Genomic DNA, 72,089 nt, shown 5'->3' with positions numbered 1-72,089 from the left:
CTATTTTGTGTATGTCCATTACATGAAATCCAAATAAAAATCAATTTAAATTACAGGTTGTAATGCAACAAAATAGGAAAAACGCCAAGGGGGATGAATACTTTTGCAAGGAACTGTATATATCGATAACAGTCAAATCATTACCTCATCAGTCTCATTCTGAACGTTGCATAATCCTTGAACCTGCAAGAACCCTAACCTTATTGATGAATCAGCAATACACAAATTGGCTTAATTATTTATTTACTAACTAACTAAATAATAACACAGAATACAAACACACACACGGTATAGGTTACTGATTATTAACGTAATACAATGAAAACAGGTCCCTAGTGGACTGGACTAACAATAGCATGACTTCTTGGTTAGGGGAAGGAGGGGTCAATAGAAAGAGAGTGAATGGGAGAGACAGAGATTCAACTTATCGTTGTTACATTTGGAAACCACCACTCATTCGGATAAGAAATGCAATGCATATTTACGCGTAGCTGTCCTTGATCATTGTCTCTCTGTTGAACCACTTTCTCAAAAAGGGTTTGAGAGTCCTATCCCACTTCGGTGAGACTCGGCTTCGAATAGAGTGTGCGTTATTATAGATACTTCAGATGTACCAACGATTGTCTGAGAGGGATTGTCCTTCCCAACTCGTGTCTTTAGTGAAAGTTCTAGACAACTTTACATGTACAGCTGCAGACTGATATGATAAGGTATAGTGTGTGGTCTTCTTCTCGTGTAGAGATTGAGAGTTTAAGAGTTTCTCCATTTCAAACGTATGGACTAATGTCTCACGTTTTCTGGTCTGTAGAGTGTCAACCATTTGTAACATTCAGCTCCCGATGCACGTCGGCAGGTCTGTAGAGGTTCAACCATTTGTAACGTGAGCTCGCGCTTCACGTCGGCTGGTCTTTCTCATTCAAAGTTCTAACCATTCTAAACATGCAGTCGCCACTCTCACGTTTTCTGATCTAACCATTTTAAGCCGTGTAGCCACAGCTCCACGCTTCCTGGTCTAATGTTAAAGTTCTAACCATTCTAAACGTGCAGTCGCCACTCTCACGTTTTCTGGTCTAAAGGTTGATTTGTTTTTCAAGCCTTTATGCCCTCTTGGTAAAAGGGGCATTCCTACTTGCTGACACAATCTCTGATGGCACTTGGGGCGTGGCTAGTCACTGTGCATAGTTTATATGAAAAACTAATATCTCATTAGAAGACTAAAATCACATTCCTATCTTTACCAAAATACTCTCATACTTAATCATATATTTTATACAACATTTAGACGTAAACTTGATAGATAGAATATGTACACTTTACCATCCTTAATGACATCACAAAATAATAAACAATATGACATGATTATTCTTTAGATCCCCACTGACCATTCCAAACATTTGGAGGTCAGGAATAATGTTCCAATGTCCAATATTTTGATGTTATAGTTTTTAAGAGGCAAGAGTCTCCCTGTAATAAAGAGATTTCTTTCTTCCCATACTAGAGACCAAAAGGAGTCATTTTCTGCAAATTATTTATGACCGGCTGTTAAGTCATAAAACCGGCCCAACTCCCCCTTCTCCTCTCCTGTGGGAGAGAGGGAGGGTCTGGCTATCTGTCAGCTATTTGCCAAGCTGATCTGGCACCTTTGATCCTGACCAAGGAGAGAGTTATTACAATAGCATCCCCAGGTGTAAAATAGTAAATAGCTGCTACTTCTCAGAGAGTTTTGAATTGTCAAGAGGAGTTAAACAAGGGTGTCCGCTGTCACCATATCTATTCGTTATGGCCATCGAAATGCTAGCTATTAGAATCTGATCAAATAACAACATTAGAGGATTAGAAATCCAAGGCTTAAAAACAAAGGTGTCCATGTATGCCAATGACTCAAGTTTTATATTAAGTCCGCAAGCTAGATCCCTGTAATGTCTCTTTGAAGATGTAGATAACTTTTCTGGACTTTCTGGACTAAAACCTAATTATGATAAGTACAATTTTACATATTGGATCTTTAAAAAATTCAACTTTTACATTACCCTGCAGTTTACCTCTACAATGGTCTGACGATGAAGTAGACATACTTGGTTTTCATATCACAAAATATATAAATGAGCTCTCCACAATGAATTTCAATAGAAAACTTGTAAAGAATATACAAGATCCTGCAACCATGGAGAGGTAAATACTTGTCTATATATGGATAAATTGCCCCGATTAACTCCTTAGTCATATCTCATTTTACTAACTTACTTATGGCGATGCGTACTCCTGATGATTCGTTTTTCAAATCATATGAGCAAAAATATTTCGCTTTATCTGGGATGCTAAACCAGACAAGATAAAGCATGCCTATCTATCTATAATGAATATGAACTGGGTGAGTTGAGATTATTAAATACACTGCTCAAAAAAATTAAGGGAACACTAAAATAAATTATTAAATTATAAAAGTATTAAATACTTTCTTCTTTACATAGTTGATTGTGCTGACAACAAAATCACACAAAAATTATCAATGGAAATCAAATTTATCAACCCATGGAGGTCTGGATTTGGAGTCACCCTCAAAATTAAAGTGGAAAACTACACTACAGGCTGATCCAACTTTGATGTAATGTCCTTAAAACAAGTCAAAATGAGGCTCAGTAGTGTGTGTGGCCTCCACGTGCCTGTATGACCTCCCTACAACGCCTGGGCATGCTCCTGATGAGGTGGCGGATGGTCTCCTGAGGGATCTCCTCCCAGACCTGGACTAAAGCATCCACCAACTCCTGGACAGTCTGTGGTGCAACGTGGCATTGGTGGATGGAGCGAGACATGATGTCCCAGATGTGCTCAATTGGATTCAGGTCTGGGGAATGGGCGGGCCAGTCCATAGCATCAATGCCTTCCTCTTGCAGGAACTGCTGACACACTCCAGCCACATGAGGTCTAGCATTGTCTTGCATTAGGAGGAACCCAGGGCCAACCGCACCAACATATGGTCTCACAAGGGGTCTGAGGATCTCATCTCGGTACCTAATGGCAGTCAGGCTACCTCTGGCGAGCACATGGAGGGCTGTGCGGCCCCCCAAAGAAATGCCACCCCACACCATGACTGACCCACCGCCAAACCGGTCATGCTGGAGGATGTTGCAGGCAGCAGAACGTTCTCCATGGCGTCTCCAGACTCTGTCACGTCTGTCACATGTGCTCAGTGTGAACCTGCTTTCATCTGTGAAGAGCACAGGGCGCCAATGGCGAATTTGCCAATCTTGGGGTTCTCTGGCAAATGTCAAACGTCCTGCACGGTGTTGGGCTGTAAGCACAACCCCCACCTGTGGACGTTGGGCCCTCATACCACCCTCATGGAGTCTGTTTCTGACCGTTTGAGCAGACACATGCACATTTGTGGCCTGCTGGAGGTCATTTTGCAGGGCTCTGGCAGTGCTCCTCCTGCTCCTCCTTGCACAAAGGCGGAGGTAGCAGTCCTGCTGCTGGGTTGTTGCCCTCCTACGGCCTCCTCCACGTCTCCTGATGTACTGGCCTGTCTCCTGGTAGCGCCTCCATGCTCTGGACACTACGCTGACAGACACAGCAAACCTTCTTGCCACAGCTCGCATTGATGTGCCATCCTGGATGAGCTGCACTACCTGAGCCACTTGTGTGGGTTGTAGACTCCGTCTCATGCTACCACTAGAGTGAAAGCACCGCCAGCATTCAAAAGTGACCAAAACATCAGCCAGGAAGCATAGGAACTGAGAAGTGGTCTGTGGTCACCACCTGCAAAACCAGTCCTTTATTGGGGGTGTCTTGCTAATTGCCTATAATTTCCACCTGTTGTCTATTCCATTTGCACAACAGCATGTGACATTTATTGTCAATCAGTGTTGCTTCCTAAGTGGACAGTTTGATTTCACAGAAGTGTGATTGACTTGGAGTTACATTGTGTTGTTTAAGTGTTCCCTTTATTTTTTTGAGCAGTGTATAAAAGCACTAAACCTCTCTCTAAAAGCTTAATTTATACAAAGGTTTTACTTGAACCCTAAATGGTTTTCAAGTAGATTACTAAGAAAAGCTAATCCATTGTTTAAAAATAGCCTTTTTGCCTTTGTGCAGATTGCCATGTCTTATTTCTGATTAATTGAAAATGAAACCTTTTTCAAAGTATCTCTCTTTTTCAAACAAGCATTGCAGAGCTGGTTCCAATTACAATTTCACCCCCCTGAAAAGATAGAACAAATATTTCAACAAATATTATGGCTGACCTCAAATGTGCTGGTTGATTAAAAAACCTGTATTTTTGGAAAATATGTTTGAAAAGGGTGTTTTGTTTTTAAATGATATTGTAAATTTCGATTGTATGGGAAGATCTGCTCAATCCAAGATTACAACCAATTGATTACAGCATTGCCCCAAAAATGGAGGAGACAGGTGGCAGCGTGTCACACTCTGGCTCCGGGACTTGTATTTGAGCCAGGGTGTATTCGTTTTGTGGGGGTTTGTTTTGGTTAGGTTGGGAATAGGGTGTGTTCATTTGGGTGTGTGTGGTTTTGGTTAGTTCTTGTGTAGTCATGTGACTCCCAATCGGAGGTAACGAGTGTCAGCTGTCGGCTCGTTATCTCTGATTGGGAGCCATATTTATCTGTATGTTTTCCTTTGGGTGTTGTGGGTTTTTGTTCCGTTTCGGTCGGTGTACCGTGGACTTCATGAGTCGTCTTTTGTTTGTAGTTCGAAACTTTAATTAATAAAGTCATGTTTCTTGCACACGCTGCGCCTTGGTCTCCTTCGCTCTTAGACGACCGTGACACAGCGGGAGAAGGTAGGGAACTGGTCTGTCTGCCCAATATAAAGGATCAAAACTGCCAGAGGAATAAAAATAGCATAAATAGGAAAGTATACCAGTTTCATTTGAGGACCAGGATGTTGGCAGCTGTGCCATACAGATTGCAAAATAGTTGGGAAGAGATTTTTGATGTACTGATTCCATGGTACAGGGTGTATGAATTGATGTATAAAACGACGCAAGATTGGAATGCTGAATATTTGGGGCATACAATCATCACAGCTCTGCAGATTTTGTTGTGAGGATACAGAATCAAAAGACCATTTGTTTTGGTATTGACCTCAGGTAGCCTGCTTCTGGTCTCAGGTTCAGGAATGGCTGAAAAACCATAACATTAATCTAAAATGTACCTTAGAAATAGTATTGTTGGGAGATCTGGAGATACCTGGTCAGTCAATTACTAATAAACTAATACTAAATTATTTATCTTCGGGGCCTCCTGAGAGGCGTCACAACAGATCCGGGTTCGATCCCGTTCTGTGTCTTGCAGCCGGCCGCGAACGGGAGACCCATGAGGCGGTGCACAATTGACCCAGCGTCGTCCGGGTTAGGGGAGGGTTTGGCCGGCTGGGATGTCCTTGTCCCATCGCGCTCTAGAGACTCCTTGTGGCGGCCGGGTACATGCATGCTGACTTCTGTCGCCAGCTGTACAATGTTTCCTCTGACACATTGGTGCGGCTGGCTTCTGGGTTAAGCGAGCAGTGTGTCAAGAAGCAGTGCTGCTTGGCCAGGTCGTGTTTCGGAGGACGAATGGCTCTCAACCTTTGCCTCTCCCGAGTCCGTACGGGAGTTGTAGGGATGGGACAAGACTGTGACTACCAATTGGATATCACAAAATTCGGGAGAAAAAGGGGTATAAACTGCTGTGGGTTGCTCTGCATGGGAGTCTGTTAGATGACTGAATGTTATGTAGATGTTGAGCGGCTTCACTGGAAGTAGATTGTATGTAAAAACAATTTTTTTACCATTATTTAAAAAAACATGCAGAGCCTGAGACACCCAGCCCTGAGAGGGTGGTGAGGAGGATCTGATGGTTCACGATGTCGAAGGCAGCGGATAGATCTAGGAGGATGAGAACAGAGGAGAGAGAGTCAGCTTTGTCAGTGAAGAGAGCCTACGTGACACAGAGAAGAGCAGTCTCGGTGACCCATCTTGAAGCCTGACTGGTTAGGGTCAATATCGTTCTGAGAGAGATAGCGAGAAAGTTGATCAGAGACAGCACGCTCAATTGTTTTGGAAAGAAAAGAAAGAAGGGATACAGGTCTATAGTTTTGGCGTCAGATGAGTCGAGTGTTGGTTTCTTGCGGAGGGGAGCGATTCTGGCCATTTTGAAGTCATGGATGAGTTGATGAGGGAAGTGAGGAATGGGAGATTGTCTGAAGAAGGAAGGAGGGGATGGGGTCAAGCGGGCAGGTTGTCGGGCGGCCAGACCTCACTAGTCGCAGAATGTCATCTGGAGAGAGAGGGGAGAAAGAGGTCAAGGCGTAGGGTAGTTTTGTGTGAGTGAGACCAGTGGACTGAATAGGCTGAGTGAATGAGTAGTGGATGTCGTCAACCTTCTTTTCAAAGTGGTTGACTAAGTCGTTCACAGAGATGGAGGAGTGAGGGGAGGGGGTGGAGGATTAAGGAGAGGGGAGAAGGTAGAAGCTTGAAATTTAGAGTGGTAGAAAGTTGCTTTAGCAGCGGATACAGAGGAAGAGAAGGTAGAGAGGAGGGAGTGAAAGTTTAGTTTTCCTCCATTTTAGCTCAGCTGCCCGCAGCCCTGTTCTGTAAGCTGGCAATGAGTCACTCAGCCATGGAGCTGAGGGGTGGGCCGAGCCGGCCGGGAGGAACGGGGACAGTGCGAGTCATAGGATGCGGAAAGGGAGGAGAGTAGGGTCGAAGAGGCAGAATCAGGAGACAGGTGGGAGAAGGATTTAGCAGAAGGGAAAATGATAGGATAGAAGAGGAGTGGGGACAACACATCTGCCACGCTGATCCTCAACACGGGGGCCCTTCAGGGGTGCGTGCTTAGTCCCCTCCTGTACTCCCTGTTCACCCCCGACTGCGTGGCCAAGCACGACTCCAACACCATCATTAAGTTTGCTGATGACACAACGGTGGTAGGCCTGATCACCGACAACGATGAGACAGCCTATAGGGAGGAGGTCAGAGACCTGGCAGTGTGGTGCCAGGACAATAACCTCTCCCTCAACGTGAGAAAGACAAAGGAGATGATCGAAGACTACTGGAAAAGGAGGGCCGAACACGCCCCCATTCACATCGACGTGGCTGTAGTGGAGCGGGTTGAGAGTTTCATGTTCCTTGGTGTCCACATCACCAACAAACTATCATGGTCCAAACACACCAAGAATGTCGTGAAGTGGGCACAACAATGCCTTTTCCCCCTCAGGAGACTGAAAAGATTTGGCATGGGTCCCCAGATCCTCAAAAAGTTCTACAGCTGCAGCATCCTGACCGGTTGCATCACCGCCTGGTATGGCAACTGCTCGGCATCCGACCATAAGGCGCTACAGAGGGTGATGCGTACGGCCCGGTACATCACTGGGGCCAAGCTTCCTGCCATCCAGGACCTATATACTAGGTGGTGTCAGAGGAAGGCCCCAAAAATTGTCAAAGACTCCAGTCACCCAAGTCATAGACTGTTCTCTCTGCTACCGCACGGCAAGCGGTACCGGAGCGCTAAGTCTAGGTCCAAAAGGCTCCTTAACAGCTTCTACCCCCAAGCCATGAGACTGCTGAACAATTAATCAAATGGCCACCCGGAATATTTGCATTGACACACTGCTGCTACTCGCTGTTTATTATCTATTCATAGTCACTTTACCCCTACCTACATGTACCTCGACTAACCTGTACCCCCGCACATTGACTCGGTACCGGTACCCCCTGTATATAGCCTCATTATTGTTATTTTATTGTGTGACTTTTTTTTATTTAATGTTTTTAACTTTAGTTTACTTAGTAAATATTTTCTTTACTCTATTTTCTTAAAACTGCATTGTTGGTAAGCATTTCAAGGTAACACCTGTTGAATTTGGCGCATTTGTGACAAATACAATTTGATTTGATTTAAGACATTGGCTCGAACGTAGGTTGTGCCTTTAGATTTCGAGAAAACTAAGGAAGAATTTTTCACTTCTCTCATTGACTTCTCAAAACCCCAAACCCCGGCCTGGACTGCTTGGTCTGTTTCACAAGCGTGCTTTTTTGTATATAATAGTAGTATAGTATAAATAGTGTTGTGTATTTCGTTAGTTGGGTAGCTACACTAAACAATAGCTAGCTAAGCTATACTGACATTCATTATTGTGTAAGTTATAACGTGTTGGATGTACGAAGGTAGCTAATGTTCAGTTGCAATATACTGCTGACTATCTACCAAGCTAGCTACTTCAGGGTAAGCGTAACATTTCTGACTTGTTATTGTTCATCAGTGTCAAACAGAGACAAGCTGAGTGGAGAAGTCAGCGTGAGGGCCTGGTGCTAAAGGTCAATGAAAAATAACGAGAAGCAACACAGTCTGAGAGTAGGGAGAAAGCTATGATATGATTGTTATAGTTTTGCAACCAGTTTAAGCAACCAGTTTAAGTTTAAATGTTGTAAATGATGGGCAATTACATGGCAGATTCAAAAGTTAGGGATGATCAGGGAGGGTAAGGGTTAGTCGTATGGTTACAAAATCTGCCTGCTGTATATCCACTGCCTAAAATGTTTGTTATGCTGTAGCTGTGCTCTTAATTCTATACTAACACACAGGCCTAAATTATCACTGTTTTTGATAATATCTGTAATCACATATTTTTTTGCTCTGGGATCTGTTTAGATTGTGCTTCGGGATTCTGACCCTGTCGTCCTCACCCATCACCATTGCACATGTGTAGCAGGCACTGCTCTCTGCAGTCAGTTGTATTGCTCTTCTAGACGGCTCAGTGTGCCAATTGTGCTTCCTGTTCACAGCTTTACAGAGGCAGAACAACGATGGCACAAACCTGGAACAACTGTAAGTGTTTTCAGTAAATTATATTGGCATTTAGAATGTCTAGATTTATCCACTGTGGCTAAATAACCTATCAGTGTTTACAAAAACACTGATCGGTTCTTCTTCTCAGAGGTTGCAAACATAGCTCTGTATTGGTCTCACAGGGTGTGAAACCTGGGCCAATCAACAAGATTGTTATATCCAAGCCTACCCCAAAAAGCATGGCAGAAGGAGGAGTGAGGTAAGTTACTTTATTTTATTGTTTAAGATTGCATAATTTCTGTCTACAAATTCACTGATTCAGTGTTTCTATCTTGTATACTATAGAAGCACACTCTATAAAGGAATGGTTGGACTGTTGCCGGATCTGTCTGTGCTGAAGGTGGAAGAGACCTACAGGGATTTCCACATGTTGGACAAACCACTGGTGACCACCATGGTCATGACTGTTGACAGGCCTCTAGTGGAATCTGCTTTCGGGTTGGTGCAGAAGGGGAGTGTCCTTTCCTACCAGCAGCCGAAGCTTGCTACTAAGCACATCAAAGTCCACAAAGATGCTCCACCAAATCCATCCCTACCTCTAGTCGACTACTAGCTTTAACCAATGCAGTGCGTGTTTGTGTGCACTGAAGAGGAGCACTACCACCTAAAGAGCCTGAACGTGACCATGGACATGGCCCACAAAATTTAAAAAGCAATGAGGGATCAGAGCGCTGTCCAGGACTGGCATCACCTCAGAAATGCAAGAATTACATCCTCACATATTCGAGAAGTCTGCCATTAAGGGGGCAGAGTTCTGCAGAGTCTCTGGCGGAGAGGATCATCAGGGACACAAAGCAGACAGCAGAGATGAAGAGAGGGTCTGAGATGGAGTTTGAAGCAGCAGGATGAAGAATGTCAACTATTCCCGCTGCGGTCTCGTCATACACCCTGATGTCCCCTGGCTTGGTGCCTCACCAGATGGATTGATCTACGATCCCATGGAGTGCCCACCTTTCGGATTGGTTGAGATAAAGTGCCCCAATGTCAAAAACGATGTTGATTGTAAATATCTGCAAATGCAACATGGCACTGCTACTTTACAGAGGAGACATGCGTACTATTGGCAGGTGCAGGGCCAACTGCTCATTACTGGGCTACAGTGGTGTGACTTTGTTGTCTGTGCCCAAGAAGATGTGCTTGTGCAGCGACTGCACCTTGACCCGGAGGTCACAGGGGTGATCAGAGAGAAGGCAGACTACTACTACTACTACGTCAACATCTACATGCAGAATTACTTGTCTCTGAAGCCACAGCACTAAATCTGATTCAACCCAACTGCAGCCCCAAAATGTGTGAAGGCCTTAGATTAAATTGAACTGATTTTGGTTTTACCTGTTGTCACGCCCTGGCTCTGGGAGGCTTGTATGTTGAGCCAGGGTGTGAGTGTTCTTTGTTTTTCTAGTTCATGTATGTCTATGTTGGCCAGAGTGGTTCTCAATCAGAGGCAACGAGTGTCAGCTGTTGCTGGTTGTCTCTGATTGGGAACCATATTTAGACAGGCTGTGTTCCCACAGTGTTTGTGGGATCTTGTTCCAATTAGGTTTGTGTTTGAACCGAGGACATCACGTTATCGTTTGTTGTTTTGTTCGTGTGATTACTCATATAATAAAAATATGTTCACCTTCCACGCTGCGCCTTGGTCCTCTGTTCCCGACGATCGTGACAGAAGATCCCACCAAGACTGGACCAAGCAGCGTGTCCAGGAGCCATCGCCAGGGAGATCTCTAGCGGATCTCCTTCGCCTCCTCGACTGGGTCAAGCCGTGTGAGGAAGAGAGAGGCTGGACCTGGAAGCAGAAGGGCGAAAGTCTGGCGAGAGACATGGAGACCTGGTCCACGGGTAGGAGAGACGCCCAGAAATTTTTTAGGGGGGGGCTCACGCCGTGGACGACGGGGCAGCAGGAGGCCGCCAGGTTACGGGAGTCACTGGTCACCAGGGGGAAAGAGGATGTAGGGGCACGGCGAGAGGTACTGGGGTGTGTTGCCAGTCCGGTCCGGCCTGTTCCTGATCCCCGCGTAGGGCCAGTGGTGTGTTCCCAGTACGGTCCGGCCCGCTCCTGCTCCCCGCACCAAGTCAGTGGTGCGTTTCGTCAGCCCGGTCCGGCCCGCTCCTGCTCCCCGCACCAAGTCAGTGGTGCGTTTCGTCAGCCCAGCTCGGCCCGCTCCTGCTCCCCGCACCAAGTCAGTGGTGCGTTTCATCAGCCCGGTCCGGCCCGCTCCTGCTCCCCGCACCAAGTCAGTGGTGCGTTTCATCAGCCCAGCTCGGCCCGCTCCTGCTCCCCGCACCAAGTCAGTGGTGCGCTTCGTCAGCCCGGCTCGGCCCGTTCCTGCTCCCCACACCAAGTCAGTGGTGCGCTTCGTCAGCCCGGTCCGGCCCGCTCCTGCTCCCCGCACCAAGTCAGTGGTGCGTTTCGTCAGCCCAGCTCGGCCCGCTCCTGCTCCCCGCACCAAGTCAGTGGTGCGCTTCGTCAGCCCGGCTCGGCCCGTTCCTGCTCCCCGCACCAAGTCAGTGGTGCGCTTCGTCAGCCCGGTCCGGCCCGCTCCTGCTCCCCGCACCAAGTCAGGGGTGCGATTCGTCAGCCCAGCTCGGCCCGTTCCTGCTCCCCACACCAAGCCAGTGGTGTGCGTCGTCAGTCCGGCACAGCCCGTGCCTGTTCCACCGGTGCCTGGTTCGGCACGGGTCAGCTGCTTCACGCCGGAGCTAGAGCAATCCGCTCCACCAGTGTGCAGTCCAGCTCCGGTCAGCAGGGCCAGACCGGACCAGGGGTACTTTGGGGGGTTAGAGAGGGAGTGGGGATCATGCCCGGAGCCGGATCCGCCGCCAAGGCGGAGTGCCCACCCGGTCCCTCCCCTGTGGTATTTGGTTGGCGCGGTCGGAGTCCGCGCCTTTGGGGGGGGGGGTACTGTCACGCCCTGGCTCTGGGGAGGCTTGTATGTTGAGCCAGGGTGTGAGTGTTCTTTGTTTTTCTAGTTCATGTATGTCTATGTTGGCCAGAGTGGTTCTCAATCAGAGGCAACGAGTGTCAGCTGTTGCTGGTTGTCTCTGATTGGGAACCATATTTAGACAGGCTGTGTTCCCACAGTGTTTGTGGGATCTTGTTCCAATTAGGTTTGTGTTTGAACCGAGGACGTCACGTTATCGTTTGTTGTTTTGTTCGTGTGATTACTCATATAATAAAAATATGTTCACCTTCCACGCTGTGCCTTGGTCCTCTGTTCCCGACGATCGTGACACCTGTTTAGAAGTTCCTTGCTAATTAGCCTGCTAATTGCAAGGTCCTGTTACACTAAGCTAGCGAATTTATTAGCCAGTTTGATACCTGAGGTAAATTGTACTTGCCACTGTGAATATATGCACATTCTGCCTTTGGTTAAATGAAGGTAATATTAAGTTATGACCTTTATCTGCACTTCTGCCTTCCGCCGTTTATGTTTAATATGTGAGCACTTTGGTAATTTATGTACAGTTGTTCTGTATCCTATTTCTGTATGTAACCTCGTCAGGGTATTGGGTTATTACAGCCTTGTTATTTGGGCCTTTTTTTGTAGAATTACAGTGCTTTATGCAACTTATTTGTCTCTTTATTGGAACTTTACATGTCGCCTGTTAATAGCTAAGATGACGGCTCCCGTCTCACACTGTCACGCCCTGGCTCTGGGGACACTTGTATGTTGAGCCAGGGTGTGCATTTCATTTGTTTATCGAGTATGTGTATTTCTATGTTGGCCTGAGTGGCTCCCAATCAGAGGCAACGAGTGTCAGCTGTCGTTGGTTGTCTCTGATTGGGAGCCATATTTAAACTGTCTGTTTCCCATTTGTGTTTGTGGGATCTTGTTTCAAGTCTGTTTATGTTAGACCGTGAACTGTCACGTATCGTTTGTTGTTTTGATCGTGTCTCTTAATAAAGAGTATGTTTGCCTGCAACGCTGTGCCTTGGTCCTCATCTGTTCTGGACGATCGTGACAGAAGATCCCACCTCGACTGGATCAAGCAGCGTGACGAGGAGGGAGGATGGACCTGGGAGGAGATGAGTGAGAGTCTGGCAAGAGGGATGGAGGCCATGAGCACGGGGGAGAGACAAGCCCATAATTTTTTTAGGGGGGGGCTAACGCCGTGGACGATGGGGCAGCAGGAGGCCGCCAGGTTACGGGAGTCACTGGTCACCAGGGGGGAGGAGGATATAGAGGCACGGCGAGAGGTACTGGCGTGTGTTGCCAGTCCGGTCCGGCCTGTTCCTGATCCCCACGTAGGGCCAGTGGTGTGTGTTCCCAGTACGATCCGGCCTGTTCCTGCCACTCGCACCAAGTCAGTGGTGCGCTTCGTCAGCCCGGCTCGGCCCGTTCCTGCTCCCCGCACCAAGTCAGTGGTGCGCTTCGTCAGCCCGGCACGGCCCGTTCCTGCTCCCCGCACCAAGTCAGTGGTGCGCTTCGTCAGCCCGGTCCGGCCCGCTCCTGCTCCCCGCACCAAGTCAGTGGTGCGTTTTGTCAGCCCGGCGCGGCCCGTTCCTGCTCCCCGCACCAAGTCAGTGGTGCGTTTCGTCAGCCCAGCTCGGCCCGTTCCTGCTCCCCGCACCAAGTCAGTGGTGTGCTTCGTCAGCCCGGCACGGCCCGTTCCTGCTCCCCGCACCAAGTCAGTGGTGCGCTTCGTCAGCCCGGTCCGGCCCGCTCCTGCTCCCCGCACCAAGCCAGTGGTGTGCGTCGTCAGTCCGGCACGGCCCGTGCCTGTTCCACCGGTGGCTGGTCCGGCACCGGTCAGATGCTTCACGCCGGAGCTAGAGCAATCCGCTCCACCAGTGTGCAGTCCAGCTCCGGCCAGCGGGGCCAGACCGGACCAGGGGTACTTTGGGGGGCTGGAGAGGGAGCGGGGATCAGGCCCGGAGCCGGATCCGCCGCCTAAGCGGAGTGCCCACCCGGTCCCTCCCCTGTGGTGTTTGGTGGGCGCGGTCGGAGTCCGCGCCTTTAGGGGGGGGTACTGTCACGCCCTGGCTCTGGGGACACTTGTATGTTGAGCCAGGGTGTGCATTTCATTTGTTTATCGAGTATGTGTATTTCTATGTTGGCCTGAGTGGCTCCCAATCAGAGGCAACGAGTGTCAGCTGTCGTTGGTTGTCTCTGATTGGGAGCCATATTTAAACTGTCTGTTTCCCATTTGTGTTTGTGGGATCTTGTTTCAAGTCTGTTTATGTTAGACCGTGAACTGTCACGTATCGTTTGTTGTTTTGATCGTGTCTCTTAATAAATAGTATGTTTGCCTGCAACGCTGCGCCTTGGTCCTCATCTGTTCTGGACGATCGTGACATACACCTTGCTGTTCTTAATTGGTACATCCAGCTTCTTTGTGGAGTTGTGCCTAGTGGTCATTTTAGGGCCTTATTATGGTTTACAAGTAATGTTGTATTCTGTATGCTTATGCCATAGCTCTTTGGTTGTATATTTAATTTATATGGCTACTATTTGTTTATGTACAGACTGTTTTCCATGTTATTTGGTTAGTTCTCTTAAAAAGCACCCTCATAGATATGCAATAGACCTTCGGGGCTTTGAATGTGTTAGTGAAGGGTGGCAGTATTGAATTATGTTATCATGGGACTGCCCATATTTCCCTCTGGCATACGCCAATTGGCGGCCAAGGGTTTGCCTTAGGATGCAAAGTTGCGTCATGAGTCAAGGAGATGGTCTGATAGTCTTAGTGACAACAGACCTACAGTGCATTCGGAAAGTATTCAGACCCCTTGACTTTTTCCACATTTTGTTACGTTACAGCCTTATTCTAAAATTGATTAAATTGTTATTTTCCCTCATCAATCTACACACAATACCCCATAATGACAAATTTATTTACATAACTATTCAGACCCTTTACTCAGTACTTTGTTGAAGCACCTTTGGCAGCGATTACAGCCTCGAGTCTTCTTGGGTATGACGCTACAAGCTTGGCACACCTGTATTTGGGGAGTTTCTCCCATTCTTCTCTGCAGATCCTCTCAAGCTCTGTCAGGTTGGATGGGGAGCATCGCTGTACAGCTATTTTCAGGTCTCTCCAGAGATGTTTGTTCGGGTTCAAGTCCGGGCTCTGGCTGGGCCACTCAAGGACATTCAGAGACTTGTCCTGAAGCCACTCATGCGTTGTCTTGGCTGTGTGCTTAGGGTTGTTGTCCTGTTGGAAGGTGAACCTTCGCCCAGTCTGAGCTCCTGAGCGCTCTGGAGCAGGTTTTCATTAAGGATCTCTCTGTACTTTGCTCCGTTCATCTTTCCCTCGATCCTGACTAGTCTCTCAGACCCTGCCGCTGAAAAACATCCCCACAGCATGACGCTGCCACCACCATGCTTCACCGTAGGGATGGTGCCAGGTTTCCTCCAGACGTGACGCTTGGCATTCAGGCCAAAGAGTTCAATCTTGGTTTCATCTACGGACAATACCTTCAACCTATTGGCTTGGTTTTTGCTCTGACATGCACTGACAACTGTGGGACCTTATATAGAGAGGTGTGTGCCTTTCCAAATCATGTCCAATCAATTGAATTTACCACAGGTGGACTCCAATCAAGTTGTAGAAACATCTCAAGGATGATCAATGGAAACAGGATGCACCTGAGCTCAAAGCAAAGGGTCTGAATACTTATGTAAATAAGGTATTTCTGTTTTTTATTTTTATTACATTTGCAAACATTTCTAAAAACCTGTTTTCGCTTTGTCATTATGGGGTACTGTGTGTAGATTGATGAGGGAAAATATTTATTTAATCAATTTTAGAATAAGGCTGCAACAAAAGAAAATGTGGAAAAAGTCAAGGGGTCTGAATACTTTCCGAATGCACTGTATATATTTATTGTAACAGTATCTACAGGGGTGTGTGTGTTTGGAATAGTAATGTCACTTACATTACATTTACATTTTAGTCATTTAGCAGACGCTCTTATCCAGAGCGACTTACAGTTAGCGAATACATATATTTTTTTTTATACTGTCCCCCCGTGGGAATCGAACCCACAACCCTGGCGTTGCAAACGCCATGCTCTATCAACTGAGCTACATCCCTGCCGGCCATTCCCTCCCCTACCCTGGACGACGCTGGGCCAATTGTGCGCCGCCCATGAGTCTCCCGGTCACGGCCGGCTGCGACAGAGCCTGGATTCGAACCAGGATCTAGTGGCACAGTTAGCACTGCGATGCAGTGCCTTAGACCACTGCGCCACTCAGGAGACACTTGAATTTCAATGTGTAGAGAACAGAAAATGTACAATTACTGAAATACTCATCCTAAACTATATGTGTAACTTGGCTCATTACACAAGAGTAAAGCAATCATGAATGAGCAGCATTAGGTTGAAATGAATGACAGAAAATATTGAACAAATGCAAGATGTTTTCAAACAGTAACAGTTATTTTTTCTCATTATTTTCTCTCAAACATTGTATTTTTCATCTTCATCGCATAATGAGGGAACTTGTCGTGACAGCCGCTTGTAGGCATGTATGATGTAGAGATGAGGTCAAGTGTTGTCAACACACAAAAAAATAAGACCGTTGTGCCCACCAATGAAGTAGTGAACAAACAAGGAACATGCAGAACAACATGTAACAAAATGACAAGGAACAGATCATTGATTAACATTCAACTGAATAGCATGTAATAAAGATGATAAGGAACCGATTAATAATGAATAATAGTGAACTACAATGAGGTGAAATACTAAATGAAGAACGATTTAAGAAATAAACAACTAGGTGATAACTGAAGAACCAATTCAAACAACAATTAGGTGATATCATATTAATTGAAATGTTTAAGAAAAATAACAAAAATGTGGTTATCAATTATTCAATAAAAAACCTAAACCAGCATATTAATTCACAACTGGGATATCAAGGATAAAAAAGACTGTCACTGTCATAGGTTGATTGTAGCAGTCATAATGATATTAAATCAGCAGAGGCAAGGCAGGTTGATGTGCTCAGATTGTAGATCTATTCACAGGTATTGGTGATCCAAACGTGGACTGATAAGAACTCAGCAAAGGCATCAATTTCATCATTAACTATCGTTATGTGTTGGTTTAAAGTAATCAATATACCTATTGTAGAATCGTATGTCCTCCTCTGATCACGCAAACCGCTGCAGACCAAAACGACTTCTGACAGTCATCTCTTCCAGCTCTCTCCTAAGCCTGGCTATCGCAGATTGCATCTCCTCCTTTTCAGACCGGGCCAAGTCAACAGCCAAGTCAACTTCTGCTGGCTCAGGTACTGCACATTAGTCGTGGTCCTGGGCAGAGTCCACAAATGGCACCATCCTCTGAATGGTCGGCGCTAAGTCTTTCTCTCCTCTCCCAAACACTCACCCGTGACTGAATAACATAATTGTTCCATTGGAACAGAAGTGGCACAGCTCCCTTCCTCAAACGACGTAGCCCTCCCGGAGTAGGCTCCACTACATCTTCAGGAAGAAAATGCCTGCCACAGACCATGGAGCTTTTGCTGATGGTGAAGTTGTCTCGTCGGATGTTGATCACCGACTTCTTTTGTAGCTCATCGGCAGGGAAAGAGTGAAATGACAGACCAGAGAATTTGGCAGAGGAGCTGCACAGCGGCAAGCAGCAATGTTCTGAGGAGCTGACCTCTCTTCTCTGAAACGTTACCCTATCTTTGTTCATGGTACACGTCTTGATCCTCTTCATGATGATGTTATTTTCCAACAGCTAACAACATTAGCTAATGTTACCGTTAGTGCCCATTGCTGTCGTTGACTAACGTTAACAGTTGAATTTGAAAATACTACATTTTAAGAAACTAAGTAACTAGCTAGATAACTAACGAAACACACAACACTACTTATCCTATATTACTTATACTACTATTATATACAACAACAAAAATAACTTCATTATATAGTTTATACCCTGAACAAAAATAGAAACGCAACATGCAACAATTTCAAAGACTTTGAGTTACAGTTCGTATAAGGAAATCAATCAATTGAAATAAATTCATTAGGCCCTAATCTATGGATTTCACGACTGGGAATACAGATATGCATCTGTTGGTAAAAAAAAGTAGTGGCTTGGATCAGAAAACCAGTCAGTATCTGGTGTGACCACCATTTACAGTGATGGAAAAAAGTAGTTGATCGCCTGCTGATTTTGTATGTTTGCCCACTGACAAAGAAATGATCAGTCTATAATTTTAATGGTAGGTTTATTTGAACAGTGAGAGACAGAATAACAACAAAAAAATCAAGAAAAACGCATGTCAAAAATGTTATAAATTGATTTGCATTTCAGCATGACAATGACCCAAAACACATGGCCAAGGCAACAAAGGAGTGGCTCAAGAAGAAGCACATTAAGGTCCTGGAGTGGCCTAGCCAGTCTCCAGACCTTAATCCCATAGAAAATCTGTGGAGGGAGCTGAAGTTTCGAGTTGCCAAATGTCAGGCTCGAAACCTTAATGACTTGGAGAAGATCTGCAAAGAGGAGTCGGACAAAATCCCTCCTGAGATGTGCGCAAACCTGGTGGCCAACTACAAGAAACGTCTGACCTCTGTGATTGCCAACAAGGGTTTTGCCACCAAGTACTAAGTCATGTTTTGCAGAGGGGTCAAATACTTATTTCCCTAATTAAAATGCAAATCAATTTATAACATTTTTGACATGCGTTTTTCTGGATTTTTTTGTTGTTATTCTGTCTCTCACTGTTCAAATAAACCTACCATTAAATTTTTGTCAGTGGGCAAACGTACAAAATCAGCAGGGGATCAAATACTTTTTTCCCTCACTGTACCTCATGCAGCACAACACATCTCCTTCTGTCAGAGCGACGTGTATGCGGTAGGCGAAGTCAAGAGCAGGACACCTAGCTACTGGCACGTACTTTACTGAACACAATGCAATACAAAGTACAGACGCCAACCTCCTTACTGAGAGGAACAAAATAACCCGCACACATAGGCAACTGCCGAAAAGACGAGAAACAATTACGCACAATACACAATGAGAGACAGAGGGTTATAAAGGGAACACAATACAACATCATTGGAAACAGGTGTAAACAATAAAGACCAAACAAGACAAACACCGAAACATAGATAGGCAGCAGCTAGTACTCTGGGGACGACGAACGCCGAAGCCTGCCCGAGCAAGGAGGAGGAGCAGCCTCGGCTGAATCCGTGACAGTACCCCCCCCTTGACGCGCGGCTCCAACCATGCGCCGACCCTGGCCTCGGGGACGGCCAGGAGGACGCGGAGCAGGGCGAGTCGGATGACTCCGGTGGAAATCACTCAACATGGAGGGATCTAGGATGTCCCTCCTAGGGACCCAGCACCGTTCCTCCGGACCGTACCCCTCCCACTCCACGAGATACTGCAGGCCCCCCATCCAACGCCTCGAATCCAAGATGGAACGGACTGAGTACGCCAGAGCCCCCTCGATGTCCAATGGGGGCAGAGGAGCCTCTCGTACCTCACTCTCCTGGAGTGGACCAGCTACTACCGGCCTGAGGAGAGACACATGGAACGAGGGGTTAATGTGGTAATTAATGGGCAGTTGTAACCTATAACATACCTCGTTCAATCTCCTCAGGACTTTAAATGGCCCCACAAACTGCCGACCCAGCTTCCGGCAGGGCAGGCGAAGGGGCAGGTTTCGGGTCGAGAGCCAGACCCGATCTCCCGGTGCATACACCGATCGGCGCTCGCCTTTTGCCGCCTGATAGCCCGCTGCAGATGGACATGCGCAGCGTTCCAGGTTTCTTCCGAGCGCCGAAACCACTCGTCCACCACAGGGGCTTCGATCTGGCTCTGATGCCAAGGTGCCAGGACCGGCTGATAACCAAGCACACACTGAAAAGGCGTAAGGATAGTTGAGGAGTGGCGGAGTGAGTTTTGGGCTATCTCTGCCCAGGGGATATATCCCTTGGGAGTCTGCCAATTGCGCACGGCTGAAACGCGGTCAATCTCCATCTCCACCCCTGACGCGGACAACCGGTGTCCCAGGAAGGAGATGGACTCCTGGAAGAACAGACATTTCTCCGCCTTCACATACAGGTCATGCTCCAACAGCCTACCAAGCACCCGACGAACCAGGGACACATGCTTGGCGCGTGTAGCGGAGTATATTAGAATGTCATCAATATACACCACTACACCCTGTCCATGGAAGTCCCGGAAAATCTCATCCACAAACGATTGGAAGACTGAAGGAGCATTCATTAAACCGTATGGCATGACGAGGTACTCATAGTGACCCGAGGTGGTACTGAATGCTGTCTTCCACTCATCTCCCTCCCTAATGCGCACCAGGTTGTACGCGCTCCTGAGATCCAATTTTGTGAAGAATCGCGCCCCGTGTAATGACTCCGTCATACTAGCAATCAGAGGGAGAGGATAGCTGTATTTGATGGTGATCTGATTGAGACCACGGTAGTCAATACACGGGCGTAAACACCCATCCTTCTTCTTCACAAAAAAGAAACTTGAGGACGCAGGGGAAGTGGACGGCCGTATGTATCCCTGTCTCAGCGATTCGGTGACATATGTCTCCATAGCTGCCGTCTCCTCCTGAGACAGAGGATACACATGACTACGGGGAAGCACAGCGCCTACTTGGAGGTTGATCGCACAATCCCCCTGTTGATGGGGTGGTAATTGAGTCGCCTTCTTTTTACAGAAGGCGAGAGCCAAATCGGCATATTCAGGTGGAATGTGCATGGTGGGAACTTGGTTCGGACTCTCCACCGTCGTGGCCCCTACGGAAACACCCACACACCTCCCGACACACTGATCAGACCATCCCTTGAGAGCCCTCTGTTGCCATGAAATGTTGGGGTCATGAGACGTTAACCAGGGAAGCCCCAACACCATGGGAAACGCAGGAGAATCAATCAAATACAACCGAATTATCTCCTCATGGCCCTCCTGCGTTTTCATCCTGAGAGGTGCTGTGACCTCCCTAATCAACCCAGACCCCAAAGGGCGGCTATCTAGGGCATGGATAGGGAAGGGCACATCCACTGGAACAATAGGAATCCCTAACTTATAAGTGAACTGGCGATCGATAAAATTCCCAGCTGCGCCTGAATCTACTAGCGCCTTATGCTGGGAATGAGGAGAAACCTCGGGGAACACAACTGTAATACACATATGCGCAACAGGGAGCTCTGGGTGAGTTGGGTGCCTACTCACCTGGAATGACTCATCAGTGCGCTGCCTACTGCCTCGATTCCGAGGAGACCCTCCCCAGCACCGACCAGCAGTGTGTCCTCTGCAGCCACAGTTGGTGCAGGGGACGGCCTCTCTCCTGGTCTCTCTCCTAGTACCAGCACCTCCGAGCTCCATAGGGGTCGGCTTGGAAGTGCTGGGGGATGGAATGGATGGCCCCGAATCCTCCCTCAGGCTACATCTGTAGTGGTCGATGAGGGCCCTCTCATTCCATCCTGCGTTGGCCGCCAGCGTCCGGAAGTCCAGTGCGAACTCCTGCACGCTCCTCTTCCCCTGTCTGAGGTGGAATAGACGCTCACCCGCCGCTTTACCCTCTGGTGGATGATCGAATACTGCCCTGAAGCGGCGGGTGAACTCTGCATAGTTGACAGTAGCGGCGTCTATTCCCCCCCACTCGGCGTTGGCCCACTCCAGCGCCTTGCCGGACAGACAGGAGATGAGGGCGGACACGCTCTCGTATCCCGAGGGCACCGGGTGGATGGTTGCCAGGTAGAGTTCCACCTGGAGCAGGAAACCCTGACACCCGGCAGCTGTGCCATCATAAGCCCTCGGGAGCGAGAGCCGAATCCCACTGGACCCCGGTGGTGAAGCGATGGGAATAGCTGATGGTGGTGGTATCGTCGGAGGAGGTGTCGGCAAACCTCCTCTTTCCCATCGCTCCATGCTGCTCACCACCCGTTCCATGGCGGTGCCGAGAGCCTGGATCATGGCCGCTTGTTGTTCTACGCGCTCCTCAATTGATCCAGCTGGCACCGCCGCTCCTGCTGACTCCATGTCTGAAGGTGCGTAATTCTGTCAGAGCGACGTGTATGCGGTAGGCGAAGTCAAGAGCAGGACACCTAGCTACTGGCACGTACTTTACTGAACACAATGCAATACAAAGTACAGACGCCAACCTCCTTACTGAGAGGAACAAAATAACCCGCACACATAGGCAACTGCAGAAAATACGAGAAACAATTACGCACAATACACAATGAGAGACAGAGGGTTATAAAGGGAACACAATACAACATCATTGGAAACAGGTGTAAACAATAAATACCAAACAAGACAAACACCGAAACATAGAATGGCAGCAACTAGTACTCCGGGGACGACGAACGCCGAAGCCTGCCCGAGCAAGGAGGAGGAGCAGCCTTGGCTGAATCCGTGACACCTTCGCATAGAGTTAATCAGGCTATTGATTGTGACCTGTGGAATGTTGTCCCACTCTTCTTCAATGGCTGTGCGAAGTTGCTGGATATTGGCATGAACTGGAACACGCTGTCATACATATCGATCCAGAGCATCTCAAACAGGCTCAATGGGTGACATGTCTGGTGAGTATGCAGGCCATGGATGAACTGGGACATTTTCATCTTCCAGGAATTGTGTACAGAGACTTGCGGCATGGGGCTGTGATTTATCATGCTGAAACATGAGGTGATGGCGTCGGATGAATGGCACGACAATGGGCCTCAGGATCTTGTCAAGGTATCCCTGTGCATTCAAATTGCCATTGATAAAATGCAATTGTGTTCGTTGTCCGTAGCTTATGCCTGCCCATACCAAAACCACACCGCCACCATGGGGCACTCTGTTCACAACGCTGACATCAGCAAACCACTCACCCACACAACGCCATACACGCTGCCTGCCATCTGTCCGGTACAGTTGAAACTGGGATTCATCCGTGATGAGCACACTTCTCCAGCATGCCAGTGGCCATCGAAGGTGAGCATTTGCCCACTGAAGTGTGTTACGATGCCGATCTGCAGTCAGGTCAAGACCCTGGAGGGACGACGAGCACACAGATGAGATTCCTTGAGACTGTTTCAGACAGTTTGTGCAGAATTTATTTTGTTATGCATAGGGATGTTACGGTGACCATATTACCGCCACACTCACGAGTCATGACCGCAGTCAAATTCCACGTGACCGTTCAGTCATGGTAACTAGGCTTCTCCAAGCTCTGATGCTGCTGATGGTCAATAGTAGCCTACCAAACTTGCTAACTGCCTGGTACTCAGCACTCTATTGTCCCTCTAATCACTCTGACATCAATGCAAATGTCATCGAAAATCAAATGAAACACTTAATGAGAGCCCATGAGCTCATGTTGTGCAACATTTCAATAGGCTAAGCAATTGCGTGAGAAAACAGAGTTTTGAGGGCCTCTATTAAAAAGAAGCGGATCCCATCTCAGTATTTTGTATTGCCGGGGTATTTTCCCCGTGTGCATGTTTGTTCCAGTGCAGGCAGCTTATGTTAGAGAAATTAACATTCAATGATGTGGCCACAGCTCTGGTGGACATTCCTGCAGTCAGCATGCCAATTGCACGCTCTCTCAAAACTTGAGACATCTGTGGCATTGTGTTGTGTGACAAAACTGGACATTTTAGAGTGGCCTTTTATTGTCCGTAGCACAAGGTGCACCTGTGTAATAATCATGCTGTTTAATCAACTTGTTGATATTCCACACCTGTCAGGTGGATTGATTATCTTGGCAAAGGAGAAATGCTCACTAACAGGGATGTAAACAAATTTGTGCACAAAATCTGAGAGAAATAAGCTTTTTGTGCTTCTGGAATATTTCTGGGATATTTTATTTCAGCTCATGTTACATGTTGCGTTTATATATTTTTTCAGTGTATATACACAATACTTCTAGCAATACTAATATATGACCAACGGCTAAAAACAGGAAGTAGTTCGCTGAAAGCAGAATGACGTGAACCTTTATAATAATAATAATAATATGCCATTTGGCAGATGCTTTTATCCAAAGCGACTTACAGTCATGTGTGCATACATTTTTACATATGGGTGGTCCTTTATTACCCGAAAATCATTTTATGACGTTGTGCAACAGATGGTTAAAAAGATCCAAGGACAGGACATACTGGTCAGCATTTGTAGTGCAGGAATGTGGGGTGGAAGTCAGGAAACGTATTACAGATCATCTGGCTGTATATACAGCGGAGCTGATGGCCATACTGTTGGCCTTGCAGTGGGTGGGAGGAAGTAAAACAAGACAGAGTAGTTATTTGCTCTGATTCATATGTAGTGTTAATGAGTCTCACGTAGCAGACAAGACCTGCTTTATGAGGTGCTACAAACCCATGGCAGGATTAAACAGATGGGTATTCAGATAAGATTTACTTGGGTCCCAGCCCATGTGGGGGTGGAGGGGAATGAGGCAGTAGATGAACAGGCTAAACAAGCACTTAGTAGTGGGGATGTTGATGTTGAAGTTTTAATGAGCAAGGCAGAGGCAAAAAGACTGATATATAGAGTGATGGTGCAGAGATGGCAGGAGCAGTGGAATAGAGATAATAAGGGAAGGCATTTATTTCAAGTACAGAGGAAAGTCGGGGAGGGGAGGACGGCAGGAAGGGACAGAAGAGAGGAGGCTATTTTTACAAGATTAAGGGTGGGACACAGCCAGTTGAATAAGACATTAAATGTGATAGGAAAGCATCCAACAGGAAATTGTGATTATTGTCAGGAAACAGAGACAGTGGAGCATGTATTGCTACAGTGTGGGCAGTATCAGAGGGAAAGAGAGAGGATGAGATCTAGTATGAGGGAGAAGGGGATACAGGAAATTAGTTTAAAGAGTATATTGAGTAGAACGTCATTAGAAATAGTCTCAAATATTTTGTTATCTTCTTTAAGAGCAACGGGGCTGGCAGGTTGGATTTAGTTTCTCCCTGTTCCTGGCCCACACTCCAGTACAGTAGGTGGCGGTAACGCACCATAACGTTGGATGCCAACCGCCGATAAACCCCACTGAAGAAGAAGAAGCTGACGTTGTTCAGGTATCCTATTGCAATAGTAGAGGGCCGCATCCGTCTAGAACTTCATGTGATTTAAATCGGAGAGGACGAAGAAAAGAAGGCGACCATGTTGAATTAGCAAGAACAAACACAATAGAGACGTTTTATTTTGAGTGAATTTAATCTAAGGTAAAATAGGTAATTGATCTGCCGCAAACATTTGTGATAAATAACATCAGAGGGAGAGAAAGGTGAGTGTTTCGGTCTGTTATATACCATTTGCATTAGCTATAAAGATTTAAAGTGACGTTCGCTAGGCAGCTAGCTAATGTACTAAGTAGCCTGTCAGACATTGAAAACGACAGCCCGCTAGCCATCAAAGTTGACGAAACTGGCTAGCTAGCTGGCTAACGGCAATTAAATATAACGTTACCCTAGCATATATATATAAATAAATAAAATAACCACTTTCATCTGTGGTGTAACGCTAGCTAACTAAATTAGTATTTACAGTACTGTTATTCAGCTAACTAGATAGCTAAGTTAACGTTAACTGGCTAACTAAATCTCTTCCTTTTTGTAGCACTAAATCAAATCGCGCTTGAGTTAGCACAATGTTAAGGTAGTTAACTACTGACTGGGAACATTAACTGGCTTCCTACCTTTATTTGGCCTAGAAGGGTACCCCCGTTGTTCGATCAGTTGTCTAGCTAGAAAATTAGCTAGCTTGCATTGAATGTCAGTGGTACGCTAGCATAACCACTAACGTTAGTTGGCCAGCTAGGTAGGTCGCATCTAACTATTAATTTAACGTATCTAACGTTATGCCAATGACTTGTTTATTAAGTTGTCCATACATTTGTAATTCACTTTAATTTAAATGCAGATGCTTCTATCTAATTTCCTCAAAGTTATTTCAAACTTTGCACGTGATTACGGCTATAAAGTTGCTATGAGTCCCACATTGTTGCCATTTATAGCCTAACGTTGCGCTCGTCTATGATCTGGTTCCATACTGTATGCGCTTGTAGTGTTGGCAACTCTTCTGTCATCTGTGGTCATGCCCTACACGAGTTGACTGGAATACACTACAGACTGATCCACCAAGCCAACATTATACATTTTTTTTTAGCCTTGTGCCTGCCAAATACATTTTTCAAATTATGTAGTTGGGGACTTGAACAGAATATGTGGGCGTCTATTCTACGTTGTATTGTTAAGTTTTAAAGCGAAGTCTAGGGCGAGGCCTATATAGTATTCATTCTGACTACTTATAAAATAAAATGTTCCTTCTTCCTGTCAGGTGACACAGGCTTGAGTTGTTGCAACGGAAAGGAGCTGAATACCACCCCACTCACACACAAAGCTACACACTTTGACAGAATACCTGTGGTGTCAAAGAGAGAGGAGGGAGACCCAGCTGAAACAAAGGGGACAGACAGAGGAGCCCAAGGGGAACTTAAAGCTGGTTTACTTTTTGGACTACAGTTACCCTTTGTTTTATTTTTAAACATCAGGAAACTACTTTTACACGTGGATGGACATTTACACACAGAGTGGAAAACAAATATTGAACAATAAGGACCATATTATTTTGGAGAAATATTTGTACAAATGTTTGAAAAACCATTTGCAAGGACATCGATGTTGCGCAATTCAAAGGGACTCGACGCAAAACAAGGAAATGTTGTTTAATTAAATAAAGCGATGTAACTTTTGAACAAAGATTATATTACAGATACTATTCCCTCTGTTCAAATCGTCTTAGCAGTTCTATTGCAGGACTTAAACTCCTTGATACTTGTTTACATCTTTTTTATATTGTGGGCAGGTATAAAAATATTTATGCATTTGAATGCACATAGCTCTTCATTTGGAAGAGCTCTTGTATAAATACAATTTTTTTTCATACGTCAGTAAACTCTGAAGGGGACTGAACTGCACGTACGTGTGTGTATATGTAAAAACTACAAATAGACTTCTGTTGTAAAAGCTTGAAAAAAAAGGAGAATAGTGTTTAATGCTTTATTAGACTCATCTACTTTCGAAGAGGCTTTTTAAGAAAAGAAAAAAACTAAGAGGGGGGGGGGGGGGGGGGGGGATACGTACATCTTTGAGAATAAAAACAAAGGAAAGAAATGGCATCCGCAAGAATGGAGAACCTTGGCCCTGTTGTCATGGGACTGAACAAGCAGAACGGGCAGCTTAGGGGGGCGCCTAAACCGGCCTCTCCCCAATCAGGACCCCTCGTCCTGGGCTCTCTTTCAGGCAAGGCCATAGGTGCACCCCAGAAAGCAGGTGCTGCCCTGGAGGGAACTGGCATTAGGTACACATTTCTCTTACACCCCTGTTTCACCCAGTGACTAAAACAATTGTGTGCTGCTCGTATAGTATATTTTACTTTCATACCATGTTTTAGAAGTGATAACCCTGTAGATTTTGTTTTAGAAATCAGCAGTGAGTGTGTGCAGGTGTTCTCTTAATACCCTCTTAGATGTAAGGTCTCCATTTTAGGGGACCTGCATGGTTCTGGTACCGGTTCCAACCAACATTTTCGCTTATAAATTGATCTGTGGATACCATTGATCAAAATGGCTTGCATTGAGCGATAGCCTTGGTTCCTACGGACACTGTTTTTTTTCTGAGCATGTGTGATGTATATACCTGCAATCGTTACATCGTAGCGCAGCAGGAGGGAGTGGTTTCATCACGGTAGCACATTCAGAGATCGATTCTATAGACATTCATTTAAGATAATTCCGATATCAGAGCTTTGTGAGATGTTCACAGCGATGGGGGCAGACATTTTGATCAAGAGAGACCTTTAGAAAATATACACATTTTCTCCACTAAACATACAAATATGTATTTTACAGTTATAGGGAAGGTGAAATCTTATAGTTAGTAGTTTTATAATTTGATTATGCTATATTTAGAAAGCATGTCATTTCAAGCCTTATTCATACAGTTTTGTTGAATAAGAAATACATCATATAAAATATTTCATATTTGTACCGTGTACTTGAGCTTAAATCCTCAAATGACTACACCTCAGCAATTTATAAAAATGGTTTACCTGAAAGTTGAGATTGTAACCTTTGAGTATGCTGCATTACTAGTTATTGTTTATAGCCCTTTCATGATAAATAATTACTTTTGGGGATTACATTTAGTTACATATAACTGGTTAATTGCTCTCTTCTCTCATTGGTGCCCTTCATCAGGTTTGGAGATGACTGGAAAAAGAGCCTACAGCTCCCTCCCAAAGACACCAGGGTCAGAACCTCTGTAAGTTATGGTACAATGCAGCATGCTTTGTGTTTCACTAGCTCAGGATTTTCCCAGTGTAATTTTAATCAAATCTGTTACTTCTGATGTCTAACCCCTTCCTTGCTATGTCCCAGGATGTAACGTCCACTAAGGGAAATGAGTTTGAGGACTACTGTCTGAAACGGGAGCTCCTGATGGGCATCTTTGAGATGGGCTGGGAGAAGCCCTCCCCTGTCCAGGTACGACACTCACTGGGAGCTTCTCTGCCCACAGATCACCATTGAAACTGGGGGATTCCCTTGCTGTAAATTGGCTCCTGATTCTGATGCCTATAACCTATATAGCTACTTTAATGTGATGCGCCAGAACTTTTGTATAATTTCAGCCAATAGAGCCAAAACAGATCCCTGTTTTTTGTGTACTATGTCATCCAATTGTGTACTACGTCATCCATTTCATATGATATGTTGCGTCTTGCAAAAATGTGTATTAAATGTTTTGAATCCAATTCGTACAATATGTTACGAATTTGTTGAACTTAAGATCCTGTACTGCATTTTTTAGTTCTGCATACCTGAAGTCTTTGGACTTTTGTAGTTTGTCATAGTGATAATGTTACACATTTTGATAATAGCCATGTTTTGTTTGTGATGATAAACTACGTTAAACCAGAGTTTGTCACTTTCAGGAGGAGAGCATTCCCATAGCCCTGTCAGGACGAGACATCCTGGCCCGAGCCAAGAATGGAACAGGGAAGAGTGGGGCCTACCTCATCCCTATGCTGGAGAGAATAGACCTGAAGAAGGACTATATACAGGGTGAGACGAGGCGCTTCACATGATACATACTTATCTCTACTACTACTACTACTACTACTACTCAGGGCTCCAGACTAACATTTTCCTCTGATGGCACTGGTGCCTAGGGCTGTGGCGGTCACTATTTTGTCAGACGGTTATTGTAATGTAAAAGACTACCGGTCTCACGGTAATTGACTGTTAATTAATATAAACACGTTTAGCATCTCCTGGCCTCCATGCATACAAGCTGCTGATGCGTGCCTTTAGAACATTTACATTTAAAATGTATTTCAGAAGAACAGAATGAGTTGGCCTACTGTATGTTATCTGGCTATGCGCCATGCCATAGGCCAGGGATGGGCAACTGCGGCCCCCCTTTTGTAGGCCTGTGGACCAATTTCACAGAATTGCATGAAAAGTATTCTCTCTGCCCCATGGCAAAAATGTGTAGAATTGCAACAAACTTGCTTTAAAACGGCAACATTTTCTCTACACCCCATGGAAAAATGTGCAAAATTGCAGGAAATTAACTTTATGTACGGATGTGGGTACACAGACCCCCGAGCAACTGCGGCCCCTCATGAGTTCCATTTATTTTGTGACCCTCACCCCAATCAAAGTTGCCCATTCCTGCAATAGGCTTGTTCATTAACCAGACAAGATACAGTATGCTTATAAGTCCTGTGCCATTTTTATATTAAATGATTTTATAGTAAGAAGAATATAATTGAACTTAGCTGAATAAAATGGAAAGGATTTTTCCCATTCAGGAGTTATTTGGCAACTTTGATAGTGATTTTTGTGTGATAGTTTATAAAATATATAGCCTAATTGACAAGTGAACACTGAATATTTTAGCCTTTACAAATAGATAAACCTCTTAGTTAGCCATCTCGTCCACCTTAGCAATTTGATCCCTGGTTCATTTAATAAGGGAATTATTTTATAAAGACATAAAGTATTTGGTTGTAAAGTTGCAGGGTGACCAATCATCCTCCAGGAGAGCTACTGGGTGTGCAGGCCTTTGCTCCAGCCCTGCTCAAACACACCACAATGTAAAAAATGAGTTGCTCAACAGGACCTTGATAAGCTGACAGGTGTGTTTGAGCAGGGTTGGATCAAAAGACTGCACACCCAGTAGCTCTCCAGATGAAGGGTTGACGGACCACATGTGTTTTATACAGTAGCCTATCAATGCAGTGACTTGAGCTTTCGGACAAGTAAAAAATCAGGCCTACTTGTCCAAAGGACAAGTGGCTAAAAAAATGAATGTCTAGCCCTGTATATGCTATTGATGATTTGAGAAAGTCGCCAAAAAAAGCTCTTCCTTGCCTCAGGCTGCAAACACTGTTCTCCATGAAGTGATTATATTTTCACCCATCTGACTATTTTCAATTTAATCTTGTCTTTCCTAATATGTAAAATTGGTTTCGATTTAGGATGGCCCATTATCAAATGGTCAGGGGGGAAAAAATACATGTCATCCGTATGCACTCGAATAGCGAATGGAGGCCGCTTTCCCGCCAGTTTGTTTTTCAATCCTCCCGGGTAGGCTACTCCGGTTATTTCATTCCACGCATCAACCACTGTTTGAGGAGCATGCAGCCTCTCGCTGCGTGACAGGTGATTATTCCACCCAAAGTCTGTATGCCGTGTGCTCTCCAACCCTGTTCCTGCAGCTACCCAGTGCTTAATTTGGGAAAGTAAGTGATATCTGTTTGGGAACATCGGTGGTAACAAGCTTTCACATCGAAACAACATATTTCATTAAACTGTTGACAGCCCCTCTCTCTGCACGTTCGAGAAAGGAATTAAGGAGAGCGAGGAGATGGAAATGCACAGTGGTGAGATTCTGTAGGTTAAGGTAATGTCAGCCTAAAATGCCTTATTACTAGGCTAATCAAAATCAAATACAAATTCACTATAAGTGTACGCTAACTCTGTAAGCCGCCCTGCACAATCAATGAACCAACAGCATCGCCTAGCCCTATACATTCTCTCCTAGACTCATGGATAGAAAGTTTAGAGCGTAGCATATCTAACCAGTCCATCCAGTATGCATAATAATACAGTCCTCACTCAAAAGGAGATTACTAGAATTTGTTTAATTTTGGATTATAGGCTAGACCAATTATGTACCAAAGACATCTTAAATCTGTATATATTTTTTAATGCATAATATGCGGTAGGCTATGTATTGTATAACGGCAATCATTATTTTAAATTAGGTTTTTTTCGGGCTTGGGCTAATATATAGGCCTATGCGTATCGGTGTTTTGAATTACATTTACATTTTAGTCATTTAGCAGACGCTCTTATCCAGATCGACTTACAGTTAGTGCATACATTATTTTATTGAAAAAAATATATATGTCTTTTTATTTTCATACCCCCCGTGGGAATCGAACCCACAACCCTGGCGTTGCAAAATTTTTCCCCCGCAAAATCTCTGCACTAATTTGAGATAATTTCCACACTATCACGTAGGGCTGCACTATGTGGGCAAACAATCTAGGCCTTATTTTTAAAAGAATGATGCAATTGCGATTTCACTTGTGATAAGAGCAAAACACTTGTGTGAACTGTTGGAATCATGGAAATAGCAGGATTATTCTAATTCCATAGTTAGAATATAATAGTGGGCACTTTGAATACAGTGTTTGACGTGACAATGATTGAAAATGCCAGGGGGGAGTTATTGTGACAGGGTAGGAACCAAAGTGTCTGTGTTTCCTAGGCGATGTTATAATCTTTGGGTACATTGAATGTTTTCTCTTAGCTACTTCATGTAGCTGACATATTCTTGCGTCATGTATTCCTCTTTGATTTAAAAGATACTGTTGCACAAACAACATGCTGATTTAGGTCTACACCATCACTGGTATTATCAGGCTGTATAGCTAAATACAATTGCTCTGACTCAGTACATTTATTAGCTAGCTAGCGATTTCACATTAGCGGCTAATAAGATTTAGGCCCAACTTGCTAAGAAAATACTAACTGTTTGCAGATGTAATAAACACACACTAATAGTGTAATTATAGAACGCTAAAGGATTTACATTAAGAAGCAAAGTGAAAACGGCATTGTTGTCATCAACATTGTTGCAGACTGAAAGCAAGTGTCTCGTGGTCGAGGAACAACAAATGTGCTCTTTGAGTGATGGGGCGGGGCTAAGTCTGTGTGGAAAGCGGCATGGAGAGCGAGCGCGGAGAGGGATGACTCAAGTAGCGAAGTAAACTATAAAAATGGATGTTACACACGGCGTGTCATTTAACAAACCAAACATGCAAATACCGTTATAGAAGGTAAAGTAAAAACCCAAACCGGTCCGTGCATCAATACTGGTATATCGTAAAATACGGTATACCGCCCAGCCCTACTGTACCCCTCTTCGTACATTCTCTCCCTATCTGTCAAACCTCATCGACTTGCACTTTTCATATCTATACCTCTTACACTTACCCATATCCACCTCTTCCTCTCTCCCAAGCCATTGTGATGGTGCCCACTCGTGAGCTGGCCCTGCAGGTGAGCCAGATCAGTATCCAGATCAGCAAGCACCTGGGTGGAGTGAAAGTAATGGCCACCACGGGCGGCACCAACCTGCGAGATGACATCATGCGCCTGGACGAGACTGGTAATGACCCAACAGCATCACATTGTCACTTCATACCAAGAGTGGTATCTTGCGACGTATAAATGCACAATATACAGTGGGGTCCGAAATTGACACCCTTGATAAAGTTGAGCAAAAATGACTGTATTGAGCCTATATTGTGTGCTCCAATCTTTATTTGATTTTTTTCTAAAATGTTTTACGAGTTGGAGAACACATTGGGAGGGATCTTAGACCAATCCTCCATACAGAATCCTTCAAGATCCTTTATCATTCATCTGTGCTTATGGACTGCCTCTTCAATTCAAACCACAGGTTTTTGAGTTTCAAATCCGGAGACTTGAGATGGCCATTGCAAAATGTTAACTTTGTGGCCAAAATACAATTTCTTTGTGGATTTTGATGTGTGCTTGGGGTTATTGTCTTGCTGGAAGATTGACTTGCGATCAAGTGTCAGCCTCCTAGCGGAGGCAACCAGGTTTTTGGCTAAAATGTTCTGGTACTGGGTAAAGTTTATGATGCTGTTGACCTTAACAAGGGCCCCAGGACCAGTGGAAGCAATATAGCCCCATAACATCAAAGATCCACCACAATATTGTACATACAGTACCAGTCAAAAGTTTGGAGACGCCTACTCATTCCAGGGTCTTATTTTTTAAAACTATTTTCTACATTGTAGAATAATAGTGAAGACATCAAAACTATGAATTTACACATGGAATCATGTAGTAACCAAAAAAGTGTTAAACAAATCAAAATGTATTTGAGATTCTTCAAAACAGCCACTCTGCCATGATGACAGCTTTGCACACTCTTGGCATTCTCTCAACCAGCTTCATGAGGAAGTCACATTTTTACATTTTAGTAATTTAGCAGACGCTCTTATCCAGAGCGACTTAGTAAGTGAGTGCATAATTTTTTTTTGCATACTGGCCCCCCGTGGGAATCGAACCCACAACCCTGGCGTTGCAAACGCCATGCTCTACCAACTGAGCTACACGGGACTAGTCACCTGGAATGCATTCCAATTAACAGGTGTGCCTTGTTAATTTGTGGAACTTCTTTCCTTCTTAATGCGTTTGAGCCAATCAGTTGTGTTGTGACAAGGTAGGGGTGGAATACAGAAGATAGCCCTATTTGGTAAAAGACCAAGTCCATATTATGGCAAGAACAGCTCAAATAAGCAAAGCGAAACGACAGTCCATCATTACTTTAAGACGTGAAGGTCCGTCAACACGGAACATTTCAAGAACTTTGAAAGTTTCTTCAAGTGCAGTCGCAATAACCATCAAGCGCTATGATGAAACTGGCTCTCATGAGGACCACCACAGGAAAGGAAGACCCAGCGTTACCTCTGCTGCAGAGGATACGTTCATTAGAGTTAACTGCACCTCAGATTGCAGCCCAAATAAATGCTTCAGAGTTCAAGTGACAGACACATCTCAACATCAACTGTTCAGAGGAGACTGCGTGAGTCAGGCCTTCATGGTCGAATTGCTGCAAAGAAACCACTACTAAAGGACACCAATAATAAGAAGAGACTTGCTTGGGCCAAGAAACACGAGCAATGGACATTAGACCGGTGGAAATCTGTCCTTTGGTCTGATGAGTCCAAATTGGAGATTTTTAGTTCCAACCGCCGTGTCTTTGTGAGACGCAGAGTAGGTGAACGGATGATCTCTGCATGTGTTGAAATGAGTGCATGCGCAGAGAAGAATCCCATACATACTGTAAAATATGGTGGTGGATCTTTGTTATGGGGCTATTTTTCTTTCACTAGCAAAAACCTGGTTGCCTCTGCCAGGAGGCTGACACTTGAATGTAAGTGGCTCTTCCAGCAAGACACTAACCCCAAGCACACATAAAAATTCACAAAGAAATTGTCATTTGGCCACAAAATCAACATTTTGCAATGGCCATCTCAGTCTCTGGACTTGAAACCAATCTGTGGTTTGAATTTAAGAGGGCAGTCCATAAGCACAGACAAAGGATATCAAGGATCTGGAAGGATTCTGTATGGAGGAATGGTCTAAGATTGCTCCCAATGTGTTCTTGAACTTGTAAAACATTTTACAAAAAGGCTCAGTGCCGTTATCCTTGCAAGGTTAGGTATTGAAAACAGGGGGTCAATAATTTTGACACCTACCTTTTTGAGAGACTAAAATTACTTGTTAATTACTATTACTTGTTAAACAATCTCTTTCTCTGAGCAATTGTATAATTTCCCAATTCGTTTTGAGCATACAAAATAGCACTGTATTTGAATAATTTTATACAATCATTTTTGCTAATCTTTATCAAGGATGTCAATAATTTTGGACCCCACTGTACACTACAAACAAGTCACAAAACCTCAAAGCTGTACACAAAGGCACATCTGTAATGGTGGTGTTTCTGATTCTCTCTCTCAGTGCATGTGGTCATAGCCACACCCGGCAGGATCCTGGACTTGATAAAGAAGGGCGTGGCCAAAGTGGATAGAGTCCAGATGATGGTGATGGATGAGGTGAGTGTGTGAATACGTGGTACCTGAGTCAATCAACCACTCAATATACTAAGCTACTGTAGATGACTCCAGAGAATCAGTCCTTGAGCTATTTTGTTACAAGCCACTCATCAGGGCCTATCAAATCTGTTCTGGTTTATCAACCTACCAAAGAGGTTAAAGGGGATATATGTAATGTGTTCCCCTGCAACCAGCGCCAAATGTCAATTACATACCAGTAGTAGAAAATGCATAGAAATCCACGAGAGTAAAACATACTTTTTAGAACGCTGCTAATGCTCCTCTTAATAATAATGTAATCTGTTCCTCTCAGGCAGACAAGCTGCTGTCTCAGGACTTTGTGGTGCTCATCGAGGATATCATCAGCTACCTGGCCAAGGGCCGTCAGATCCTGCTGTACTCTGCCACCTTCCCCATCAGCGTGCAGAAGTTCATGGTGAGTAGTGCTACATGGCCCTGAGTCTCACCAACAGGCCAATCTGTTTTGCTCTTCCATAAAGAGACGATATACAGTGCATTCGGAAAGTATTCAGAACCCTTGACTTATTCCACATTTTGTTATGGTACAGCCTTATTCTAAAATGGATTATATATATATATATATATATATATATATATCATCAATTTACACACAATACTCCATAATGACAAAGCAAAAACAGGTTTTTAGAATTTTTTGCAAATGTATTACAAATAAAAAAAAACGATACCTTATTTACATAAGTATTTAGACCCTTTGCTATGGGACTTGAAATTGACCTCAGGTGCATCCTGTTTCCATTGATCATCCTTGAGATGTTTCTACAACTTGATTGGAGTCCACCTATGGTAAATTCAATTGAATGGACATGATTTGGAAAGGCACACACCTGTCTACACAGTTGACAGTGCATGTCAGAGCAAAAACCAAGCCATGAGGTCGAAGGAATTGTCCATAGAGCGCTGAGACAGGATTGTCGAGGCACAGAGCTGGGGAAGGGTCCTAAAAAATGTCTGCAGCATTGAAGGTCCCCAAGAACACAGTGGCCTACATCATTTTTAAATGGAAGAAGTTTGTAACCACCAACTCTTCCTAGAGCTGGCTGCCCGGCTGAACTGAGCAATCGGGGGGAGAAGGACCTTGGTCAGGGAGTTGACTAAGAACCCGATGGTCACTCTGACAGAGCTCCAGAGTTCCTCTGTGGAGATGGGATAACCTTCCAGAAGGACAACCATCTCTGCAGCACTCCACCAATCAGGCATTTTATGGTAGAGTGGCCAGATGGAAGCTACTCCTCAGTAAAAGGTACATGACAGCCCGCTTGGAGTTTTCCAAAAGGCACCTAAAGGACTCTCAGACCATGAGAAACAAGATTCTCTGGTCTGATGAAACCAAGATTGAACTCTTTGGCCTGAATGCCAAGTGTCACATCTGGAGGAAACCTGGCATCATCCCTACAGTGAAGCATGGTGGTGGCAGCATCATGCTGTGGGGGTGTTTTTCAGCGGCAGGGACTGGGAGACTAGTCAGGATCGAGTGAAAGCTGAACAGAGCAAAGTACAGAGATCTTTGATGAAAACCTGCTCCAGAGCGGTCAGGACCTCAGACTGGGGCGAAGGTTCACCTTCCAACAGGACAAAGACCCTAAGCACACAGCCAAGACAATGCAGGAGTGGCTTCGGGACAAGTCTCTGAATGTGATTGAGTGGCCCAGCCAGAGCCCGGACTTGAACCCGATCGAACATCTCTGGAGAGACCTGAAAATAGCTGTGCAGCGATGCTCCCCATACAACTTGACAGAACTTGAGAGGATCTGCAGAGAAGAATGGGAGAAACTCCCCAAATACAGGTGTGCCAAGCTTGTAGCGTTAAACCCAAGAAGACTCGAGGCTGTAATTGCTGCCAAAGGCGCTTCAACAAAGTACTGAGTAAAGGGTCTGAATACTTATGTAAATGTGATATTTCAGTTTAATTTTTTTATACATTTCCAAAAGTAAAAAAAAAAAAACAGTTTTTCCTTTGTCGTTATGGGGTGTTGTGTGTAGATTGAGAGAAGATAAATAATTTATTCCATTTCAGAATAAGGCTGTACCATATCAAAATCAAGGTTGTGGGGTCTGAATACCTTCCGAATGCACTGCATTTCATTGTCCATTTACATGGAAATTAATTTGCGACGTCAGCATACAGACACAATATATTACATGCAGTACGGAAAACTGGAAAGTTAGTACACAAGTCACACATTTACATTTTAACATATTCAAGGTCTGTATGGCCTACTGTCCGACCGTGTATTGGGCCTGCATCTGTCCATGTTCAGCATCCGGATAGCTGATGGAGTGAAACTTGCCTTGCTCTTATTCTTTCTGAAAAGTGGTACCCTTGATCTCCTTTCAGAGGGCAGCAGCTCAAAACATTGGGCAAGATTGTGTGTGGCGTCGTCTGATGTGCTTTGCCTTGCCCGTTGATCATAGAGGCCCTGAAGCCCCTTGCACTGCAGCCCGCAGAGCTTGGACCCCATGTTCAGTCTGACTGATCATACCCGTATTAGCCACTACCAGCCCAGGAAGCAAAGTCGGCACACTCTATAAATGGCAGGTGTAGTTGGAGAGTATCCTGGTGTTGACATTCAGTTGTCTGAGTCTGCGCAGGAGGTATTGTCGTTGTTGGCATTTTTTATTGATGTTCTGAGTGTTTGCATTAAGAGTGTGCTGTCCATGATGGTTCCCAGGTACTTAACTCCCCACTCTACCTCGTCACCACCCAGGACGAGGTGGCTCATTGGGTCTGCCTTACGGAAATCAATGAGAAGTTATTTTGTTTTGAGTGTGAGGTAGTTATTGCACCAGTCATGAACCCTGTTTACTTCTGTTTGGAAATGCAGCGTGTCATCTGAGAGGTCGACAAACGCTGTGTCATCTGCATATTACACTGCCAAGCAGTCGCTGTCGGAGCCTCTTAGATCATTGATGTATATGTGTACACAGATGAAGGGATGTTGTTGTTGAACTTGACATACTGCCACCTGTTCAGCAGGAAGTCCAGCAGCCACAAGGTAATGCTGGTGTCCATCTGTAGGTTGTAACATAGGTGAGGCTGCATCCGTGAAAAAGATGCACACATAAGTGAGGCCTCTCCAGGTGTCATGCACTATGCAACACCGCCAGGGCTGCATCCTCCACTGATGTTCTTCCTGTATGCAAACCTTCTTAAAATAATTATATATAGCTTAGTAGAACCCCACCCCCTCTCCCAGCTTAGACTCTTATGGGGTTTAAAGAGAGCGCAGAAGATGTCTGCCAGCTCATCTGAGCATTCCTTCATTAGCTGTCCCTTGATTTTGTCTGGTCCTTGCGCTTTGTTGGATTTGACTCTCTTGAAGACCCGTCTCACCTCCTCAATGGTTTGCTCCATCCAAGGCCTGGAGCTCCAGTTGTTCCCTCAGGCTTTCTGTTACAGTGGAGAAGTCGTCATTATCAAAGTGTTGTTCATTGACAAACTGTTCCTTGTCCTTTGTTTTTCCCTTGGGTTTTCTTCTTGGCTTGCCCGGTTGGGGTTTGCAAGGCCCTGCCTGCCTGAGATTCCCTGTGTGGAACATGGTTTCTTTTTGTAGTTGTCCTTAGCTTGGGCTATTTGTTGTTTTACTGTCCTCTGCAGGGTTTTCACTTCTTGGTTGCCAGCAGAAAAGTCTGTTGTCTTAAGTTGCTACAAGGGTCTAGCCGTGTGTATGCAGGCGCCCACGCAGACACGTGTTATCCTAGCATTGATTTACTCGGGCACTTCCATAACCCTCTCCTCTCCCTTTTTTCTCTGTCCCCCTTTCTTTCCTCCCCCACTCCCTGTCCTCCCTCTCTCCTTCACAAGGCCAAGCACCTGCAGAAGCCCTATGAAATCAACCTGATGGAGGAGCTGACTCTGAAGGGCATCACCCAGTACTACGCCTACGTCACTGAGAGACAAAAAGTCCACTGTCTCAACACACTGTTCTCCAGGGTAAGCCTTGGCACTATCAAACACACACTACGTGTGAATGTACATGTAGTCTGGTATGTGGGCACAGATTAGTGTACCATAGAGCCTTTACAGGCAGCCTTTATTACCATTTGTCTAACTCATTACTACAGTCTTTTAAGGCTGTGGCTGCAGATCTGACTTTTCCCTGACCTTTTTTTCCCCGGACTAAAGGTCCTGAACAGGGTTGGAAATTAACACCTGCCAAATGCGGGTATATTTTCTCTAATTGGCGGGTAAGAATGTCTATTTCACCAGCTATGTTGGCGGGTGGTCACACAGAGCATTTGGGAATATACCGTACCAGTCAAAAGTTTGGACACCTTTACTATTTTGTACATTGTAGAATAATAGTGAAGACATAAACTATGAAATAACACATGGAATCATGTAGTAAGCAAAAAAGTGTTAAACAAATCAAAATATATTTTAGATTCTTCAAATAGCCACCCTTTGCCTTGATGACAGCTTTGCACACTCTTGGCATTCTCTCAACCAGCTTCACCTGGAATGCTTTATCAACAGTCTTGAAGGAGTTCCCACGTGCTGAGCACTTGTTGGCTGCTTTTCCTTTACTTTGCGGTCCAAATCATCTCAATTGGGTTGAGGTTGGGTGATTGTGGAGGCCAGGTCATCTGATGCAGCCACTCCATCACTCTCCTTCTTGCCTGGAGGTGTGTTGGGTCAGAAAATTGTCCTGTTGAAAAAGAAAATTATATCCCATCTGGTTTGCGCTTAGTGGGACTGGCGTATCGCTGCAGAATGCTGTGGTAGCCATGCTGGTTAAGTGTGCCTTGAATTCTAAATAAATCACTGTCAGTGTCACCAGCAAAGCACTTCCACATCATCACACCACCTCCTCCATGCTTCACGGTGGGAACCACACATGCGGATATCATCCGTTCACCTACTCTGCGTCCCTCAAAGACACTGCGGTTGGAACCAAAAATCTCCAATTTGGACTCCAGACCAAAGGACAGATTTCCACCGGTCTAATTTCCATTGCTCATGTTTCTTGGACCAAGCAAGTCTCTTCTTCTTATTGGTGTCCTTTAGTAGTGGTTTCTTTGCAGCAATTTGACCATGAAGGCCTGATTCACACAATCTCCTCTGAACTGTTGATGTTTTATTTGTCACATACACGTGTTTAGCAGATGTTATTGCGGGTGTAGCGAAATGCTTGTGCTTCTAGCTCCGACAGCGCAGTAATATTTAACAATTTCACAACATATACCCTATACACACAAATCTAGTAAGGAATGGAATTTAAGAATATATACATATATGGACAAGCAATGACAGAGCGGCATGGACTAAGATGCAGTAGAATATTATAGAATACAGTATATACATATGAGATGAGTAATGCAAGGTATGTAAACATTATTAAAGTGACTAGTGTTCCATTTCTTCGTGGCCAGTGATTTCAATAGGCAGCAGCAGCCTCTAATGTGCTAGTGATGGCTATTTAACAGTCTGATGGCCTTGAGATAGAAGCTGTTTTTCATTCTCTCGGTCACAGCTTTGATGCACCTGTACTGACATCGCCTTCTGGATGATAGCAAGGTGAACAGGCAGTGGCTCGGGTGGTTGATGTCGTTGATCTTTTTGGCCTTCCTGTGACATCGGGTGCTGTAGGTGTCCTGGAGGGCGGGTAGTTTGCCCCCGGTAATGCGTTCGGCAGATTACTTTTTTTATGTGATTTTTGTCCATAAGGCCAATGTTATGTCTATTTCAGGCATATAATACTCCAAATGGGCAAAATGTCCACTTGTCTCACATGATCATAGGAAGTTCCAAACCCAAAAGTGAGTGAACCATGTCCAGATGGCCTATATAATGTCCAAATGGTATATATCAGTATGTTAAGTTCCGAATCAGCCTAGGTCTATTTGTCATGTTTGATCATAGGAAGTCAGAATTTCTTGTTGGTGTTGATTTCAGCCTGTCAATTTGGTGATGGTAAATCCCTACTTAAATATATTGCCAGTGCCAACATTTGCAGTATGAACCATTTGATCTCAAACCGTTTCATGTGGGTATACATTTAGATCAGGGGTCTCCAACAGGTCGATCACCAGCTACCAGTAACTCGCAGCCCATCTATGAGTAGCTCGCCAAACAATTCTGAAAGTACATGCATGACCAAATCTCACAAGTATCTTTCACCGCAAGCTCCCAGCTACTATATAATTAAATCAACATTGACATCCCACCTCTGGTTAGGTTTGGCTTTTTAAGCTAACACTATATCGGCCAATTAATTTCCAGCAGTATTGCCCCGGTCTGTCTGTGGTGCGCGCATTTGTCTATCACGCCGTGTGTAGCCAGTTGATGTGATAATTGTCTTGTGGGTTGACAGAAATACTTCCCCCAAAACCTTCTCAATTAAATGTTAACTGCAGAGTAGGCTTACCTGGCAGAAGTATATCATGAGTAAGTATATGATTTGTATCTATTATTTGTTATTTGCCAACTTTGCCATGAAATGAGCAGCAGCAGTACAGAACCATCGCTAGACCGGTACATTAGATGCCACATTCCTCACTCACTAGATGTGCAAATTAAGGTCCAGATGTGCAATTAAAGGGGAATTTCACTTAAATCCAAATGTTTAGTTTTCTTCCAGACCTAAAAACATTTGTCTTCTAATGTGATTTCAGCATTGGCATGGACTCAGAACATCCAATTTAGTTGTTTCTCTATTTTTGACTCTCAAAATAACAATTTAATACCAGGAAAAATAGAACAGAATATAATTTGGGAGAATATAAAACATAAGATTTTATAGGGCCCTCCCTTTTAGTTGTTTACTTACCATTATTTGACCAGGTATATTGGCAGAAAACAGTGCACTACTTTCTCTTGTACGCTAAGGACCTGGGGAAGACTTGTGGGGAAGCATTGCAGGGGAGAAGAGAAGAATGTGCATATTTAATGGCTAGAAATAAAGAGTAGCTCGCGACATGTTTTATTTTTTTAAAAGTAGCTCTCATGCTAGAAAAGGTTGGAGAACCCTGATTTAGATATTGAGTTATACAGTGTTGTTTCAAAGTAGTCTACAGTGTTTTGAATTATGTACAGTGAGTGAATTGTATAGCAGACGGTGTAAACAAACTGTAGCCTACCTATGTATTTTGCTTAGTCATGCGCTGAGAGAGATGCGGTGGTGTTTTTGTCTTACCGTAACGTTATACTATGCTATTATATTTGTTGCTGTTATGTGGAATACTATTTTGTGATCTTGCAGACATTTGATCTAACTTTAATAAACAAGCACCATTTGCCAGAGTAGCCTGTTCTCTACTAGCCTGGGAACCAGTCTCTTTAGCTAATCCACTCTCAGTACTCCATGTCATGTGCCAAAGAGACTGGCCTTCCTGCCATCTTCAAATATGAATATTCTATCATTAATGAGCTTGGGGAGAACAGAGGGTTTCATCCTGATTGGATCACTCTCACATCCATCCTCCAATCACAACGATTATGTAAATATTGGAACTATCACTTTTTTTTCTGCACAGAACATGTTGGTATCTGGTTGCTAAGCAACAGTTTTTGGATTGCCCAGACGAAACCAGTCAAGTTACTAGCTCATGACTAAATACAAACTGCAATTCCAACCACAAAACGTCTTAGTTTTGATTTTAAGCCTCAAAATACAAAAACTTGCTTAGCTAACAGCTAAATGTTTGTTTTTGACATTCTATTTTTGAGGCTCAACATTTTGTCAGGGAAAATATTACTCTTAATTCCAACAACCATAAATCCAGCGCATATTGGAACGTTGAGATTACCGAAAGGCCAGTCTCTTTGGCAATGTCCGGGAAAAGTCGGATCTTTTAAACCCTATCAGAAATGTTTACATTCATGTTAAACCATTGCCTAAGACCTGCCAGAACCCTGTATTTGTTTTTAAAGCTTTGAGATGCTCATTATTATGAAAAGCGCTATATAAAGTACATCTTATTATTATTATTGTTTGTTAGATTTAACATTTCCTTTCTCAGTTGCAGATCAATCAGTCCATCATCTTCTGTAACTCCACCCAGAGAGTTGAGCTGCTGGCCAAGAAGATCACCCAGCTGGGCTACTCCTGCTTCTACATCCACGCCAAGATGATGCAGGTCAGCGATTTAGAGTCACTCTTATTGTCCTACAAGAGGAAAATCTGCAGCCACTTGAAAGGAGGGGAAACATTATCAGGGGTTGGAACCAAAATTATTTTCCAATCGTTTCGTTCTGAACAGAACCATTTTTTTTTTTTTTTCGTTTCACTGTTCCGACCAGCAAAATAAAGTTCTGAAACTGTTTAAACCCCAAAAAAGTAACAGCTTATATCGTTCCTTTTTAAACCTCTGAAATCTTTTTTTATTTTTATTCATTCAATTACTTCACCAATCAGTGGAGATGGAGCAGCTTGCTATGGAGCGGGCAAGCTATTTACATGCATTGGACAGATGAGTGAAGGATGCGACTGAAATTTGCCAGGTGGGGAGAGAGAGTGTGGAGGAGGCTTTGCTCGGTGGGCATCTTGTTATGACATGCATCTGACTTAGGCCCACAGAATTATACCTACAGGGGAGCGGCTTCTATGAAGGAACTTTGAATGCCTTTGAAGTAACAAGCTTGTGTGTGCAGAGCGGCAATATAATTCAAATAAAAACGTCTTACCTTATTGTAGTTAAAAATCCAATGTGAAACGTGATCACTACAGTATCCTTAACTAGCATTGAAAAGGTTAATCCATTCTTCTCTAATTAAAAATCTCTCTTCCTAACTTCTGAATCACGCTTGTAACGTCAGTAGGCTACTAGACTATGCTTCTGAGGTGGAGAGGCAGGTTGCCTACACACACACACTGGCAAAGATTTTCTGGTAGGCAGACACTGGAATACGTTTGAGTGACAGAGTGAGGGCTTAGTTTTTTGTGGGACTGGGGAAAAAATGCCCGGAATGTAAAAAACGTTATTAACCGGTTCCCATGCTTTTAAAATAACAGTTCTGTTCCGGGAACTGTTTAGATCTCTTTCGTTAACGGTTCTGATTCTGTTACTCTAATAATTTTATGTTTTGTTCCCTGAACCGGTTCCTTCTCCTGATTTTATTATTATGGTCTACAAACCATTCCAGATTTAATGATGAACAGATTCATATTTATTGTCCTACAACAAAAAAACCTGACCAAAGAGGAGACAACCTTTTGGACAGAAATATATGGGGAATATATGAGATTGTGCTAGTCAATGTGTGGGAGCCATGAGAAAAGATGCAATTCTGAGGTTGTGTTCAGTGCTCTCATGCAGTGTTCTTTTAATCCTCACAGGAGTACAGAAACCGTGTGTTCCACGACTTCAGAAATGGACTCTGCAGAAATCTTGTCTGCACCGGTACGTGTCCACAGGGCTCTAAAGTGCAACCATTTTGGTCGCATATGCTCCTAAATATTTAGCTGTGCGACCTGGTATATTAATTTGGGAGCACCAGTGCGGGCAGAAAAAAAATCACCCAGATAATAATTGTTGCAATGATTAGGCTTCGCTCCACCGTTGTCAGTGCCCTAGAGAAAAAAGTGACGCATATTCGTTAGCATCATGGTTGTACCCAGGCGCGTTAATATTAGAGACGGGTCAATAATATACCATGATGAATTTGAGTGATTGGAAATTACTTTATAAACATAAAGCTTTAGACCTACACCACATAGTGCTACCTTATTTTATGATTGAATCCCCCTCGCCGCAAATTATGCTTTTGGTTTTGTCCGGTCCTCAGGTTTGTGAAGGGGAAATAAGTTGAGCAAGGCTGGTAAGGTGAACAGAGAAATGCACACCATCTCCTCTTTCACTCTCTCTCCTCTCTTCTTAACAAACACTAAAATATGTGGGCTAACTTGGAACAAATAAAATGGTGCAGTCAAATTTAACATGGTCAATTCATAAGCAAGAATTATATTGAAAATGTACATTTTTCAAATGGAGAAAGTTTCTATTGCGATGTGACAAGATGTGCATCTCGCATCCGAGTGCTCTTTCTCAAATGAGTGATAATTGGTAACGGTCATATAAACCTTAACATATCTGGTTTCTAGTATACAGAATTATTACAGAATTAGACATGGGCTGTTGCGCTGAACCTCAGGCAGTAGGCTGTTGATGTGCCCTTGAGCAAGGCACTTAACCCTAATTGCTCCTGTAAGTCGCTCTGAATAAGAGCGTCTGCTAAATGACTAAAAATGTAAAATGTAAATGTAGGCTTAAGCAACCCTGTTTCTCTCCCCAGTCAGAGGCAGCCTGCCTCAGACTCTGACCAGTAGCAGCAACCTATCCTCTTTATTTAGGTTAGAAAACTGATTTGAAGAGGAAGCACTAATCATGTTTAGGCAACCTAATAATCACCCTTAGAATACTTCCAGAACCAACTTCATTTTTAATTTCAAATTGAGAATCTAAAATAGATATTGGCCCACCCTAGTCTTCATTGATAGGGATGCATGTGAAATTGCACAGCGGTAAGCTGGTTTATTTCTCCTTTATTTGAATTTGTATTTCAATATGGAGGGGGAACCAGGGAGGAGTAAAAGGCTACATTTAAATTGTTATTCTTATACCATATTTGTGTGTAACAATAGTAGCAGTTTATTCAATTTGGGGAGCAGAGTGAGCATTGGGGGGGGTGTGCTACCAATGGGCGACCCGACCAAATTCAGAAATGTGACTTTTATTGAAATGTCATTGAAAGCAAATCTAAGAAGCGGTCGATCTGGTCTATGTGCGCTATTTATATGCTTCCCGTTAAGTTTTGTTTTTACTTTCGGTTTTGTACACCAACTGAAAATACAATATTTTGGGTTATTGAAAATATATTTCACAGCTGTTTAGATGGTACAATGATTCTCTACACTGCATTGCTTGTTTTGTCACAAACTGAAATTAGGTGAACTTAGGGCTGGGCGGTATACAGTATTTTACGATATACCGGTATTGATGAACGGACCGGTTTGGGTTTTTACGTTACCTTCTATAACGGTATTTGAATGTTTGGTTTGTTAAATGATACGCTGTGTGTAACGTCCAATTTTATAGTTTACTCCGCTATTTGAGTCCTCTCTCTCTCCATGCCGCTTTCCACACAGACCTAGCCCCGCCCGTCACTCAAGCGCATTTGTTGTTTCTCGACCATGAGACACTTGCGTTCAGTCTGCATGGTCAATGCAGCACATGCAACAATGTTGATGACAACGATGCTGTTTTCACTTTGCTTCTTAATATAAATCCACTACCGTTCCATAATTACACTTAGTTTGTTTCTTACATGGGCAAATGGCTAGTTTGTCTTTTCTTAGCAAGTTGGGCCTAAATCATGTTAGCCGCTTATGCTAATCGCTAGTTAGCTGGCAGAGCAAACGTAACTAGCAATACAGCCTGATAATACCAGTGATGGTGTAGACCTAAATCAGTATGTTTGTGCAACAGTACCTGCTAAATCAAAGAGGAATACGCAAAGCAATAACTCCACCTGGCATTTTCATTTGTTGTAATGTCACACAATAGTGTTCAAAGTTCCCACTATTATATTCTAACTATTTTACATTTTAGTCATTTTAGCAGAAGCTCTTATCCAGAGCAATTTACAGGAGCAATTAGGGTTAAGTGCCTTGTTCAAGGGCACATGGACAGATTTTTCACCTAGTCGGGTCGGGGATTCGAACCAGTAACCTTTCGGTTACTGGCCCAACGCTCTTAACCGCTATGCTACCTGCCGCCCTATAGAATTAGAATAATCATTATATTTCCATGATTTCAACAGTAAGGTGCTACAGAGGGTAGTGCATACGGCCCAGTACATCACTGGGGCCAAGCTTCCTGCCATCCAGGAGATATATATATATATACACACACACACAAGGCGGTGTCAGACGAAGGCTCAAAAAATTCGCAGACTCCAGTCACCCAAGTCATAGACTCTTCTCTCTGCTACCGCATGGCAAGCGGTACCGGGGCGCCAAGTCTAGGTCCAAAAGTCTCCTTAACAGCTTCTTAACCCCAAGCCATAAGACTGAACAATTAATCAAATGGCCACCCGGGCTACCTACATGTACAAATTACCTTGACTAACCTGTACCCCTGCACATTGACCCGGTACCACCTTTATATAGGCAAACTATTTAGCATTTTTGTAACAAAGAAATGGCGGAGCCATTTCTGCATATTGCACCTTTAATTTAGAGCCCTGTGTGTCCATATGAATTTTTTTCCTGTATTTTTTGTTTGGTTATATCAGATTTTACTTGGGTATGTAGTACAGTTGATTAAACTGTTTTATGGTTTACTGTTTGAAACAGATCTGTTCACCAGAGGTATTGACATCCAGGCTGTCAATGTCGTCATCAACTTCGACTTCCCCAAGAACGCCGAGACATACCTGCATCGCATCGGAAGATCAGGTATGAAAACTGTTTTGTGTGGTATAATGTCAATGCTTTTTATATTCTTGTAATATCTGAATGCTTTGTTTTGAGAACCTGGCCACATGTTCATTCCATCCCTCTGTGGTATTGTCTCAGGGAGGTTTGGACACCTGGGCTTGGCCATCAACCTGATCACCTCTGAGGACCGCTTCAATCTGAAGTCTATCGAGGACCAGCTGGTCACCGACATCAAGCCTATCCCTGGCAGCATTGACAAGAGCCTGTATGTAGCAGAGTTCCACGCCGCCAACCCCGATTGCGAGGAGGAGCTGAAGGAGACAGGCCGCCTACAGGGGGAGCCCTAGAACCCCTCAACTGGTGAGTCATTCACTCTGACATACAATATAGGCAGTCTTTTATTTATATATATATATATATATATATATATATATATATATATATATATATAAACACACACACACACACACACACACACACACACACACACACACACACACAGCTGTGGAAAAAATTAAGAGACCACTGCAAATGTTTCTTAAATCAGCATCTCTACATGTATGACAGCCATTCCATTCCAGTCTTTTTGAATTCCAACACAGGCACACCTCATTCTACTGAATTAGGTACTGATTAGGTGATCACCTGAACCAAATCTTATTTAATGAGGAAAAGTATAAAAACCACTGCTGTGGTTATCACTATCCTCTTGCAATAGGACCAGCTGGATGGCAAAAACAGTGCTAATAGTACCTCAAAAGTAATATTAATCAAAAAATAACTATTGACCATGCCAAAAGAGTTGAAAAGGAAAGTTTTGAGTGAGGAAAAGAAAGGTTCAATTCTGGCTTTACTGGCAGAGGGATACAGTGAGCGTCAGGTTGCTTCCATCCTGGTTCATAAGAACAAGGTCAAGCAGCAGACATTGGGGACAACAAAGCTACAGACAGGCAGAGGGTGAAAACGACTCTCTTCTGACCGGGATGACCGCCAACTCATTCGAATGTCACTCAACAACCATAGGATGACATCAAGTGACCTACAAAAAGAATGGCAAACGGCAGCTGGGGTGACGTGCACAGCGGGGACGGTTCGAAACAGGCTCCTAGGGGCAGGGCTGAAGTCGTGCAAAGCTAGAAAAAAGCCCTTCATCAATGAGAAGCAAAGAAGAGCCAGGCTGAGGTTTGCAAAAGATCATAAGGATTGGACCGTAGAGGAGTGGAGTAAGGTCATCTTCTCTGATGAGTCCAATTTTCAGCTTTGCCCAACACCTGGTAATCTGATGGTTAGACGGAGACATGGAGAGGCCTACAAGCCACAGTGTCTCGCACCCACTGTGAAATTTGGTGGAGGATCGGTGATGATCTGGGGGTGCTTCAGCAAGGCTGGAATCGGGCAGATTTGTCTTTGTGAAGGACGCATGAATCAAGCCACGTACAAGGTTGTCCTGGAAGAAAACTTGCTTCCTTTTGCTCTGACATTGTTCCCCAACTCTGAGGATTGGTTTTTCCAGCAGGACAATGCGCCATGCCACACAGCCAGGTCAATCAAGGTGTGGATGGAGGACCACCAGATCAAGACCCTGTCATGGCCAGCCCAATCTCCAGACCTGAACCCCATTGAAAACTTCTGGAATGTGATCAAGAGGAAGATGGATGGTCACAAGCCATCAAACAAAGCCGAGCTGCTTGAATTTTTGTGCCAGGAGTGGCATAAAGTCACCCAACATCAATGTGAAAGACTGGTGGAGAGCATGCCAAGACGCATGAAAGCTGTGATTGAAAATCAGGGTTATTCCACCAAATATTGATTTCTGAACTCTTCCTATGTTAAAATATTAGTACTGTGTTTAAAAATGAACATGAACTTATTTTCTGCATTATTCGAGGTCTGACAACACTGCATCTTTTTTGTTATTTTGACCAGTTGTCATTTTCTGCAAATAAATGCTCTAAATGACAATATTTATTTGGAATTTGGGAGAAATGTTGTCAGTAGATTATAGAATAAAACAAAAATGTAATTTTTACCCAAACACATACCTATAAATAGTAAAACCAGAGAAACTGATAATTTTGCAGTGGTCTCTTAATTTTTACCGCAGCTGTGTGTGTATATATATACACACTGCATTCGGAAAGTATTCAGACCCCTTGACTTTCTTCCATTTTGTTATGTTACAGCCTTATTCTAAAATGGATAAAAAAATTATTATAATAATATACACAGAATACCCCATAATGACAAAGCAAAAACCGGTTGAATAATTTTTTGGCAAATAAATATTATATATATCACATTTACACAAGTATTCAGAACCTTTTACACAAGTATTCAGACTTGTCCCGAAGCCACTCCTGCGTTGTCTTGGATGTGTGCTTAGGGTCATTGTCCTGTTGGAAGGTGAACCTTAGCCCCAGTCTGAGGTCTTTAGCGCTCTGGAGCAGATTTTCATCAAGGATCTCTCTGTACTTTGCTACGTTCAACTTTCCCTCAATCCTGACTAGTCTCCCTGCCGCTAAAAAACAACCTCACAAGATGATGCTGCCACCAACATGCTTGGCATTCAGGCCAAAGAGTTCAATCTTGGTTTCATCAGACCACAGAATCTTGTTTCTCATGGTCTGAGAGTCCTTTAGGTGCCTTTTGGCAAACTCCAAACGGGCTGTCGTGCATTTTTAATGAGGAGTGGCTTCCATCTGGCCACTCAACCATAAAGGCCTGATTGGTGGAGTGCTGCAGAGATGGTTGACCTTCTGGAAGGTTCTCCCATCTCCACAGAGGAACTCTGGAGCTCTGTCAGAGTGACCATAGGGTTCTTGGTCACCTCCCTGACCAAGGCCCTTCTTCCCCGATTGCTCAGTTTGGCTGGGCGGCCAGCTTTAGGAAGTGTCTTGGTGGTTCCAAACTTCTTCCATTTAGGAATGATGGAGGCCACTGTGTTCTTGGACATTCAATGCTGCCAACATTTTTTGCTACCCTTCCCCAGATCTGTGCCTCGACACAATCCTGTCTCGGAGCTCTACGGACAATTCCTTCGACCTCATGGCTTGGTTTTTGCTCTGACATGCACTGTCAGCTGTGGGACCTTTATATAGACAGGTGTGTGCCTTTCCAAATCATGTCCAATCAATTGAATTTACCACAGGTGGACTCCAATTAAGCTGTAGAAACATCTCAAGGATGATCAGTGGAAGCAGGATGCACCTGAGCTCAATTTCGTATTGTGTGTAGATTGATGAGGAAAAAAATGTATTTAATCAATTTTAGAATAAAGCTGTAACGTAACTGTGGAAAAAGTCAAGGGGTCTGAATACTTTCCGAATGCACTGCATCAGTCTGACATGCCAGTGAAAATGTCTATTTTAGGTCAACCCTAACTTAGATCTGAAAGGGTCAGGGTAAGCAATATGGCTCCATTACCATCTTGCTTATGTCTATCAAATAATTGTGGCTCTACACAAGGGGATAAGGAATATTTTGATTTGGGCACTGGTGTTGCGACGTGTGTGTGTGTGTGTGTGTGTGACCCATCTTTTTAATCCTTGCCACCCTATCTTCCATCCAGGACAACAGGATATACCCGGCTTTTGCACAACATTCAGCTCTTGCAGCTCAGACACCTCTTCAACTTATCTTTTCTCAACCTTCAGAACCTGGCAACCTGGTGATTTTTGTTTTGGCTGATTTGTATGTTATGTTCTTATTCCCCCTTTTTATTTCATTAGGAGCTGCCTGCATTTTTTGACTGAAATAGTCTTAACCATGTTATTTTGCACTAAAGGTAACTTGCCCAATGCATACTTAATGATATCAGTCCTTTTTTGGCTTAAGACATTTTAGGATTGTATCCTGGTATTGCAAGGTAATAATCAGCTGAAAAACTTGAGATAGGTGAGGAACATTGCCACACAAAAAAAGCGAAGAACCTTGCAAAATATTGATCCAATTTGTATTGTTTCCAGCTGAATACGTCATCCACTTTTATCGGCAGTAGGCTTGGGCGATATAACGTACATTGGGGTATTTCAAAATACTGACTGATTTTCAGAACTGTTTAAAAATGTATTTTTTGGGGGCACCCGGGGGCTGCGGGGGTGTGTGCTACGCCACTGCCTATAACTCTAAGATATATAAATTATATCCAGCTCAGGGCTCCAGCTTTGCATTTGGTTTGCTAACTTGCTAGGTACTTAAGTGGCTAGATGTCAAGATCAAGCTTCTTGGTTACAGCAGACCAACCTGGGTACCAGTCTCTTTAGCTAACATTCCACTCCTTGTCATTGCCAAAGAGACTGGCTTTTCTGCCATCTTCAAATATGAACATTCTATCATTAATGAGCTCGAGGAGAACATGGGACTTGATCCTAATTCGATAACCCTCACCGCTATCCTCCAATCACAACGATTGTCCAAATATTGGGGCACTACTTTTTTTTCAGACGAAATCGCTGTCAAAAGTTGCTAGCTCATGTCAAAATTTTCAAAGTAAATTCACACTGCAAATCCAACCACAAATCTTCTTTGCATTGATTTTAAGCCTCGAAGTACAACTTGCCTAGCTAACAGCTAAGTGTTTTTTTTTTTTTTACTTTGTTCTAATTCTAATACACATGTTGTCATTGAAAATGTTGTTATTTCTAACAACCAATGAGCAACTCCGCCTTAAATCCAGGTGGATTGAGACCCAGCCCATGCAACAAAACTAGCTTAAACAGACGGATTTTGATGGGGATTTTTGTATTATGTTAATTAGATTTCCTTGGGGGACAGATTGTATTCCAAGGGTTAACCTTAACAACAACCACGAAAGGGTAAAGAAAGCTTCAGAATGTTGGAAAGCCCATTCACTTCCGTGCGTTTTTGCTTGAAATTAAGATGCTATATTTGGGGGTTTAAACGTATTCACAAATGGTTGGACAATAGATCCTTTGCTACAGCACTACTAATATCCAACTTCGACTTGAATAATGTCTCATCTATACCAGAAATATCTAGCTAGCTAGCTGCCCATTGCTAGCTGGTTGCGTGCTGTGGGCAGCCAGGCAGATTGGAAACTGGACTTCTTGCTAGCATTACAGAAAAATAAACAAGCCTTAGCTGCGTAATCAAACAAATGCCTGTATTAGAACATAGCTTGGTGGCTTTACGTTGCTTTAAAGTTGTCACTTTCAAAATGATCAACAGCTAGCTAGTTCAGCAGCTTGAGTCACATACACTTTCGGCGGCCCAGTCCGTCCCAACCGTAAAACATGTTTAGGTTATTCAAACCTGATCTGTTATCGATGACAACTAGCAGGCTCAAGTCTTTGAATTGCATTTTATTTTATTTTTTATTATTCGACATGGTGGCGCTCACATACGTCAGACATCAACGCTGTTATAGATAGAAAGCCATTATTATATGACAATATTACATTTGTTGCTATTTAACACAGCACAAAAAATGTATGCATTTTGTTACGTTACAGCCTTACTCTAAAATGGATTAAATATTTTTAACACACTACCCCATAATGACGTGGGTTCGTTTCCCATGAAAGAAAACAATTAGGGGACAATTAAATACATTTTAGAATGAGGCTGCAACATAACAAAATGTGGAAAAAGGAAAGGGTTCTGAATACTTTCCGAAAGCGCTGTAGACTCTTGTAATGGCTCACTCACACCAGCCATCCTGCCCGCTTACATTCACACACCTTTTGTCACTCAAGTGCCTTAATTACTCTCCCTCATGTGCTCATTTCATCTGTCTTTCTCTCACACCACAGACAGAATACAAGCACAATTAAGCTGAATTGAAACATTGGTTTATTCCGATATCCATTATGCAAGTAGAGCGTTCGTTGTGCACTCTCCTAGGGAATCTTGTTCCTGTTTGAGATGTTGTTCAATAACCAAGGCTCAAACTCTGACTGCCATCATCTATAATGTGAGAGTACTTTTAATGTAAACATCGCAATAAAAAAGGGCAGCTTTTACTTAGACGCAACATGATTTGTTTCCTGTCACTACGAATAATCGTGTGGAGAAAATAAGATATAAATACGATATAAGACCACATAAAGAAGAGATTGGGCCCATTGTAAAAACTGTGAATGATAGCCTACAATCAAGCTACTATAGCACAGGACAATAATTCCCCTATGTATAAACAATCTCATACCAGTACAGGAGCAGTTCATGAAAACACAATTCACAGTAGCATCCAATTACTGACATTGTGCTGCATCTTACTAGTAAAACAATTTTCTGAGCTTTCATACTTATTTTGCGGTGGTGCATGATCTGGCCCCCATTATGATGTTATTGTGACTATAGGTCAAAATGGCAGCCTATTCCCTATAAAGTGCACTACTTTTGACCAGGGCCCATAAAGTAGTGCACTATATACAGAATAGGGCCATATGTCTGCAACTATGGAAAGAACTGGTGCGTCTTTCCAATTTCGGAAAGACGCACAGGTGTTGTTGGAAATTACGATCAGCATGGGCATTTTTTAAAAATCTTTATTTAAGCAGGGAGTCATGCTGAAACCATGTTCTCTATCGCAGATGAGCCCTGCATGCACACATCAGTAAACACTGTACATATCTATATATACTGAACAAAAATATAAATGCAACAATTTCAAAGATTTTACTGAGTTAGTTCATATAAGGAAATCAGTCAATTGAAATAAATTAATCAATGGATTTCACATGACTCGTAATACAGAAATGCATCTGTTGGTCACAGATACCTTTAAAAAAATGTAGAGACATGGATCAGAAAACCAGTTAGTATCTGGTGTCGCGCTGCATGAGGCAAATGGTGGTCACATCTTCTCATAGAGTTGATCAGGCTGTTGATTGTGGCCTGTGGAATGTTGTCCCACTCCTCTTCAATTGCTGTGCGAAGTTGCTGGATATTGGCGGGAACTGAAACTGTCGTACACGTCGATCCACAGCATCCCAAACATGCTCAATGGATGTCTGGAGTATGCAGGCCATGGAAGAACTGGGACAATTTCAGCTTCAAAGAATTGTGTAAAGATTCTCGCGACATAGGGCTGTGCATGATCATGCTGAAACATGAGGTGGCGGCGGATGAATGACACGACAATGGGCCTCAGGATCTTGTCATGGTATCTCTGTATTCAAATTGCTATAGATAAAATGCAATCGTGTTCGTTGTCCATAGCTTATGCCTGCCCATACCATAACCCCACCACCACTATGGGGCACTCTGTTCACAACGTTGACATCAGCAAAACGCTCGCTCACATGTCGCCATACACGTGGTCTGCGGTTGTGAGGCCGGTTGGACGTACTACCAAATTCTCTAAAATGACATTTGAGGGGGCTTATGGTAGAGAAATTAACATTGAATTATCTGGGAACAGCTCTGGCGGACATTCCTGCAGTCAGCATGCCAATTGCGCGCTCCCTCAACTTGAGACAAATGTGGCATTGTGTTTTGACAACTGCACATTTTAGTGGCCTTTTATTATCCCCAGCACAAGGTGCACCTGTGTAATGATCATGCTGTTTAATCAGCGTGATATGCCACACCTGTCAGGTGGATGGATTATTTTGGCAGAAATGCTCACTAACAGGGATGTAAACAAATTTGTGAAAGAAAATTGAGAGAAATAAGCTTTTTGTGCGTATGAAAACTTTCTGAGATGTTTTATTTCAGCTCATGAAACATGGGACCAACACTTTACATGTTGCATTTTATATTTTCAGTGTACATACAAATTACACAATACATGAAAAGCTAAACACAGTCAAATGAAACAAACTCAGTCTTCAGCAAAAAGGCCCTCCTAACATCTGCCTGAATTGTCCTAGAGGCAATCTTACGGTTTTCTTTGTGCAAAACAACATGGTTTAACATAACATATTTTTAAGATCTGCTTTTTCTTCCTCAATGTGAGGGTCCCTTAAAAGTAATGTTTTTTTTAGAGGTAGACATTTCATGTTGGTAACAATGGGCATGTCTTTAGGGTTAGGGTCTAATTAGAATCTATCTCCAAAGTGTTTTTCTTTTTCATCTCCATAATGGCAATTTAAAGTTTTGAATGTATTAATTGTCAGTATTTACTGTGCATGCCAAGGCCAACATTTTATTTAGACTAAAAACGAGGCAACAAGAAACTATGCTTTTTATTTTTTAAATCTTCAGAGCTCTTGAGTGATGTTCCTCACTCTGGCTCCAAGAGAGAAGGGAGGGTATTTTGCTATGGTACATATGAGCTGAGAACTTGGCAGAGTTTTTTATTAAATAGACATTTATTTTCGTGCAGTTTTGTTATTGTGAAGGGCTGAGGGACTATTCTCATGTAAGGTGGGTTTGCTCACATTTGCTCACATTAGAATTATATTTGAAAGCGAATTGTAGCATCTTCAAACTGGCAGCTGTGATATTTTCTTGTCCCGCAAAAATGTTTTCGATGCTGATAAAAGCAGATACATTATTTGTATTTCTTTTGCTTCTTTGAAATTATTTTTGACAATGCTTGCTAAGCAGGGAGGGGGGCAGGGCTTTGGGGCACTAGGTTTGTGTGGGTTTGCGAGCCCCATAGTCTTCAATATGGGGCGCTGAGGCATCTTGAATATTTTATTTTCTCTGGTACTTAAAGTGGAACTGAGATTTTTAGCAACATGAAGTCTTATTAATCTGTTCATATACAGCCCCAGGAAGAATATTACTTTTTAAAAATTGTATTCTGATGAGCGAGCGCTTAGATATGGTCGTTTTCATAAATTCATAGAATGTTTGGGAATGACGTATAGTAAGGCATTTGTGAAAATTCTATAGCACTATAGAGTGGTTAAGCGTCTATGCGTTTGGGCAATTGACACTGCAGTAAATAAAACCGAAAAAAAACGTAGTCGCCGGACTACGGAGTCTACGTAGACCCGTGCGCCATAGCCAATCAGATCTACAGTAGGCCTATATGTAAATAAGCCATTGCCTCATTGGCCTGCCATCATTCACTTTGAACTGGACTGTGTGTTTACAGGCAGTAGCAACACCGCGATTTTAGATTAGAACGCATTCGCCAAAAGCCACTAAATACACCTGACTGGATTTCTGCAAATATGTAAATACCAAGGGAGTCTTACATTTGGGAACACAATCCTATTGATTAAACAACCATAAAAAGGTAGGCTTTCTCCCTCAGTTGCCTATGCACATCAACAAGATCAACAACTAATGCTAGCCAGAGCGAGATGACCTAAAATCTAACTAGGGAACATTAGACAGACCCTCAAACTTTTCCAGCTAACAGTAGTTAGCCGTCAAAAATGCACAGATAAACGACGGGTAGCCTGCTCGTCCTTCTGTAGCTTGCCTGCCAATGCATGCTTGTCCGAACCCACTTTTTGACAACTGAATGGTCAACTTGCCTGCCTGCCCGCCCATTTGATCGATGCCAAATACATTTGATTGACAACTAAGATATGCTAACTGTGGATAAGTCGTTGCAGGTTAAAATGTTTTGTTAATTGTCAAGCTTTAAAAACCGAAGCCAGACAGCAACATTTTGTTAGCCTAGCTAGGACTGTGGCATGTCTGTACACTTTCCCTCGGCTGCGCGCTGTAAACGGGACACACAAAAGCAGCGAAATGTAAGTTGAATTCACCGACGCGAGTGCATGAGGCTGTAATTTCATAAAGTCTATGACTCAACTGTTGACTAATTTATACTCTCGTGTCCTATTCGGCCCGCGGTCATTTTTTGGCACGTGCACTAGCCTACGTTATTAGTGACTTGTGATCATTGCCCTTGCATGTTTGATTGTGTTGACATTCCCAGCCTTAGTTACAGTTGTCCGTTTTTGTTCAAAATATTGAGTCATTGAAACTGAAACGGTGCATCCTGAATGGGTTGTGGCAGCAAACAATGTACCAGGCCAGCTGTGATTTACAACCTGATAGCAAAAAAAATTTGGACTACTAAGAAATGTACTGGTGAATTATATTAATCATGCAGCGAACTGCATCCATCTATTCTGCCAACAATGCCTTACTGTAAGTCATGGAATTGAGGCAAATAGAACCTCTTATAAAGTTGGTTTTGAAGTATAAACTGGGAATTTAATATTTATGACTGATTTATATGATTCTATTTCATGTCCGCAAAGTAGTTAAAACGCTGTCAGTTCCACTTTAAGAACTCCAGCACAACAGTCGACCAACCAACATGGTTTGCAATAGATCTGAAACTCAACACATTTGTAATTTTCTCCAAAATTACAAAAAAAGTATATCATATTTTGATTTTTTAAATTTATTTATTTTACTGGAGAGGGCTACCCTAGCACAGTCATACTGGTTAGCTAGGTCAATCTTTTTACGAGGTGGTTGGTATCATTTTGAAGAAATTGGTTTGTAAATGATTCACAATTCACACAAGTCGTTTACAATAAAATATGAATTTGCTTCATGGTAGAGGTAGTTTTGAATATTATATATTTTCTTTTTTTTTTATACTGACTTTCAGGATTTATATTGAACCTAAACCAAAAAAGTGTAATGTCATGTTATGGCATTTTGTGTGCTTTGCGTGAGTGACTGTCAGTAAGTGTTTTATACGTGCGTGTGTGTCATAGAGAGAAGGTTGTTGTGTGAGAGACGAGGTTGGTGTGTTTGAGAGTAAGTTAGTGCCCAGTCACATTTGTTTGTTGGTATGGATGTGATTGCCTGTGTGTCTGAATATGAATTACTGTTCTGTTAGATTGTTTGGGTGGGTGTATAATTGGCTTAATGTGAATGTCTGTATGAAACTGTGTTTCTGTGAGAGTGAGAGTGACATACAAGGTCTGAATATCCTTATTGCTATTTTCCCTGGCCTGTTTTCTGATCTACTTTGTGACCCATACTGTGTAAAGACAGAATAGGTCAACACTAGCATACAGTGGGGAGAACAAGTATTTGATACACTGCCGATTTTGCAGGTTTTTCTACTTACAAAGCATGTAGAGGTCTGTAATTTTTATCATAGGTACACTTCAACTGTGAGAGACGGAATCTAAAACAAAAATCCAGAAAATCACATGATGATTTTTAAGTAATTAATTTGCATTTTATTGCATGACATAAGTATTTGATACATCAGAAAAGCAGAACTTAATATTTAGTACAGAAACCTTTGTTTGCAATTACAGAGATCATACGTTTCCTGTAGGTCTTGACCAGGTTTGCACACACTGTAGCAGGGATTTTGGCCCACTCCTCCATACAGACCTTCTCCAGATCCTTCAGGTTTCGGGGCTGTCGCTGGGCAATACGGACTTTCGGCTTCCTCCAAAGATTTTCTATTAGGTTCAGGACTGGAGACTGGCTAGGCCACTCCAGGACCTTGAGATGCTTCTTACGGAGCCACTCCTTAGTTGCCCTGGCTGTGTGTTTCGGGTCGTTGTCATGCTGGAAGACCCAGCCATGACCCATCTTCAATGCTCTTACTGAGGGAAGGAGGTTGTTGGCCAAGATCTCGCGATACATGGCCCCATCCATCCTCCCCTCAATACGGTGTAGTCGTCCTGTCCCCTTTGCAGAAAAGCATCCCCAAAGAATGATGTTTCCACCTCCATGCTCTATTTTTGTCTCATCAGACCACATGACCTTCTCCCATTCCTCCTCTGGATCATTCAGATGGTCATTGGCAAACTTCAGACGGGCCTGGACATGCGCTGGCTTGAGCAGGGGGACCTTGCGTGCGCTGCAGGATTTTAATCCATGACGGCGTAGTGTGTTACTAATGGTTTTCTTTGAGACTGTGGTCCCAGCTCTCTTCAGGTCATTGACCAGGTCCTGCCGTGTAGTTCTGGGCTGATCCCTCACCTTCCTCATGATCATTGATGTCCCACGAGGTGAGATCTTGCATGGAGCCCCAGACCGAGGGTGATTGACCGTCATTTTGAACTTCTTCCATTTTCTAATAATTGCGCCAACAGTTGTTGCCTTCTCACCAAGCTGCTTGCCTATTGTCCTGTAGCCCATCCCAGCCTTGTGCAGGTCTACAATTTTATCCCTGATGTCCTTACACAGCTCTCTGGTCTTGGCCATTGTGGAGAGGTTGGAGTCTGTTTGTTTGATTGAGTGTGTGGACAGGTGTCTTTTATACAGGTAATGAGTGGAGAACAGGAGGGCTTCTTAAAGAAAAACTAACAGGTCTGTGAGAGCCGGAATTCTTACTGGTTGGTAGGTGATCAAATACTTATGTCATGCAATAAAATACAAATTAATTACTTAATCAAACAATGTGATTTTCTGGATTTTTGTTTTAGATTCCGTCTCTCACAGTTGAAGTGTACCTATGATAAAAATGACAGACCATTACATGCATTGTAAGTAGGAAAACCTGCAAAATCGGCAGTGTATCAAATACTTGTTCTCCCCACTGTATATAGTGTAAACCCCAAACTAGCCCAAGGCAGAGTTTGCTTCAGATTCCCTTCACCTTATGTTCTTTCCGATCATTGGTCACAAAGGGGACTAGAAAACGGGCAATGTTAAGTGTTGAGACAGAGTATTTGGTCTATGTCAGTGGGTAAATGTCTATGTATGTCACTGTCTAATCCTGTGTGTGCTCTTGACCATTGAGTCAAGTTATGACTGTGTGAATGAGTACAAATGGGGGAGGGAGGGTTCACTTGTTGGTAACTTCAAGATGTTTGGAAAGTGTAATCATGTTCATACTCTTTAAGAACACGAGTAAGAACTAGCCAATATGGCCTATGGCGGGGAATGGTAAGAGGGGTTTAGGGTGTAATGCAATTATGCAAACAAAAATTATGGTATTGCAGCATTGGGTTTGGAGAAAATAAACATTAACTAGTAGAGAATTCTGAAACTAGAATATCCCTGATCCCCAAATTGCAATAGAGCTAATCGATAGTGACGCCTCATGTATCTCCAGTTGCACCCATTCTGAATTGGATGTATGACTGTGTTGTGCTTCTCTAATGCAGACTCATGTTACATGCCGAGACTCTGCATTAAATAAACTGTGAGACTCTGAATTCTGCGAAAGCTGGAATGAAAATTATTTGTATTCTGTTGCTGGAACCTGGATAGGAATGACTGGTCCTGAAATTCTAATTTGCTTGCTAAATTTCACACCCATAAATGACCCATTTTACCTGAAAAAGTACTTGTTTGGAAATTTTAAACAGCCACAGTTAAACATTTTCACATACAACATACCTTGTACGATGAGTAAAACATTTTCTGTAGACATTAAGGGGTAGAAGCCATTTCAGAATTCAGTTGTCCTGTGTTTTCTGTAGTTATTGTATGTGAGAATGTACACACCTTGGTGGCTATAACTTTTTCTTTCTCATTTGTTATTTTCAGACCTGTTCAGCCCCATGAAGAGTGAGAATTACAAAATCTGTTTGAACACTGACACTTTGACCAGGTAGTTTAAAAAGTCTTAACAAATCAGACAGCAATAGTCAGCCACTATATTGGTGCACACGTGTACGCTTGATCTCCTGATAATAGAGAGTCGATGGGTAAAGTGGCATCATTGATTTGCTTACAATATTCACATTTAAAATGCAACTATGTCAATTTGGCTTATTACCCCCCTTGGTCTCCCTAGAAACTCAAGCAAAGAAGTGTGTTTCAATTTTCTACTTCTATCACTCTGTCCTAAACTGTACTTTAATGACATTTGAATTAATGCAGGGGGTTATGAAACATAATTAAAATAAACTTGAATTCAAAGTGTGGTGTTTTTCAGTGTTACTGTCTTGATGGCTTGTGTACGTACCAGGCTGTGTGTGTTTGTGGTGGTTCTACACCTGCCTGTCAAATCCAATCACATTTGGTCACATGCTTCATAAACAATGGTGCAGACTAACAGTGAAAGGTTTACAGGCTCTTCCCAACAATGCAGAGAGAGAAAAAAGAAATAGTAGGAAAAAAATACTTTAGTCTGCACTGTCAGCTGTGCAGGACTACATTTTTACATTAAGCAGATGCTCTAATCCAAAGCAACATAAGGTTAGTGACTGCTCAGGTCCGTGTACCTGAAAGGTAAAGCTTCCATAGATGGACAGGATTGTGTCAACACAGCACATATTCCACAACACTGTTGCGTTTGTTAGTGGTTGAGAATTGTTGCAAGTTAAAAGTCCACTCAGCAGAGAACTTTACATGGTAGGGCTTGGCGGTATTTTACTATATACCGGTATTGGTGCATGGACCGTTTTGAGTATTTACTTTACCTTCTACCTGTTTGGTTTGTTAAATGTGATACTTTTTTTTTTTATATATAGTTTACTCCGTTTGCTACTGCAGTCGTCTCTCTCCCTCCTGCTGCTGGTGCTAACCACACCAAGCACCCTGTCACTCAAGGAGAGAGCAGTTGCTCAAACACGGAGTAAAGAACACTTTCTTGCTGTTCACTCTGCATGGTCAGATTGATGCAACAAAGTTGGTGACATGCTGCTTTCCACGAGCGTTATATACACTTAGTTTGTGTATCTACTGTCTGCAAACTACAATCTGCTAGTTTGTCTTTTGTTAGCAAGTTGTTGCTAAAGTAATTTTGTTTAGCCGCTAATGCTAATCGCTAGTTAGCTGGCTAGCTAGCTTGCTAAATGTACTAAGAGTCAGAGAGAACGTAGCTAGCTAGCTAATACTACCTGGTACCAGTGCTGGTGTATGCCTAGATAAGCATGTTTGTGCAACGGTATCTTATCAGAGAGGAATAGGCTCCCCCAATAGGGTCCAGCTGCGACGTCATCGCTCAAAGCAGTCTGTCATGTAAAAAATCTTCCCACATAGGGTAAGGGGTTGTGGTGTTGTATTGTTTGTTTAATTTTACAACGACAACGAGAGTTTCTAGAATCACGTACCGGTAAGTTATTTTTCCTTTCGCTTGGTTTTTGTTCTTCGGTGGGGTTTTATGGCGGACTACAACCCCAAAAGGTGTGTTGCTGCCACCTACTGGATGCGGTGATTCCAAGTGAATACACCCTAAATGATTTTATTTGGCCCCCCCCAAGTTTTCTGAGCAAAAAAAAAAAAAATATATATATATATATAGTACATATATATATATATATATATATATATATATATATATATATATATATATATATATATATATATATATATATATATATATATATATATATATATATAGTACAGGTCAAAAGTTTGGACACACCTACTCATTCCAGGGTTTTTCTTTATTTTTACAATTTTCTACATTGTAGAATAATAGTGAAGACATCAAAACGATGAAATAACACATATGGAATCATGCAGTAACCAAAAACGTGTTAAACAAATCAAAATATATTTTATATTTCCGATTCTTCAAAGTAGCCACCCTTTGCCTTGACAGCTTTGCACATTCTTGGCATTCTTTCAACCAGCTTCACCTGGAATGCTTTTCCAACAGTCTTGAAGGAGTTCCCACATATGCTGAGCACTTGTTGGCTGCTTACACAGCCTGGAGGTGTGTTGGATCATTGTCCTGTTGAAAAACAAATGATATTCCCGCTAAGCCCAAACCAGATGGAATGGCGTATCGCTGCAGAATGATGTGGTAGACATGCTGGTTGTGTGCCTTGAATTCTAAACAAATCACAGTGTCACCAGCAAAGCACCCCCACACCATAACACATCCTTCTCCATGCTTTATGGTGGGAAATACACATTCGGATATCATCCGTTCACCCACACCGCGTCTCACAAAGACATGGTGGTTGAAACCAAAAATCTCAAATTTGGACTCCAGACCAAAGGACAAATTTCCACCGGTCTAATGTCCATTGCTCGTGTTTCTTGGCCCAAGCAATTCTCATCTTCTTATTGGTGGCCTTTAGTAGTGGTTTATTTGCAGCAATTCAACCATGAAGGCCTGATTTACACAGTCTCCTCTGAACAGTTGATGTTGAGATGTGTCTGTTACTTGAACTCTATGAAGCATTTATTTGGACTGCAATTTCTGAGGATGGTAACTCTAATGAACTTATCCTCTGCAGCAGAGGTATTTCTGGGTCTTCCATTCCTGTGGCGGTCCTCATGAGAACGAGTTTCATCATAGCGCTTGATGGTTTTTGCGACTGCACTTGAAGAAACTTTCAAAGTTCTTGACATTTTCCATATTGACTGACCTTCATGTCTTAAAGTAATGGACTTTCATTTCTCTTTGTTATTTGAGCTGTTCTTGCCATAATATGGACTTGATCTTTTACCAAATAGGTCTATCTTCTGCACTTGTCACAACACAACTGATTGTCTCAAACGCATTAAGAAGTAAAGAAATTCCACAAATTAACTTTTAAGAAGGCACACCTGTTAATTGAAATGCATTCCAGTTGACTACCTCATGAAACTGGTTGAAAGAATGCCAAGAGTGTGCAAAGCTGTCATCAAGGCAAAGGGTGGCTATTTGAAGAATCTAAAATCTTAAATATATTTTGATTTGTTTAACACTTTCTTGGTTACTACATGATTCCATATGTGTTATTTCATAGTTTTGATGTCTTCACTACTATTCTACAATGTAAAAAATAGTACAAATAAAGAAAAACCCTTGAATGAATAGGTGTGTCCAAACTTTTGACTGGTAGTGTATATAGGCCTAATAGTAAATAACAATAATACATCACTAATAGTTACCTTAAAGATAATACGACCTGCAGCTCATCAGCTGTCAGTGGCTTCCTCCTCTTTAATCAAGCACACGTGTACACACACACACACACACACACACACACACACACACACACACACACACACGTGTGACTCAAATAATTAGTACTGTAACCTTTCTGTGTCAACCCAGTAAACTCTGTGTGTGTTTTTCTAACCTCAATACAGATGTGTGTGTCTGGCTATCTCCTGTAGAAAATGGCCCTAATGTTGAACTCTAGGTTTCCATCCTTCTTGAACCCACCTGTTCTTAGGGTGTCATCCTCACATCAGATCACAGCATACTAACCTGGTGCTACACAACACCGATACAGACAATACAAGTAGTCTCGATTTCGATGGAAATCAAGGTTTGTACTGAATAACATCAGATGTGATCAGTCGATGCAGGTACAGCCACCATTCTGTAAGGTGGTAATGTCTGTTAATGATAATGTAATAACAATGTCCCAGTGATGTGTATATCTGTCTGTTTAGGCTGGCTGAGTCCAGAGGACGGTGGTCACTAGACTTGGGGAAGACACATTTATGATGCAGAGACATGTTGTAAGTTTTTTATGTGTAAACTTGTGTGTGACCTGACAAAAACTAAAGATGGGTTCCCGTTGAAGTCTTATAGGAATATGTCCTGTCGAGCTGGTCTGGAATCAACTCAGGTATCTGCCACTATAAAGATAAAACTCAGAGACAGACACACAACTGATAAAAGTCGGAAGTTTACATACACTTAGGTTGGAGTCATTAAAATTCGTTTTTCAACCAATCCACAAATTTCTTGTTAAAAAACGATCGTTTTGGCAAGTCGGTTAGGACATCTACTTTGTGCATGACACAAATAATTTGTCTAACAATTGTTTACAGACAGATTGTTTCACTTATAATTCACTGTATCATAATTCCAGTGGGTCAGAAGTTCACTAAGTACACTAAGTTGACTGTGCCTTTAAACAGCTTGGAAAAATCCAGAACATAATGTCATGGCTTTAGAAGCTTCTGATAGGCTAATTGACATCATTTGAGTCAATTGGAGGTGTACCTGTGGATGTATTTCAAGACCTTGTGAAGATGCTGGAGGAAACAGGTACAAAAGTATATATGTCCACAGTAAACGAGTCCTATATCGACTTAACCTGAAAGGCCGCTCAGCAAGGAAGAAGCCACTGCTCTAAAACCGCCATAAAAAAGCCAGACTACGGTTTGCCACTGCACATGGGGACAAAGATGGTACTTTTTGGAGAAATGTTCTCTGGTCTGATGAAACAAAAATATAACTGTTTGTCCATAATGACCATTGTTATGTTTGGAGGAAAAAGGGGGTCGCTTGCGAGCCGAAAAACACCATCCTAACCATGAAACACGGGGGTGGCAGCATCATGCTGTGGGGGTGCTTTGCTGCAGGAGAGACTGGTGCACTTCACAAAATAGATGGCATCATGAGGAAGGACAATTATGTGGATATATTGAAGCAACATCTCGAGACATCAGTCAGGAAGTTAAAGCTTGGTCGCAAATGGGTCTTCCAAATGGACAATGACCCCAAGCATGCTTCCCAAATTGTGGCAAAATGGCTTAAGAACAACAAAGTCAAGGTATTGGAGTGGCCATCACAAAGCCCTGACCTCAATCCTATAGAACATTTGTGGGCAGAACTGAAAAAGCGTGTGCGAGCAAGTAGGCCTACAAACCTGACTCAGTTACACCAGCTCTGTCAGGAGGAATGGGCCAAAATTCACCCAACTTATTGTGGGAAGCTTGTGGAAGGCTACCCGAAATGTTTGACCCAAGTTAAACAATTTAAAGGCAATGCTACCAAATACTAATCTGACCCACTGGGAATGGGATGAAATAAATAAAAGCTGAAATAAATAATTCTCTCTACTATTATTCTGACACTTCACATTCTTAAAATAAAGTGGTGATCCTAACTGACCTAAAACAGGGAATTTTTACTAGGATTAAATGTCAGGAATTGTGAAAAACTGAGTTTAAATGTATTTGGCTAAGGTGTATGTAAACTTCCGACTTCAACTGTATACCTCAAACGAATGTGTCATGACATCATGTGTTGCCATGCATAAATTACAGTAATGTGATAATCAGATTCCATGTGCGGCTAAGTCATTCACCAGATGCATTCTTTCTCTCCCTCTCATACTAGCTAGCTACTCCTCTTTCGCTCTCTCTCTCACACACACACACAAACACATGGATGGCTTCAATGTAACAAGCTTAGGAAACATCATTCTGTGGGTTAACATTAACCCTTATGTTAGCTATATAGCTAGCTAGCTAGCTACCTAGGTTAGCTAGAAAAGCGATGTGGCCCGTCTGGTCAACATCTAAAACAGCTAGCTAGCTAGCTAGATAAGCTAAATCAACTCAACTCCATGATTTACGATAGACTTGAGTTTAGCTTGGCTATCTAACTAACGTTAGTGAGAGAGCGCTAGATAGCTACTGTAGCCACAATGGAGCCGAATTGAATGTAATCTATCTAGCTAATGACTTGGTTTAACTAGCTGCTGTTAGCATATGGCTAGCTTGCTACAGTTATCTCGTTAGCTAGCTATCTAGTAATACCAACAAATTACAATGCTGAACCAACCAACCAAAACAAATAAGCAATTTTAGCAGCATGCGATCACATCAGACCTCATACCTTCCATTCCGTCCCCTGGACTACACTAGCTAGTCATTCCACATAACATAAGCTTCCACTCAACATTCCATAGCAGTCTGACCTGTAGCTACACATTTGAAAAACTATTTCAAATTTGGGGAAATTACTCTAATTGTTCTATATTTTTTTACATTTTGTCAGGAAATGCAGCTCTGTCTCAGGTTCTGCTGTGGTGCAGTGGTTGCACAGCCTTTCCTCTACAGGGAGCCAGGTTTGCCTGTGTCTACCTTTCTCAATGGCAAGGCTGTGCACACTGAGCCTGTACTTTGTCAAGGTTTTTCTAAAGTTTTGATCAGTAACCATGGTCAAATAGTTAGCCACGGTGTACTGTCGATTTTGGGCCAGATAGCACTGCATTTTACTTTGTGCTTGTGCTTGTGTTTCTCAATAAGCAATGTAGTTTTGTTTTGACTGTTGGTTTATTCTGATTGATTGGATGTTCTGGTCCTGAGGCTTCAGTGTGTTAGTAGAACAGATTTATGAACTCAGCCCCTGGACCAGCTGGATGAGGGGACTCTTTTCTTTGCTCAGCTCTTGGCATTGCAGGGCTTGGTAATGATATGAGAGGGGGTCACTGAATTTGAGATGTTTCCTAAACTTAATTGCCTTTTTTAGAGTTTTTATTATTAGTGGGTATTGGCCTAATTCTGCCCTGCATGCATTGTTTGTAGTTTTCCTCTGGACATGTAGGAGAATCTTACAGAACTCAGAATTGTAGTGTGTGCAGTTGTCGCTCTTAAAATGACCCACTCGCCTCCCCTTAACAGTCGTCACTTGAGATTCGTGGTTGCAAGTACGATTCGCAAATGTGTAACTTAATTTTGCAGGCTTGTATCATGATGTGAAAGATTTAACAACGCTCACAAACTTGTAACTTCACATTTGAATCCATTCAATAAGGTTTGTAAGTATAATTTATTATCAGAATTATTACAATCCCATTTACGAGTATGAATATTCTGCTGTGTATCAAAAATACACTTGCCGATTTTGAATCTGCGCACGCACGGAGTTATGTCACTGTTGTCACGTTACCAAGAGATTCGTAAGCTTGTAAAAAGTTTTGTAAATTTGTAGAAAGAGATTTGGGAGTAAAAACATGATTTGCGCTCTGGGGGCAGGACTTTTTACTCCTGACCAATCAGTTCCCTTTTCCAAAACCACAACCGCCTCACATGAGCAAGAGAGGAGGAGGTAAATGAAACCAAAACGATAGACTTGAAAGTAATCGGCTCTGTTATGTGTTCATCAATGTTTCTGTGAAAAGGCATGACAGTTGTTTGCTTGTCATGTGAAATATAATGGTAGCTACATTTCAGATGAACTCCAGACAGCCATTGCATTTACAGCCGCTATTGCGTTAGTAAGCTGGCCTCTGACATTGCTTTACTATCAACTGGCTAGCTTTATTAGGCAGCTTTAGATGCGAGGGGAAAACTAATATATTTGCTAGTTAGTTATCCATCTGATTTGATGAAATTGATTATAAATGCCATTAGCTAGCTAGATAACTCAATTTAAAGCAGCATGCTGCCAGACCACCAAAGGATCCTAGAGGTATTGCAGTCAATGCTTATGAATTGGATATTCTATTTGAATTGCCCATTTATATCAATGACACTAACAAAATGGTTGGATTGTTCAGCGACGTGCAGTAAATAAATGCTAACATGGCTTTGATGGTGAAACATACATAATGTATTTATTGTCATCTCCCTATCAGGCCACTGCATGCTGTGACAAGGGCCTGGATGGTGACAAACATCTGCTTCAAGCTGCCAGTGGTGGAAAAAGTACCCAATTGTCATACTTGAGTAAAAGTAAAGATACCTTAATAGAAAATGACTCAAGTGAAAGTCACCCAGTAAAATCCTGCTCGAGTAAAAGTCTAAAAGTATTTCGTTTTAAATATACTTAAGTATCAACAGTAAATGTAATTGCTAAAATATACTTAAGTATCAAAAGTATAAATAATTTCAAATTCCTTATATTAAGCAAACCAGACGGCACAATTTTTTTTTTTTTTTTTTTTTTATGTACGGGTAGCCAGGGGCACACTCCAACACGCAGACATCATTTACAAACGAAGCATGTGTTTAGTGAGTTCGCCAGATCAGAGGCAGTAGGGATGACCAGGGAGGTTCTCTTGATAAGTGTGTGAATTAGACCATTTTCCTGTCCTCTTAAGCATTCAAAATGTAACGAGTACTTTTGGCTGTCAGGATAAATGTATGGAGTAAAAAGAGCATAATTTGGCCAGGTTGCAGTTGTAAATGAGAACTTGTTCTCAACTGGCTTACCTGGTTAAATAAAGGTGAAATAAATAAAATAAACATTTACTTTAGGAATAATAATAATAATAATAATAATAATAATATGCCATTTAGCAGACGCTTTTATCCAAAGCGACTTACAGTCATGTGTGCATACAATTTTTTTACGTTTGGGTGGTCCCGGGGATCGAACCCACTACCCTGGCGTTACAAGCGCCATGCTCTACCAATTGAGCTACAGAGGACCACTGTAGTGAAGTTGTCAAATATATACATAGTAAAGTACAGATACCCCAAAAAACTACTTAAGTTGTACTTTAAAGTACTTTTACACCACTGAAAGCTGCCTGCCTGAATACTGGGGCCTTCAGTGGTACCTTCGCTTTGATTACAGCAAGAGTCTCCTTTTCTCTGTCTCATAGCCATTTAACATGTACTGTATGTAACCACTCAAATTCATAGAAACTGCTACGAACACAAGAACTGACTTATATTCACTTGTCTCTGGCTACATTTAGACAGGCAGGCGAATTCTGATATTTTTTTCCACTAATTGGTATTTTGACCAATCACATCAGATCTTTTCACATCAGCTCTTTTTCAGAGCTGATCTGATTGGTCAAAAGACTTCGGCTGCCTATCTAAATGCAGCCTATTTGTCCTTTTCTTCAGTCTTTTTTGGGATATATACACTGAACAAAAATATAAACGCAACATGTAAAGTGTTGGTCCCACATTTCATGAGCTGAAAAAAAAAATTCCCCGAAATTGTCCATACACACAAAAAGCTTATTTCTCTCAAATGTTGTGCACAAATTTGTTTACATCCCTATTAATGAGCATTTCTCCTTTGCCAAGATAATCCATCCACCTGACAGGTGTGGCATATCAAGAAGCTGATTAAAAAGCATGATCATTACACAGGTGCACATTGTGCTGGGGACAATAAAAGGCCACTCTAAAATGTGCAGTTTTGTCACACAACACAATGCCACAAATGTCTCAAGTTTTGAGGGAGTGTGCAATTGGCATTCTGACTGCAGGAATGTCAACCAGAGCTGTTGCCAGAGAATTTAATGTTAATTTCTCTACCATAAGCCGCCTCCAACGTCGTTTTATAGAGTTTGTCCAACCGTCCTCACAACCGCAGACCACATGTAACCACGCCAGCCCAGGACGTCCACATCCGGCTTCTTCACCTGCGGGATCGTCTGAGACCAGCCACCCGGACAGCTGATGAAACTGTGGGTTTGCACAACCAAATAATTTCTGCATAAACTGTCAGAAACCGTTTCAGGGAAGCTTATCTGCGTGCTTGTCGTCCTCACCAGGGTCTTGACCTGACTGCAGTTCGTCGTCGTCGTAACCGACTTCAGTGGGCAAATGCTCTCCTTCAATGGACACTGGCACACTGGAGAAGTGTGCTCTTCACGGATGAATCACAGTTTCAACTGTACTGGGCAGATGGCGTGTGGGCGAGTGGTTTGCTGATGTCAAGGTTGCAAACAGAGTGCCCCATGGTGGGGTTATGGTATGGGCAGACATAAGCTATGGACAATGAAAACAATTGCATTTTATAGATGGCAATTTGAATGCACAGAGATACCGTGACGAGATCCTGAGGCCCATTGTCGTGCCATTCATCAGTTTCAGCATGATAATGCATGGCCCCATGTCGCAAGGATCTGTACACAATTTCTGGAAGTTGAAAATGTCCCAGTTCATCCATGGCCTGCATACTCACCAGACATGTCACCCATTGAGCATGTTTGGGATGCTCTGGATCGACGTGAACAACAGCTTGTTCCAGTTCCTGCCAATATCCAGCAACTTCCCACATTGAAGAGGAGTGGGACAACATTCCACAGGCCACAATCAACAGCCTGATCAACTTTATGTGAAGGAGATGTGTCGCGCTGCATGAGGCAAATGGTGGTCACACCAGATACTGACTGGTTTTCTGATCCACACCCCATTTTTTTTTTTAAGGTATCTGTGACCAACAGATGCATTTCTGTAATACCAGTCGTGAAATCCATAGATTAGGGCCTAAGGATTTTATTTCAATTGACTGATTTCCTTATATGAACTGTAACTCAGTAAAATTGTTGAAAATGTTGCATTTTGCTTTTTTATTTTGTGTTAAATATAGAATAATCATATTTCCATGATTCCAACAGTTCACCAATTAACTAGGCCTATATTTTTTGCCCATATCATGCTGCGTGGCAAAGTGTGGAAATAATAAAAGTGCAGGGAATTTATCAAGTTGGATTGAACAGTATAAACGGAGAAAGCCCCATTGAAATCACTTTGTTGCCACCCTAGGGTCATGAACTACTCATAAAGCATATTTAGAACTTTTATTATAAAAAAACATAAAATACTGTCCAATACCGGCGTACTGTCAAAAATATTGTGATATGATATTTTGTCCATATCGCCGAGCCCTAGAGGGGCAGCTTGATTTTAACACCTTGGACCGTCACAAGATGTGTGGACCGCAGGGACCCTGGTAATGTATTTCTAACATTGTCTCAAGTTCATGCGGAAAGGGAGAATAATGGGTAAGGTAATACTTGGACTAGAGATCTAACATTCTAGGGGAAAAACAGGGCCGTACTACCGCATTTGGGGGCCCCCACCCCCAAAAATGTTTATTTTCATGGGGAGCGGAGTGAAATCTGCTAACCACCTGCATTTGAACACATTTTGCCATGGTGCACAGAGAACAATTAGCAGTTTTAGAATGCTATTCTACACATTTTGTCATGAGGCTAAGAAAATGTTGCAGTTTTAAAGCTAATTTATTGCAATTCTACACTTTCTGCCATGGGGCAGAGAAGAATGTGTGCTGTTTTATAGCTCATCTCATGCTTTTGTACACATTTAGCCATTAGGCTGAGAGAAAATGTTGCTGTTTTAAAGCAAATTTCCTGCTATTCTACACATTCTGCAATGAGGCTGAGAAAAAATATGCAGTTTAAAGCACATTTTGTACAATTCTACAATTTTTTCTGTCATATGCTA

The 72,089-nt window shown here is 43.0% G+C and overlaps 1 protein-coding gene across 3 annotated transcripts; it reads left to right on the top strand.

Annotated features, from left to right (window-relative positions):
• Positions 1–24,848: 24,848 nt before the first annotated feature.
• LOC311133063 (putative ATP-dependent RNA helicase ddx6) lies at positions 24,849–61,163 on the top strand. Of its 3 annotated transcripts, XM_084166495.1 has the most exons (14): positions 24,909–25,069; positions 26,122–27,144; positions 28,043–28,106; positions 28,223–28,327; positions 28,777–28,906; positions 32,382–32,528; positions 34,919–35,013; positions 35,327–35,449; positions 38,861–38,989; positions 43,018–43,134; positions 44,334–44,397; positions 47,352–47,453; positions 47,574–47,795; positions 51,004–51,944. In XM_084166495.1, the coding sequence occupies exons 2-13, from the start codon at positions 26,957–26,959 to the stop codon at positions 47,780–47,782; spliced, it is 1,473 nt and encodes a 490-aa protein (XP_084022621.1). In that variant the 5' UTR covers positions 24,909–25,069; positions 26,122–26,956; the 3' UTR covers positions 47,783–47,795; positions 51,004–51,944. The 3 variants fall into 3 exon arrangements, with proteins under 3 accessions (XP_084022622.1, XP_084022621.1, XP_084022620.1); XM_084166496.1 differs by lacking the exon at positions 26,122–27,144 and having other exon boundaries at positions 24,849–25,069; XM_084166494.1 differs by lacking the exons at positions 24,909–25,069; positions 51,004–51,944 and adding an exon at positions 60,786–61,163 and having other exon boundaries at positions 26,929–27,144.
• The last annotated feature ends 10,926 nt before the right edge of the window (positions 61,164–72,089 follow it).

The sequence above is a fragment of the Coregonus lavaretus genome (genome assembly GCF_964263955.1).
Source record: "Coregonus lavaretus genome assembly, chromosome: 7".
Lineage (NCBI taxonomy): Eukaryota > Metazoa > Chordata > Actinopteri > Salmoniformes > Salmonidae > Coregonus > Coregonus lavaretus.
Note: the sequence above shows the minus strand (reverse complement) of the source record. Positions and strands in the feature narration are given on the sequence as shown.

Coding starts and splice junctions, on each gene's coding strand:
- LOC311133063 (XM_084166494.1), top strand. CDS start 26,957: ATGGCATCCGCAAGAATGGAGAACCTTGGCCCTGTTGTCATGGGACTG. Junction 35,450..38,860: donor TCAGCGTGCAGAAGTTCATG/GTGAGTAGTGCT, acceptor CTCCTTCACAAG/GCCAAGCACCTGCAGAAGCC. Junction 38,990..43,017: donor TCAACACACTGTTCTCCAGG/GTAAGCCTTGGC, acceptor TTCCTTTCTCAG/TTGCAGATCAATCAGTCCAT.